The sequence below is a fragment of the Botrytis sinoallii genome (assembly GCF_014898435.1).
Source record: "Botrytis sinoallii strain Bc 23 chromosome Unknown BSIN_047, whole genome shotgun sequence".
NCBI classification, from domain to species: Eukaryota; Fungi; Ascomycota; class Leotiomycetes; order Helotiales; family Sclerotiniaceae; genus Botrytis; species Botrytis sinoallii.
In genome coordinates this window covers 1-53,228 of record NW_024066074.1, presented here as the reverse complement: position 1 = coordinate 53,228, position 53,228 = coordinate 1, and the positions used below count along the sequence as shown (strand labels likewise).

Sequence of the window (53,228 nt, the reverse complement as noted above, 5' to 3'; positions counted from 1 at the left end):
CCATCTCTTAATCTGGTCTTCACACGTGGGTGAATGGCGATGGATAGATGTGATATAAGGGGACTCGATCCGATCCGATCTGAATCTGAATCTCCTTGAAGGGTTCTGGTGGTCATACAAAACAAGACAAGAAATGTGAAAGAGAATGTGAATCCCGAGTTTCATGAGACCGACGTTTAGTTTTACATTCATGCTTTCTCCTTGGGCTTAGTGGGAGGGAGGTAGGGAGGTAGGGAGGTAGTCAGGACCCTTTTTATTAGGGTCTTGTTATTATCCCATGTTTCCATGTTTCCATGTTTGAGAGGAAATGAGAATTGAATTGACGTGAAATCAAATGCATAATACTGATCCCTATTTCCCTCCAACCATCACCATCACACAGTTAGGGATAAATGACGATGAACACTCTAGGTTGCGAGTAAAGTGGAAATCCTCACCAAGTGGATGGGGGAACTTGGGTAGATGGAGGCATTTGGCTAAAATTGGGTCGAGATTGGGTAAGAGAGGAAGATCAATTGAGAAGCTTGGGGCGGTTGGTGGCGAGGAGGTATTGCGGCCACGAGGTTGATGGGGTTTCGAAGCGTGGGAGAAGAGGGCGAGGGAGAGGGGCGAGGGAGAGGGAGAGGGAGAGGGAGAAGGAGAAGGAGAGTTTATATGATGGATTTATTTATACATTGGTAGACTTTTATGGATTTATGATTTAGATGAGATCTAGATGGATACCTTACTTGGGTAGATATGTTTTGGTTGAGGTTTTGGAATTCTGATTTAGATTGATTGATTTGATTTGATTTGATTTGATTGATTGATTGATTGATGGATGGATGGATGGATGGATGGATGGATGGATGTTGATTGATGGCTAGGGAGGTAGATAGTAGGAGAGTAGGTAGGTATATAAGGTGATTATTGATCTCTGCTTTGTTTATATCTAATGGGTATGAGAATAGTAAAGAAAGATTGAATACATATATATATATGTATATATATCTTTCCATATATAATCAAGTAACTATAGATAACCTAGGTAGAAGATATAAATATAAGATTACATTCACATATACACATACATACATATGACTTACATCCGCACCGGTAGTACAGCATCCCTAGTAGTTCTCATACTATACTACCCGTTCGTACCTTGTGCTTGTGCCGCATGATATAGATAGATATCTACTAGGTGGGTAGTACACAGACTTTGTTTGAGTGAGATTGACTTTATTTGATGAGAATGAGGGAGGAAGGGAAAGTTAGCGAATTGGAAACAGATATCGTGAGATGATGGTATTTTGTATAGTTAGACAGAGGATGAATGAATGAATGATTGACTGTGCCGTATTGAATGGATGATCTTTAGTCAGATCTATATATTTCTTTAATACATACACCTACCTCCCTATGTTATGATTGTACCTATTGTTATATATGCATGTAGCCATTCTCGGTTTTATATTCGGAATTTGATATCGAAGGAAAGACAGTTAGATAGATATCGAGGTAGGAACTCAGATGGTATATCAAAAACGGCCAACGGACAGACTTTCGAATGTTTGTTTAAATACCTAGGTAACGAATGATATACTATTCAAAACCTAATGATGGCCTTCTCGTCGATTATTGAAGTCATCAGGGTTATTTATGTACTAGGTAGTCATCACATAAACATCAATATCAACATCATCAACATCAGTCAAGCAATTCTCATACTTCACTATGACTATCTATCTACCTCTACTCATACCTCTCTTATATCTACCTGTCTATCTACCTACCTACCTACCCACCTAGGTATCCATTTATCCTCTCAATTGAATGAAAATTTGATAAAATTTCCGAATAATTGCAGATCTACTTACAAGGCGGGCTGGCTGGTGACTTGGGATCATTGTTAAACTCGTAATAAACACCCAGGTACCCTGCCTACCTAGCTTACATTCAATATATACCCAGTCCTTTTTATTTACATAAGGTTACGTTACTTACTACTGTTGATAACAAGCTGGAGCTCAAACTTGTTACTTATTCATCTAGAAAATTTCATCATCATCATCATCATTATCATCATCACCATCATCATACTAGAAATATTGTACTCAGGTTCATCCATTCATTCCATCATCCCGTCATCCCATCATCCCATCATATAAGATACCACACTCAAAAGGCATTAATATCATCTGCCCTTTTATGCCATAGATACTATATCTCAATCTTTCCCTATACCATTCTTGTCTGAACCGCAGCAGAAAGAGAGCAAGTATCATACGCCTTTCGTTGAGCTAAGACCATCATCCATCCATCAACTCTAAATTATCCCATTCATTCGAGTCCACAGTCCACACCCACCACACCATCGTCAGACAATCAATTAAACCAACCTCTCTCCTCTCTCCTCTCTCGCCCCCTGCTCATCTTTTGATATAATTCTCCATTCTCTTGATCTACAGACACTCACCGCGAAAAGATCTCGTACCTAGCATACCTACCTACCTACCTTCAACCCTCAATTGATAAACCGTTCAGAGATTATATAATATCATACGAAACAAACAAAAATCTTCAAACAATAAGCTTTGTTCGCTATCAAAGACCCGACCTCCACGAAAAAACGAGGGAGAAGGAGAAAAAAAAATCATCATTGAGCTTGCCTCGGGTGATTTCTGTCTCACTAACAACTTCAACCATCCGCTTTTCTGAGTGGGTTGTGGAGACTCGGTACTGTCCTTGACGGCATTTCGATAATATATCCTCTTCACGTCTATTTTCGTCACAATCTCAACTATCATCGATCAATCTTATTCGCATTGTCTAGAGCTGCCTCACGATTTATACTTACGATAATCCCGAGTCAAATAATCTTGGTCCGAATATTTTCTTTTTCAACAATACAATTGTACGGATTGGAGTTGATAGCCTCGTGAAATCGTGTTGGATATTGAAGTTGGACTGGGACTGGGACGGGACGGAGACTACGCATAACGTCACACCTCAATTAATAAGTGACGACACAACTCTTGCAAACAATCAGCGAATAATATATAAGTCGTGAGAACAACCATCATCGCGATTCCACTCATCGAAGTATTTAAAGGGAAAGGCGGGGGCTGCTGAAGCAGCCAGCCAGGTGAAGCAGGATAGGATGGGTGCTTGTATGAGCTCGAATGTGGAGGACACGGAACAGAGAAAGAGGAGTCAAATGATTGATAAGAAGCTGGAAGAGGATTCGAAAAGGCTCAGAAGAGAATGCAAAATCCTTCTACTAGGTGAATATTTCAATTCATTTCAAGATCTCAAAGACAAAGGCAAAACTTGTTCAATGCTAACATTCATCGCAACAGGCTCGGGCGAGAGTGGTAAATCAACCATAGTTAAGCAGATGAAAATCATACACCAGAATGGCTACACCATTGATGAGTTGGCGTTGTACCGATTGACGATCTACAAGAATTTGATTGATTGTGCAAAGGCATTGGTTGGTGCAATGCGACAGATGGAAATCGAGCCAGAGAACCCAGCGAACAAGGAATACGGCTCATTTTTGCTGGAGTATATTGTCGACCCTGATCCTCATACACCGCTTAATCCTCGAGTTGGCACGGCCGTGGCATCATTCTGGAAGGATGGGCACATTGATCTTTTATTGGCTAGGCAGAGTGAATTCTATTTGATGGATTCAGCACCATAGTGCGTACCACATATTTTCCATGTATCGACAATGATACTAACCTATTATAGTTTCTTCGAAGAGGCCGGAAGGATTGCAGCACACAATTATATTCCTACCGAAGCCGATGTTTTGAGAGCTAGAACAAAAACAACTGGTATTTACGAGACAAGATTCACCATGGGCTCTTTGAGTATTCAGTCAGTATGATATGCCCGCTTTAAACACTCGATACTGACTTTATGATAGTATGTTTGATGTTGGTGGCCAAAGAAGTGAGAGAAAGAAGTGGATTCATTGTTTCGAGAATGTAACTTCAATCATATTTTGCGTTGCGTTAAGTGAATACGATCAGGTACTTTTGGAGGAGAGTAATCAGGTAAGAATTACTCTCTAGTATTTAATAACAATCCTAACATTACACCAGAATCGTATGATGGAGAGTCTCGTCTTATTCGACTCGGTTGTTAACTCAAGATGGTTCATGCGTACCAGTATCATTCTCTTTCTCAACAAGGTTGATCTGTTCAAACAAAAGCTTGGTCGATCACCTCTCGAAACATACTTCCCAGATTATTCTGGTGGAAACGACTTGAATAGAGCAGCAAAGTATCTACTTTGGAGATTCAACCAGGTTAATAGAGCTCATCTGAATCTATATCCACAGTAAGTCTTCTTTGAATGACCCTTGAGACTACACCTCTAACATTCAATAGTCTCACACAAGCTACTGATACTTCGAACATTCGACTAGTGTTCGCTGCCGTTAAAGAGACCATATTACAAAATGCTCTCAAAGACTCGGGCATACTCTAATCAGATAAGAGTATAGCTCATGATGAATAATGTCTTAATTTATATAATCCATTTGATAGTGACTGGAAACTGGCGTTTGGTTTAGGAGTTTTAGGGAAGGATGTGTGACAAAGATTACAAGGTGTATGCTGCATGATCTGGGCTTGGATGACTGGAAAGGGGGTGGCATTGCACGAACAATGACTTCTATGTCGTTTGAATTAGGTTGGCGGGGTGAGGGTACTACATCCATGACTTTTACATATGTGCGGGATTACATATTGCAATTGTGAGGAGTTCAAGGGCCAAATGGTCTATGGGAAATCGATTGATTGGTATTTGGGAAAAACTCGGACGAAATGGGTAGGTGGTCTGGGTTCAGCGTCTTAGCATTTGCAGGTTTACAATAAGGATACTGTCATATTGGGGGAAGGGGAAGGGGGTGAAAGATGGATTTGAGATTACAATGACAGTGTAGAAAGTTGATAGCCAGCGATCATATCAGTTCAGTGTCGATTATCTTGACACATGGATGAACAGTAATTATTGAAAAGATTTTACGATAACCATTCACCATGACATGATGTGATGAGATGTTGATGGAAGAATTTGTGTGAATGATGATTATACGTAATACATATGAATACGAAGTAATCTTACAATATCACGACATATTTGTGATGTATATTATATTCGGTAGTTCTGATTCATGTTTATATAGACTTTACTGACGATTCACTTTTAACTGAACGCATATGACTGTACACGGGGCCCGCAGTCCGCAGGGCTTGGGGATTCAAGCCGGGCTTGAAGCTGAGGAGAGGAGGGTGAGATTTGGAATTGTTGGGATGGATAGGTGGAGAGGTGGAGGGATGAACTTGAGAATTGAGGATCCGAGATTCGGAAGATGTGTAGTAGGTATCTTGGATGTATGTATCATGTGAAGGAGATAGAGTTTATGGAGTTGTGAATACCCCGCTATGGAGAGAGGAGAGAGGAGAGTGGAGAGAGGAGAGAGATGTTTATTATGGCTTGAGTACAGTGTGTGTATTTACTTCGAGTGCCTGGTATGTACTAGGTAGGTACTAGGTAGGTAGGTATTTCTTGGGAAAGGATGGAGGTTGGATGGTTGGATTGATGGGTAGATGGGTAGATACTAGGTAGATGGGTAGATGGATAGATAGATGGATAGATGAATACACAACATCTACCTATGTATGTACTGCCTGATATGGATTACATCCTGTGCAGATAGGAAACAACAGTTGGGAGAGCGTCATAAACATGCCATTTCATATACGTACAATGAACAGTTGTGCTCTGGGAGAAAACCGGGAAATGGTGATGCTTTGCACCCCACACTCACACATCTTTCGCACACACTCGAGGACATACATACTTTTTCCTACGATAGTGCGATGTATAAAGTATTGGGTTTGCTTTGCATGTGTGTAGCTCGTTATAGTGGGGTGCGGGGAGTTTAATTGGTGCAGACTGTTTTTGTGGACGTGGTTAGCTTGGGAGAGAGAGGCCCTTGTTGTTACTCAGGCTCGTGGTAGGCTCAGGTCGGTAGGCTCGAGGTTGGGTGGGATCGTATGTTTTTCTCTCGATGGATGGAAATGTCCGGGAAGATATCCAGAAGAAGCTATGGTGGGGGAGGGAATGGGTTATGGTTACGATATACGTAGTGGGGAGGATATCCAGGAAGGAGCTACTCGTGAAATGGGGATATTTATATCAATGAGCTTCTTTCCGAATATATACGAGAACTGCCCACCTGTCTGTCTGTCGTTTCTTCTGCTTGTTGGATTGTCTATCTGTTGGTTATAACATCACACAACTTATATAACTTACACCACGAATCTTCTCTATTCATCAGAGAAGATTGGTTTGGGATAATATCTCTTACTTTACTTGCATACATACCAGCCAGGTACATACATAGTACATTAATTCGAATCACCTGTCACTCCAAGCACACTCGCATCCCCCGCAATTAGAATTACCTGAGCTGGACCCGATCGGTGGTTAACCCCGCATCAACATCAACGAACGAGCATTCACCACATACATTCACATACAGACATACATACATACATAGCCGATCGCCTGAGCAGATAGTTTTTATTCAACTTCTCCATCAAGTTCTTGCAAATTTTTCTTTCTCATCTCTTGCTCGTCAATAACTCGGCACATCTGCGTATTGAAAAGCGTCACGAAGACTGCACAGGTTGAGATTCAAGATGGCAACTTCAACTAGAGAAAGACGTCCCTCTACAGGTGCTCCGATTAGTGAGCTCCAAGGTCCTGTTGGTCCTGCTGGCGTTACAAGACCTAAACATAAGCGTACCTTTACCGGTTTTGGTGCCGGGGAAATCAAAAGTGTAGAAGGTATGATATATTTCTTTGGTTCTGCTGATATCTTTCTCGTTTCGATGACGTATTGAAATTCACGCTAATTATTTGCTCTCTCTGTACAGCATCGATTCCTGAACCTCAACGAGAAGCATGGAAGAAATATACTGCTAAAGGATTTGAGACCAAGGAGGACTTTGAGAAGGAAGTTGTTCGTCATGTTGAAACTACCTTGGCTCGTAGTATGTTCAACTGTGATGAAACTGCTGCATATGCCGCGGCCAGTTTGGCTTTCAGAGATAAATTGATTACGGCGTGGAATCGTACTCAGCAGAGACAAACTTTTGCCGATGGCAAACGTGTGTACTACTTGAGTTTGGAGTTTTTGATGGGGAGAGCGCTCGACAATGCTATGTTGAATGTTGGGTTGAAGAATGTTGCTAAAGGTATGTTGGATCACTTGTGAGGATGTTCCAGAAGTGTAATTTCTGACTTTTTCTTCAGAGGGTCTTTCGGATCTTGGTTTCAGAATCGAAGATATCATCAACCAAGAGCATGATGCTGCCCTTGGTAATGGTGGTCTTGGTCGATTGGCAGCTTGTTTCCTGGATTCCCTTGCTTCCTTGAGCTATCCAGCATGGGGTTATGGTTTGAGATATAGATATGGTATCTTCAAGCAAGAAATTGTAGATGGATATCAAGTCGAAGTCCCAGATTACTGGCTTGACTTCAATCCTTGGGAATTCCCAAGACATGATATTGTTGTTGATGTAAGTTTGCCTTTGCCCAGAAGTTATTTCGTGTAGAGCTAATGGTTTTCAGATCCAATTTTTATGGCCATGTCAGAAAGTATCAAGATGAACAGGGAGTATCGAAGACTGTATGGGAAGGTGGAGAAATTGTCAAGGCGGTAGCCTACGATGTTCCAATCCCAGGTTATGATACACCCGCCACCAATAACTTACGTCTTTGGTCTAGCAAGGCTGCTAGCGGTGAATTCGACTTCCAGAAGTTCAACAGTGGTGACTATGAAAGTTCAGTGGCCGATCAACAACGTGCCGAGACTATCAGTGCTGTTTTATACCCTAACGATAATCTCGAACGTGGAAAGGAGCTTCGCTTGAAGCAACAGTACTTCTGGGTCGCTGCATCATTATATGACATTGTTCGTCGATTCAAGAAGTCTAAGCGTGCTTGGAAGGAATTCCCAGAACAAGTTGCCATTCAGTTGAATGACACTCATCCAACTCTTGCTGTTGTTGAACTTCAACGTGTTCTTGTTGATCTTGAAGGTCTTGAGTGGGATGAAGCATGGGGAATTGTCACGAAAACTTTTGGTTACACAAATCACACTGTTCTTCCTGAAGCTCTCGAAAAGTGGTCCGTTCCTCTTTTCCAGAACTTACTCCCCAGACATCTTCAAATTATTTACGAAATCAACTTGTTTTTCTTACAAACCGTGGAACGTAAGTTCCCTGGTGAGAGAGATCTCCTCGGCCGGGTCTCGATTATCGAAGAATCTCAACCAAAGATGGTTCGCATGGCATTCTTGGCCATCGTTGGCTCTCACAAGGTTAACGGTGTGGCTGAACTTCACTCTGATTTAATCAAGACCACTATTTTCAAGGATTTTGTCAAGATCTTTTGGCCTGACAAGTTCACCAATGTCACCAATGGTATCACACCTAGAAGATGGCTTCACCAAGCCAACCCTAGATTGTCTGAGTTGATTGCCAGCAAGCTTGGTGGTTATGAGTTCCTCAAGGATCTTACTCTTTTGAGCAAGCTTGAAGCATTCGCTGATGATAAGACTTTCAAGAAAGAGTGGCAGGAAATCAAGTATGCGAACAAAGTTCGCTTGGCGAAGCACATCAAGACAACTACTGATGTTACTGTCAACCCAGCTGCCTTGTTTGATATTCAAGTCAAGCGTATACATGAGTATAAGCGTCAACAGATGAACATCTTTGGTGTCATTCACAGATACTTGACTATCAAAGCTATGAGTCCAGAAGAGCGCAAAAAGTTGGCACCTCGTGTTTCGATCTTTGGTGGAAAAGCTGCTCCTGGCTACTGGATGGCAAAGACTATTATTCATCTTATCAACAACGTTGGTTCTGTTGTCAATAATGACAAAGACGTTGGAGATCTCCTGAAGGTTATTTTCTTAGAAGATTACAATGTATCCAAGGCCGAGATGATTTGCCCGGCAAGTGATATCAGCGAACACATTTCGACGGCAGGTACAGAAGCCAGTGGAACCTCAAACATGAAGTTTGTGTTGAACGGTGGATTGATTATTGGTACCTGCGATGGTGCTAATGTAAGTTTATCCCTTATTGTATTTATCGCGCATCTCACTAATCAAACTTCAGATTGAAATTACTCGTGAGATTGGAGAGAACAACATTTTCCTCTTTGGTAACTTAGCTGAAGATGTTGATGACCTTCGCCATGCTCACACTTACGGCTCTACTCAACTTGACCCTGACCTTCAGAAAGTCTTTGAGGCTATTCAAAAGGGTACGTTTGGGGATGCTAATGCATTCGGTGCTCTCGTTGGTGCTATTAAAGATCATGGTGATTACTATCTCGTTTCCGATGATTTCAACAGCTACAACCAAACTCAAGCTTTGGTGGATGAAGCATATAAGAATCAAGATGAGTGGACTACAAAGACTATTACTAGTGTGGCTAGAATGGGTTTCTTCAGTAGTGATAGATGTATCAATGAGTATGCTGAGTCGATTTGGAATATTGAACCATTGGCTGCGAAGAAGGGGGAAGAGGCGTAAGTAGAAATGATATAAGGGCGTTAAGGATGATGGACGATGGAGAATATGCCTGTATGGCTGTTCAGGTAGATATGCTTTGGGGGAAAAAAGATGGTTATGATGATAATGATGATGGGGGAAAAAATAAGTTTACGAAATAATGTGCTACGATGCGATACTTTAAGTCGTGACTAGTTTCGATTGATGAACGGCATTCCTAACTACCTATTACCTACTTCCTATTCAACTGAAAGCTCGTGTCTCCCTTTCTTAAGTGAGTAAACACAAAATAGTGATGTTTTGCTCAAAACTATTGTACACCTGTGAGTTGTCCGTGTGTCTAGCAATTAGCTTCATGATCTCGTGAATGAAAGTGCTGCGAGGTTAGATGTGTGGAAGAACTTCACTGTATACCAAGCGTTGATATTTGGATAGCTTGTTATTGGAGCCAAGTCAACCTGTTTGAGTCAAGAACTTATAAGAAAAGGTCACATTCGATCTCATCGGAGTATTGAATAGTTGCGCAACACCAATCGAGAAGTCTCGTGACGCTTACCCCTCATTTCGTGGCTATCCCCCGCACCTTCCCGTCTGTACTAGGTAGGTAGGTAGGATAGGTAGGTAGGTATGCAAGACACGTAACGTCCACGGGTAGTAGGTGCACGAAGCTAGTCGCTCTTGTTGATTGGTTGATTGGTTGAGGATGTGAGAGATTGTTTATCTAGGAACTAGGAAGGTAGGTTTATCTGGTCAATTTGTTTGTATGTATGTAATTACTTCTTACATTTTACTTTCATTTCACTGTTTGCTTTTCACTATTTGCTTTGGTTGAGAGTGAGAGTGAGAGGTTGTTGTTAAATTTTCTAATCAAGAGGGTAAATCGGTCTGTCGCTCATCAATATATTATTCCTCTACTCCTTTTTAACCTGTCGAAAGAAGAAGAAGAAGAATAAACAAAATGACCGAACCCCCCATCCTCGGTACCCGCCTCCAAACAAATGTCGCGATTGTCACGGGCGGCGGCTCGGGCTTCGGCGCAGGCATCGCGCGCCGCTTCGCGGAAGAAGGTTGTAAAGTGGTGATTGCGGATATCGATGCGGTGGGTGGCGAGCGCGTGGCGAGTGCGTGGCCCCAGAGTATGGTGTTTGTGAAGATGGATGTGACGAGGGAGGCGGAGTGGGAGGGGTTGTGTAGAGGGGCGGTGGAGGAGGTGGGGGAGAGTGGATGTTTGTGTTAATAATGCGGGGGGGAGTTATAGGAATAAGGTATGTGGATGTGGATGGGGATGGGGAGGGAATGAAGGAGGGGTGGAGAGATGAGTATGTGGAATTTGAGAAACTGACTCTGTGTTTTGGGAATCTAGCCAACGTTGGATGTCACCGAAGATGAATTTGATAGGGTTTTCAACCTGAATGTTAAATCTATCTTCTTTGCGACGAAACATTTTATTCCACATGTTGTTAATCACGGGGAGGGTGGATCGATGATCAATATCGCGTCGATTGGGGCGACGAGACCTCGTCCGGGTCTGGTTTGGTATAATGCTAGTAAGGGTGCTGTTGTTAATGTGAGTGTTTCTTTTATTCCGTGACTGGGGTTGTTTCTGCTAATATAGTGTTTTGATATAGGCTACGAAAGGACTCGCGGCAGAATATGGATCTAAAAATGTCCGAGTCAATTCTATTTGTCCTCTTCTTGCTGGTACAGGGCTGTATGTATCCCATCATATCTCATCTCACTTCATCTCATCATGGCTTGAAAAATCTATTAAATACAAGACTAACATGAAGTAGTTTCTCGACATTTACGGGTGTAGAGGATACGCCGGAGAATCGTGACAAGTTTCTCTTTAATGTGCCGTTGGGACGACTGTGTACGCCGGAGGATGTGGCGAATTATTGTTTGTTTTTGGCGAGTGATGAGGCGAGGTTTATTACTGGGACTTGTTTGGAGGTTGATGGAGGGAGGGGAATTTCTTGAGGGGAGAGGGGAGATGGGAGAGAGGGTGTGTTTTTGGAAGGGAGAGAGGATCGATGGAATTGGATGGGGGATGGGAATGGAATCAGATATCATAGCTGATATTGATATCAGTTCTATGCTCTCAATGAAAACTACGAAGAAATCAAAATCCGACCTCGAACGATGATTATGATTTCTAGTTTCTTGTGAAGCAGCTTGATCATATTGTCAACGATAAACGATAATAAGTAATATAGGAATTTTCTCTACAAAACCACATTACCTCCATAATCCCTCATAAGCTATAACTGATTCAGATATCACATCCCCATGATCACATAAATGTCACTTCATCATCTCTAGATCCGAGTACCTAGGTACTTTCAAATTATTGATCATATTTCTGTTTTTTGTTTTTTTTCTTTCTTTTTTCAGCTGAAAGTACAAGAAGTTTGTTAAACCCCTTATTTATGTATGTATATACATATGTAAGTAAGCTCGAGATAAGGCTAAGTATGTAAATAATATGTAAATAATACAAAGATCATCACACGCCTATCTGTCAACAAACGCCCGCAGCGCAAATCCTTTCCGAAAAGGAGGGCTGCTGTGATGTTGATGTGTCAGGTGTGGGTTGGGGTTCAGCTGGCTTGGTGTTGGTCTGGTTAGCTAGCTAGCTATCTAGCTAGGTATGTGTTTGGTTTGATAGAGAGTGTTTGATAGAGATTGTTTGACAAAGAAAGAAACTTGGGAGTTGGGTGGAGGGAATGTAGGTGGAGAAGATGGAAGATGGAAGATGTGAGATGTGAGATGTGAGATGTGAGATGTGAGATGTGAGATGTGAGATGTGAGATGTGAGATGTGAGATGTGAGATGTGAGATGTGAGATGTGAGATAAGCGAGGAGGGGTAGGGTGGGCTGTGGAATGAATGGATGGATAGATGGATAATGGATGGATAATGGATAATGGACCCCGCATTTCTTTTCTTTTCATTTCATTTCTTTCCTTTTGTTTCTTTCTCTCTTTTCTTCTTTCTTTACGGAGTAAGAGAAGAGGGGCTGAGAGAGGAGGGGAAGATGGGGCATGGGCTTGATTGAATTGGGATTGGCATGTGCATATGCATATGCATGTGCATCCGATGGGGGTTATTATTTAAGCTTATGTGTACTTAATTCTGCTTGTGGAATTTCTGTCTCGTCGGACAATCATCGTAACCTTACAGTCGTGCGATATTTGTGGTTTGTTTCGTGGGACTTTGTTCTACTTCTACTTCTACTTGCTACTTGGCGAAGTGAAGAAAATACCTATAGGAACCACAAGAAAGATACAGATCAAGATCAATCAAGATAAAGAAAACGAGTTCGAGTTCGAAGTCGAATAAAATAAAATAAGATTAAATAAAATATTTGAAGGGTGGAAGGATTATTATCTTATTTCGGATTTTCCGAGAGAAATTTTTGTGGTTGAGATAATCTTGAACTTTTGGAAGTGAAAATGAGATCGTTAGGGCCGTTGGTGGAAAGTTTGAAGGCGCAGTTGAGTTCTGATGCGAAGATTTTGATGAAGGGGGATGAGGGGTATGTGGAGGGGATTAGTAGGTGGTCGAGAGCGGCGGAGAGGGAGGCGGTGGGTTTATGTTTTTTTTTGGTTTTTTGGCTTTGTTTTTGGCTTCTGTTTTTTCTTCTTCTGTTTTGGGGAGAAAGGGAGAGGGTGAGGAAATGGTTGTTGCTCTAGGGGGTGAGGGAGAAGGGGGGGGGGGGGGGGGGGGGGCAAGAAAAGTGATGTTTTGGGGATTGGAGAATTGAGATTTCCATCAACGTTCCCCAAGGATGTTTTTTAATATATATCTATCTACCCTAATAGATTTTCAGTGTCTGTTATAATGTACTTGCTAACATCCTCTCTAGGCCCTAATCGTCTATCCTACCACCGCCGAGGACGTCTCCAAACTCGTTCTTTTCGTCAAAGAACAGAGGCTCGATTTCGCAGGTTCGTATTTCATTGATACATTGTCTAATCAAATTTTATGAACCCCTATAACTAACTCCCCATCACAGTCGCCGGCGGTGGACACGGCTCATCAGGCGCCTCATCGACCCAAAATGGCCTTTCTATTAACCTCTCCAAAATGCGCAACGTAGCCGTAGACCCCGTCAATAAATCAGCCCGCTGTCAAGGCGGCGCCCTCTGGTCCGACGTCGATACCGCCGCTTTCGCCCACGGCCTCGCTGCCGTCGGCGGCACTGTAAATCATACTGGCATCGGTGGACTCACCCTTGGAGGTGGCTTTGGTCATCTCACTCCCAAGCACGGATTAGTGATTGATAATCTCCTCGAAGCAGAAGTCGTTCTCGCCGATGGACGTATTGTAACATGTTCTGCAAATCAGGAACCCGATCTCTTCTGGGCAATCCGCGGTGCGGGTATTGGATTTGGCGTCACCACGAGTTTTACCTATCGATTGCATCCGCAACCCAACCGTGTCTGGGGCGGTATGCTAGTATTTCCCCGCGAGAAGTTAGAAGCCATCGTTTCATTCGCCAACACAATCGTCACGCTCGACGAAGAAAATGCTCTCCTGCTCCTCGCGTTTGCCTCTCCACCCCCAGCCTTCCAGCCCGCGGTCCTCGTCCCCGTCTTCTACAACGGCACCGAAGCCGAAGCTCACGCCTACTTCAAACCGCTCTTGGATCTCGAGCCACTCGCCAACACCACAAGAGAAATGGATTACGTAGAAGTAAACGGTATGCTCAACGAACCCATGGCTCACGGCCTCCGACGCAACTTGAAAGGCGCCGCGGTCATGTTCCCACTAACCTATGCCTTCGCCGCGGAAGTCTACACCGAGACGGAGAAATTCCTCCTCGAAACCCCGGATGCGAAACATACCATGGTGATTTTCGAATACATACCTTTTGGCAAGATATTACAGGTGGGACAGCAAGATACCGCGTACGCGAATCGAGGTGCGTATGGAAACTTGGTATTTGGAGCGAGTTGGGAAAGTCAGGAGACGGATACGAAGTGTAGAGAGTGGTGTAGGATGATGGCTCAAAAAACAAAGGCGGAGTTGGAGAGGAGGCTCAAGGACGGTACGGATGAGATTACCAAGGATGGAGTGGGTGCGTATGCGAATTATGATGGTGGTAAGTTTTCTCTTTTTTGTTTTGGTGCTTTGGGTTCTTCCCCTAAACATCGCTTGTGGGTTCTACGCGAACCTTACTTCCATTTTCGATATCTACCTACTTAGCAAAAGCCCCACTTGCATCTTTATCGCAGAAAGAAGCGACGTCGTTGGCTAATGAATTTGATAGCAAACCATGAAGCAGGCAGTTTGGTTTATGGCGTCAATTATCCACGTCTTGCCGAATTGAAGAAGAGATTTGACCCCGAGAATGTATTTTCCAAGGGTCCAAATCTTGTTTCCTAAATCACTGGATTGGACTTTGAGCATTGATGTTAATTATTTGATCAAATATCGTCCTCTCAGAATGAAATTCAAGGACTTTTTATACAAAAGGCTATACGAGAGATAAGAATTAGTGCACGCAATGATGAAACTTTTGATATATCAAATTCCGTCCTATGGAAAGGTAGGTAGGTAATGCTAGGACATAATAACTCGCGCCACTCCCCATAAAATCTCAGAACTGAATCACCCTTCTGATGTTTCCCGCTTGAAAAAACAGATGCAATATGAATACAATACAATGTTTATTAATAAGACCCTCGCGATAAAAACCAAAAGCAAACTATTCGTATCTAGAAATCGAACCGATCTGGTAGCACTACAGGTGCAATCAATGTCCATGTATAAATACCATAGCATACCCATGAACTGATGATTTTGACCCATGATGCCCAGTATGTTCTTCCCACAGGCGCAAAACTTGTATTTCCATCTGTGTATTCATCCATGTTCATGGTGAGAAGTGTAGCTACCCAAGTGGTCGCCAAGAAGAAAATTACATGGAATAATGCGTAAACTATATTGTGTGAGGTTCTCTCGTCATCTTTGGCGGTGTTTCCACTATCGCTTTCATCATCATCGTCTAGAAGAGCGTCTGCAGGAAGACTTCCCTCTTCTACGGCTTGTCGAAGAGCTGCTGCACGCATTTCACGTCGGCTATCTGGTTGTTGGGTAACTAGATCATGTTCATCATCTTCAGGCAATGCGATTCTCTTTCCTTTTCCTCCTAGAGCCACTCCTTGTGTAGCAGCTCTGGTTGTTGTATATGCAACTGTGAGCATAGTAACGATCGCACCAATAATAATAGAGGTTGTTCGGGTTCCTTGAGCTCGAATGAGAGGATTGCAATGCTTCGTATCAGGCTCCATAGATACTGCAGACATGGTGAGGTATGTACAGTAGATAGCAACCATAGCTGATTGCGCCAAACCTGCTCTTGGATTGAATTCTTGGACCATGGGGTGGACAGAGACGACAGAGACGATAACCAGGAAAATTAAGTTGAGAGTGATAGCGGTTTGGTTCATTGAGCATCCAGCACCAGCGAAGAAAATGTATTGTACGATGGTCATTGCCAAGGAACATGCATACATGCCCAATGTTGATCCGATCAAAATTCCTCTCCAAGCTCGAGAATCATATGCTTCGATCTGTTCGAGACAATATTCCGCCCAGGTATGTGCAAGATCAACCAACAGAATAAGTCCGAGAAGGAGGAATAGTGTCGATCCGGTGAATGCAATGTAATTTCCCCATACCAAGAAGAACCCATCTGGGATCAAGAACGAAAGTACGATCAATCCCAACCAGGCGATGATTTTAGGACCCCAAAATCCATTTTGTATTGCTGCACGTGGATTCTTCGAAGAATTTACGCCTAATAGCATCGATGCCATGATAAGGTGGAAAATTCCCAGTGCGAAATTAATCCGATGAACCGCAACCCATCCATAACATTCTCCTTCTGGACAACTGATCTTCATATAATCCAAAGTCAAGCCTTGTAGTTTGTTAATCGCCCATGGTGTTAGCATGATCCATGATAATATTGAATTGATTAAGAGGATGAGGGCGTATGCGATACGAGTGGCAACACTTTTCATCAGTCAGTCTTTGTTTATCAAACAAACGCCTCGAATATGAAGATATACCTGTTACCACATTTACCACAGGCACTGCATACAGCAGAGCATGTTGCCGCTCCACAGCAACTTGCAGCAAAACCCATCACCTAAGAAGATAAGTAATCTCTTCATGTCAAAGTCCAATAGGTAGAACTCACAGTACCCATGCTTGGCACAGCCAACAAAGGAATTGAAAGTAGAGCGCCCATTTTTGCGCTCTGCTATAATGTGATGTCGCAGTATTGAACTTGGCAATAAAATAATTCGAGACTCTATTGAATGTGGCTCATGAAAAATCTGTATCGTTAATAGTTGAGCATAAAAGTTGAAGGATAACGTTGGAAGTTGTTTTGGAGATGGCTCCTTATGATCTATGCGGCTGATGAAAGCAGTCTAGGCGACTGACCTGCATTAGTGCGGTGGTGGTTTGTAAGATCCACCGTAAATCAAACTGATAAGGAGACATTAGCGGAGTTGGTTTATCTGATAACGGACTTACGTGTGTGCAGACGACAGCAAGAGGATACTCTAATTTCTTTCAGACAATCACTCGTATTTTGCCCAGAAACACTTGGGAGAACACTTTTGTCTCTCATTATAAAACATATCATTTCCCATTTTTCGCCAGCGAATACCCCTTCTTTTGCTTTGCCTTTTGCAATGATTAAGACGTGAAACTATACAGGCCCCCCTTTGAGTAATCACGATAACGACGCGGTCATCGAACATGTCGGAAAAGCCATTACAAGCAGCGAGGATAGTGTCGAGTGTTGCAGCAACCTGTATTGCATTGGCATGTGGAACGAACTATGCTTTCTCCAATTGGGGCCCGCAGTTCGCTGATAGATTGAAGTTATCATCAACACAGATTAACTTGATAGTAAGATCACTTTGCGCCAAACTATCTGCTCTTGATATCATGCTAATTACTTGTAAACAGGGTCTATTTGGAAATCTGGGAATGTATGCATGTGGTATACCAATTGGGTTATTGGTAGATGGAAAGGGGCCTCGACCTGCCGTTCTATTGGGAACGATTTTGCTTGCCGCGGGATACTTTCCACTATATCAAGCATACGCTAAAGGGTCTGGATGGTTACCATTACTTTGTTTATATTCATTCTTTACCGGTCTTGGAGGGTGTGCTGCCAATGCAGCTGCTATTAAGACTTCGGCTCTTAACTGGCCACACAACAGAGGTACAGCGACAGCTTTCCCACTGGCCACTTTCGGACTCAGTGCATTTTTCTTTTCTGCATTTACTGCATTTACATTTCCAGGGGATGCGGGTCATTTCCTGTTAGTCCTGGCCTGTGGAACTAGTGGAACAGTATTCTTAGGATTCTTTTTCCTACGAGTGATACCACACGCCCATTACTCGGCTCTTCCCGGCCATAATCGATCCGATTCAAATCGACTACATCGCACAAAATCAGAGGACAGTAGACGAGCAGAGAGAGATGTCTTAGATGGTGAACCTGGTATGTTATATCCACCTCTTGCGTCTTCGGGCAAACATCATATCCTAAACCATCATGTGATAGAGGCAGAGGTACCCGAGAACGGCGTCAGGTCCGATACCGACGAAACCTCCTCCTTGATGTCCAAATCCACCGATGAAGAATCTCGAAAAAATGTAGACGAAACTGACAAGAAGGATCACGCGCATCGTGTAGATATTCGAGGACTTCAATTATTCAAAACAGTCGAATTTTGGCAATTGTTTGCTTTGATGGGGATACTCACAGGCATTGGATTGATGACTATCAAGTATGTTTCTCATTTTACTCGAACTCGAGCCTCAACTAAACTATCCTAGTAATATCGGAAATGATGCACAAGCTCTTTGGCGTCATTGGGATGATTCAATCCCAGAAGAGTTCATCATGCATCGTCAAGCAATGCATGTATCCATCCTTTCTGTTTGTTCATTCACTGGTCGTCTCCTTTCGGGTACGTAATTCTCTCTATTTTACAGCTTCTCTTTCACTAACGCTCAAGTAGGAGTTGGTTCAGACTTCCTCGTCAAGGTCCTACGTTGTAGTGGTCTATGGTGTCTAACTCTCGCCTCTCTGATCTTCTTCGTCGCTCAAATCGCCGCTCTTAATACTGAAAACCCACACCTCCTCTTCCTTGTCTCCTCATTCACTGGTCTCGGTTATGGGTTTCTTTTCGGTTGTTTCCCATCTCTCGTAGCTGAGGCTTTTGGTGTTCATGGCCTCTCCACAAACTGGGGTTTTATGACCCTCTCCCCAGTCCTCTCAGGATACATCTTTAATCTTTTCTATGGCACAGTTTATGATCATCATAGTATTGTAAAAGATGGAGGTGTGAGGGAATGTACCGAGGGCTTGCAATGTTATCGCAGCGCATATTTGGTTACAGTAACGGCGTCGGTGTTGGGCTTGTTGGTCAGTTTGTGGTGTATAAGGTATACCCATTTGGAGAGACTGGAGGAAGCGAGAAAACTTGAAGCAGACGAGAGAGTGGAGTAAAGATGCATAGCTGTGCATCTCACAATCAAAATCACCAATCTAAAAACGATAGGATAGTAGGAGATTCGATGAAAGACAAGGTTTGGCTCCTTGTCTGGTAGCTACAATGGAGGTACTGGTTGAGTCACGAAAGGGTGTTTTTGAATAGAATGGTCTTGGAAGGAATGGAATGGATAGACGGCGGACCGGCGGCTACTATAGAATGGTTTAGAGCTGGAAGGGCGAGGGTTATTTTCATTTCTTTCAAATTTATTCGTTCTGGCAGCATTAACGATTGGATTAATGTGAAGATGGAACGAAGAGGGGGGGTCTAATGCACGGGTGCATTTCCAAGCCCATATATCACACTTTCCATTTATGAAATTGGAATCAAGTGGTACTCAACATCTCATTCATTGAACAATCAAATTCCCTTCAAATACTATCCAACAAACTTCGAGATGGGATTAAGACGTAACCAAATTTGTGAGACCTGTATCGTTGACTACCTATGTAAAATGCGGATTCTCCAAGTTCACTTATATTCGGTATGTTTCTGTTTAAAAGAATATCGAACTTAGTAGATATTGTATACAGAAGTCTGTGATTACCGAGTTCTAGGTATAATACAGTGAGGCTCTGTATAGAAGTTACTGTGGCGGGGGTGATCGAGGATGTTCAGATATACTCATTTTCTTTTCGCCGTTAGCAGTAACCTAATGATTGAAACTATATGCAAGAGAATACTGTCATCATCGCGGATTTTCATTAATTAAATCAACCGTTTGCTTATGCTACATTTTCAAGTCATCAAGTGAAAGTAGGACGATATACCATTTCCTACCTCTCTGTTTATACTCATCTTCGCGCTCTCTCTTTTTACGTATTTTGGATCAGTTCAATAATCTGTGATATTCTTCCTCCTGTTCTTTGAACTTATGACGTATATCTTCTATCTAGGTATCTATCTGCTGATTTCAGAGGCTTTGGAGGCGCAAGAGGTAGTTAGGTATATAGAGGCTTGAGGCCCTGAAGCAGATGTGCAACGAAATATCTGAAGAGATATACCTAGTAATTAAGAAGTGATTGGTGATTAATAATTGGTAGGTCGTGAAGTAAATCTTGAGAGTGAATATAAGGAAGAGATGAAAGGTGAAGTATGAGAAAGATGATGGTCAACTACAAATCTTCGAACTGTGGTAGAATACTGAAAGCTGCTATTCTATTTTAACGCACACATATTCGGATCGGTGGGCAAATTTTCTCCTGCTTCATTGTGTGTATTTCAGATTTTTGATTCCTACAAGGAATGCAAGAAGAAGTTAGATGAAGCACAAGAAGAAAGGATTTTAGAGTACCAGCGGAGTTTCTATGGATAGTTTATTTGACTGGCAGAGGGGAATAATTTGTCGATGAAGATCACAAGACGTGGAATCGTTATGAGGAGCATAGTTTCAAATTCTGGAATTTTTCAAGATCCTTCAATCGATATTGTGAATAGTATACTAGATACTGTGATGGTGTTATAACGTTGAAGTGGCAATACTACTCACGTTCACATCACAGTAACGATCTTGAAAACATGTACCTCGTACTCTACGCTGTAGTCGAAACGACCGTGTTTTGAGATATCAAAGAGTTGTAAACGGCCGATCCAAAGACTTCTCCCAAAAAATATAATCGTGTTCAAACTTGGAGTATAAACTTACTCGAACGTCGAATTAGTATGACGCTATCTCACATGAGCAAAGTACTACGACGACCAGTGCACCTCCCGTTAAACTTTACTGGCTGCCAGATAAATAAAAAAGTTACTCCCGGTGAACTCTACAAATAACTTTCTAGCAAACCACAAAGTTTCAACTTTCAATCAAACGATTGAATTTTTACATGTTGCATACATCATCATCCATTGTATATCTCACACGCTTGCTCGTTTACTAGAACGAACTCTCAGCACCGCCAAGACGTTTAGGATACTGCAAGGACGCGAGTCTTCCAACAGCACAAGCTCATAAGCTTTAAAAATTAAAGCTTCCGTATAGGTCGCACAGCATCTTACGCGGCTCTTTCAGACCAGTAGTTGAGAGTAGTAGGTAGATCTTTTCGTGTTGGTATGTTGATGCATATACGGATGCCGTGAAATGGTATGGTGAATGAATGTATTGCACGCTGTGCTTTTCGATGTGTACCTAGGTAGGTATCATACATTGTGAAATGCAGCGTGGCAGTATGGCTAAACATGCCAACATAGCGAAATTTGGCATCCAACAGTTGCACTTGATATTGGAAAGAAATTTCTCCATCTTTGCGGAGGTTGTCGATATCTCTCCATATGATGCGATGTGTGATGCGATGTGATGACTGTGAAGCTAGCTACAGCACGATAGATTCGCAATGGCGTAAGAGCATTGCGTTCGTACTACGCATATATTTCTTGCGTTACCTAGTGTTTTCGTTCAAGGCGTGCAAGCCATATCCAGAACTAATCCCCGATCGAGCTCTCTATCTACTTGGCAACGTAGATAACGAACAATTTCTTGGTTCAACGGAATGTCAATGGCGCAGTAACAATATGTAGACTCGTATGTACTCGAAAGGTGTGCAAGCACGGCAAACCAAGAGTTAGAGACAAATGGAATCTATGTGAGGCGTGAGGCGTTTTTCACGGGCGAATCGTTTGTTATTGGCTGGACGGAATTAGATTCAAGGTACTATGCTACCTGTCTAGTACTGATTTTATTCCAGATGCATTGTAGCACAGGACAAACGAGTTGCGCTTTGTTGAGGTTGAATTGTATCCAATGCTGCAACGATGTCGACTATTTGTTAGCAGGCCTACTCAAACGTTACCATCACCAGTAAGTATTGAATCTTGATGATGCTTACACACTGCGCATAAAGGCGGCATTTGGACTGAGGGGTTTAATTCCATATTTGTAAGGAAAGTGGATACGAATTAATTATTTTGAGCTTCATGTGGATCTACAGGAGAGCTGCTTTTGAAGAGAACGTGGTGTGTGTGTTGGTATATTACTCGAGTTGAACTGGAGATGTTACCATCGAATTTTACATCCCGTCTGCTTTCTTGATGATAAATCTCTCCTTTACGGATCAACTCATCTCGCCTGATCTTCATTGGCCAGATCGTAATGTCTACGAGCTTACCTAGGTTACAATCAGAAATGAAGCAATTTTATATCCACGTCTCGTTTGGACGGACACTCAATCCTCCTCCGCAGTCTCCGTCCGACCTCTTCCCTTCCCTTCCCCAACACAAAATTATCCGATATTAAACATCATCCCCAGCCAGCGATAATTTTCAATGGAGCCCCAGATAAATGGATTCTGGCGGTATTTCTTGGGGATGAGAAGGTCGTTTCCCAGCCACTTGAATATTCTATCGAGTCTCTGGGTATAAAGTTTTATTTCCTTTTTAACCCCATTTGAGTCTTGACGCTGCAATCTCAGGTTGGACTGGTACTCTGAATGAAGTGCGCTTCAGGATGAGCCGCGTGGGGGTTGTAGAAGTGTAAAGGTTTGAGCACGCCATGATGGATCTCCTACGGGATGGAGGAATTGAGGAATTGAGGAATCGAGGAATCGAGGAATGATAGCGCTAAAGATTGGTGCTACGGGGTACGTAGTAAGTAGGTATCTATCTATTTATACTGGGGGGCTCCAAAGATCCAACTGTTGGTTTAGAATTTAGAGCACATAGCCCCTGCCATAGGAGTGAGGACATTTTTTCTATCCAAGGCTCCAATCTGAGCAGTATGAGCAGTAAGTTCATGAGATCCACGGAACATCCTGGAGCATGGACAATACCATACAGAAGTGAACCATGTTTCAATGTTTGAAATGCTGTTGAGGGTGCGTTCGGAATCTGATTTGATATCAAGCTGACACAGACATTGAATTGGTACCGTACGAAGTACTCTGTACAAGATTTTCCAAGGTCGGTTTGCATCTCCCATAGCCTACAGGTTTAGATGAAAGACTCTCCCGTTGAAGCGCCACTACCAGGTCGGAAAGGTCCAAGGTATGAGGTACTGATAAAAAAGCTACTGCATGATGGTGCATGTACTACCACCATATGCAGCATGTTTATTTACTTCTCAACCACGCCAATGAATGTTCGACCAACAGATATTGTCATGTCGCGATACTGCAATAGGATGTACGAATACTACCCTACCTCGTATCTTCCCACCCGTACAACAGGTTCTTTCCCTCCATCTCAAACATCAGGAACGAAAAATGAATTGAATATTAGGATCGTCTTGTGAAAAGAGTATCGATGTAAAAACCAAGAACTAAACGTGCCAAGAAGCTTTAGTACATCATCATGCGACGACGACAAGAAGAATGAAGTATGTAGATCGACCCCTATTCACCAATCATGGTGTACAAGATCCTCACGATAACTTACTGTGTTACTGCATATGTGCTAAAAAGTGGTTTGTTTAAACGTTCGGCCGGTCTTTTTCCCTGGCATCTGAGCGATCAATTTGGCTTGAAACATAACTATTTTTCGCCATGACAGCGAATATGCTGGTGTCTGGATATTTTAAGGAAATTTGACATGAGCAATGATTGAAACAACAACCAACTTCCTTCAATTTGTTATGGAAGTTGGGGATGTTTATGTTACTCGCTAAGTAGGATGTATAGATACCTACTAGGGAGGTATATAAAGATTCTAGATTCTTAGGCTAGTAGACAAGTAGATAGATAGATCCTTCTGGTAGACCGGTGGACGTTCTGCACACTATTATAGTAGGTTCCCGCGATAGTCAATTCAATCGACGATATCCCCCCCCTCTCGAGCTACTCAAGAGTCCTTTCGACCAATGTGAACAAAAAACGGTAAAGAAAAGCATCAAGGTATACCTAGAAGTCATCCACTCATAAGCTCATCCCTACTGTGGGAAGCAGGGTTAAAATGAGTGAAATGGGATATTGTACAAGAAGCTAAAGAAAAAATGGAATAAGCCTTACTCTATTAATATTAATAAACTTGATAACTGGCTGAGAATACTCTGTACATAAAAAACGTATCTGATAGACTGATAGATTCGATACTGCCTGCGGTACTAGGTAGGTAATCTAATAAACATATCAATTCGCCTATCCCTAATCAGTCAATTCCTCCAAGGCCTTCCTTAGCTCTTTCGCCTGTGGTTGTTTTTCTGTCATTCAAGAAATCGCCAATTCTCTTGTCTCCAGCCTCTCCAAGCCTATCCGCCAATTATTTTCACAATCTCCTCACAACATTCCCACCGAAAGCGATTTCCCACGTCAGTCTCCTATTCAAAATTTGGAGATTCGTGTCGCAAGTCTGCTTAGATGCTGAGGAGATCATCTGGATCGGCCGCAGAGGAAGAAGGCGACGATTCAACAGCGAATGCCGACATAATTGAAGGACCGGGGTTTACAGGTCGCTCTAGAAGCGAAGTATCGATATCGAATAGGGATTCCCAGAATTTCCAATCAACTTCACGACAAACCACTCCTCAACATACTCAATCCGAATTAGATCGTCGGAAAAGTTGCGACAAAAGACCTTTGGCTGCCAGGAGTCAACGCCCCAGCAATACAAATTGGAAACCAACTGAATCGCGCAATGGACAAATAGATAAGGCTCAACCTAACGAAACGGCTGTAATTAGTGTTTCCTCAAAAGGGGCTATCGAGGTAGATAAGATGGCCGACTCTAGACAAACTTCACGACGGTCGAGGTTACGAAGTCCTTGGTCTTTTACACCATTGACCTTCGCTACAACAGTTATAGCCTTACTTACTTTGGCGTCTATTATACATTCATTTACTACGCGGCAATTGGATAACAAAGGATGTCGAATGTCATATATGAGGCCTTCCTTTGCGAAGTTATCGGATTTTGATACCGAGCACACCCGTTTCGCAAGCAAATATTCGGTTTATCTATACAGGGAAGGAATGGTGGATGAGGATACCAAGGTATGATGGGATTGCGTGAAAATCAGAGTGCTAAACTTACGAAATCTGTCTAGGTTAGAGGGGTTCCCGTTTTGTTCATACCTGGAAATGCTGGAAGTTATAAGCAAGTTCGACCAATTGCGGCAGAGGCAGCAACATACTTTCACGATGTTTTACAGCACGATTCTGCAGCGATCAATGCCGGAGCACGAAACCTGGACTTTTTTACTGTCGATTTTAACGAGGATATAACAGCCTTCCATGGGCAGACAATGTTGGACCAGGCAGAATATTTGAATGAAGCGATTGCGTATATATTATCTTTGTACCATGATCCTCGAAGATCGCAACGAGACCCGGAGCTTCCAGATCCAACTTCCGTTATCATATTGGGGCACTCGATGGGTGGGATTGTAGCTCGTACAATGTTAATCATGCCGAACTACCAGTCGAATTCCATTAATACAATTATCACAATGTCAGCTCCACACGCTCGACCCCCTGTTTCCTTTGATGCGGAGATTGTCAAAACTTACAAGCAGATCAACGACTACTGGCGTCAAGCCTACTCACAGAAATGGGCAAACAACAATCCTCTATGGCACGTTACTCTGCTATCTATAGCTGGAGGTGGACTCGATACTGTGGTTCCGTCGGATTATGCCAGTCTGGAATCGCTGGTGCCAGATACACATGGATTTACCGTTTTCACTTCATCTGTGCCAAACGTATGGACTGGTATGGATCATCAGGCTATTCTATGGTGCGATCAGTTTAGAAAAGTTGTCGTCAGATCTCTATACGAGGTTGTTGATGTAAACCGGCCTGCACAAACGAAACCTCGAGCAGATAGAATGAGAATCTTCAAGAAATGGTACCTGACAGGAATGGAAAGCCTCGCAGAAAAGACCCTTTCCCATAAGGAGCCCACGACTTTGCTTACTTTGGAAGACGATTCGCACGCAATAATCCCCCAAGGAGAAAGATTAACCCTACGAAAATTTGGGGAGTCGAGAAAACCAAAAGCACATTTGCTCCCGATTCCTCCCCAGGGAACACCAGGTGGAAAACGATTCACACTTCTCACCGATCAAAAGCTCGATAGACCTGGGGAAAATGGGAAGTTGGAGGTTCTTTTCTGCAGTGTTTTCCCTCTGCATCCAGGTCAATCAGCGACACTATTTTCTATGAATATGGACCTGTCTGGGGATAGCTCTGGATCTACGAGATTAGCTTGTAAAAATGCTGCAAGTGACGTTATTCTTTTACCAGCATCCACCAGAACATCAAAGAAGCCTTTCTATCTGGACGAGGAGGAAGAAATAAAACCATTTTCTTATTTGCAATACGATTTGGAGGATATCATTGACCACCAATTTGTTGCTATCGTCGATAAAGCAGTTGAGTCAACTCCTGGATGGGTGATTGCCGAGTTTAGTGACAATGTTCAGTCACATCGAATCAGATCTCTGAGTCTTCGACGTCTCTTGGCTTTCGGCATGAAAATGAGGCTTCCACCAAACAGACCCATGGTTGCGGAGGTTAAAATACCCGCCGTGCACTCCAGTTTATTGGCCTACAACTTGGAAATGGGCAATCAAGTATGCGGGGAGGAATCGGAACTGTTCACCCCGCTTTTACGTCAATATATTTCGGAGCCTTACGAATCCAAATACTTTGTAAATGTGAAGCAAGCAAGCATCAATATCCATGGAGTTTCTCCGTTCATGCCACCTGCACTTAAATACAAAGCCATTCAAGATGGGTTGAGTCTTCAGTTCTGGACCGATCCAACGTGCAACTCGAGCATTAAGATCTCCCTGAGTGTCGATATCCCAGGCAGTTTGGGGAAGTTGTATATGCGCTATCGAACGGTTTTTGCTGCATTCCCCTTACTGGTGGTTGCCCTTGTTTTGAGAAAGCAATTTCGAATGTATGACGAGACGGGAATTTTCATTTCTTTCAGCGAAAGTCTGGACTTGTGTTTACGACAGTCTTTACCTTTAGTGTTGCTCGCTCTTACATGCCTATCGGTGTCATTCTCCCAGGCAAGTACGGCACCACCCCAAGGAGCTCCCACAGGCTTTTTGGGATGGGGAAGGAATGCATCGGAAACTGTCATTGACTATACTAAAAACGATTTACTTGTGGGCTCACAGGATCCGTTCTTCTGGTTTATGGTTCCTCTAATTGGGCTGGTTTGCATTGGTGTATGCGTAATGATCAATTATGCCACATTGGCTATTACTCACATTTTGAGCGTACTCTATGGCTGGATGAGTGTTAAGCCGGCGTGGTTGCGAAACGAAGATAGAAAGAGGGCATCATCTCCAGCATTCGCACCATCTTCTCCCCGTCGACGAGTATTTACGACTGGCGTATTGTTATTCTTGGTGTCTACAGTCATTCCATACCAGTTCGCCTATCTGGTGGCATGCCTAGTACAAATAGCCACTTGTATAAGAGCCCTACGATTTGCCAGGGAAGCACGTTCTAACACGAACTATAACTTCTACAATTACGTCCACTCGATACTTGTCCTTATGCTGTGGATCCTACCAATCAACCTCCCAATACTCGTTGTGTGGATTCATAACTTGGCTGTGCATTGGTTAACGCCGTTCTCTTCTCATCATAACGTCCTCTCCATCATGCCCTTCATTCTTTTGGTGGAAACGTTAACGAGTGGAAAGATGGTCCCTCGTGTTACATCTCGTGTTCGCCACGTTACCAGCGTTCTCCTCTTCGGCATCGCGATCTATGCTGCAGTATATGGAGTGACTTATGCCTACATGCTTCACTATCTAGTCAACTTGGTAGCTGCATGGCTCGTCGCTATTCATTCTTCAACCTCAAACTGGACACTTGCGGGTGTAACAACCATGTTCGATCCCGAAAGCAATGAGAATACTCGTAAGCGAGGCAAGACACCTTGAACGACAATACTGTCTACGAGATTATCCACAGCACCATTAAATTCAACGATTCACGATTCAACGCCCACCACATTTATCAGACTCCTATTACTTTTATAATCGGTTGAAATCATGGGGTCCCGCAACCTATCAACCTATTTTTGTTTCTTTGACGCACCAGACTTTTCGGCGTTCTCAACAAAGTATAGAACTTTGAACGTTATCACACGTCTGTTTTCCCGAATTCCCCACTTTTTCTAGACTTCAATTCTTTCGTTTATAGCGAATGATGTTCATATACAAAATTCATTCGCAAATAACTATACTCATAAGCGATGTACATAGGGAAGTTGGCGTTCTCTTCTTTTCCAGCTGCAAACTGTAATTACGCACGTACATACCTACACTTTTGCGATGCGCTGGTGTTATGTTATCCAAGGGGGAGAGGTGTAGGCTGAGGAGGTACATTAAAGGGGGCGAGAGGGAGGATGGGGCATGATACTGCAGTGGCCGGGCAGTAATCAAAAAAACTTGGCTACTTTGTAATGTTTTATATTGTATCTTCTTCCGACGGCGAGAAGGGGACTGGAAAGCAAGAGGGGGGGAAGTGACGATTGGAGGGGTGATATTGAGTGGGGAAGGGAAGGGAAATGGGATGAGGTGTATATTTGGTTGATGGAAGTGAGGTTACAAAGGGGAGATTGGAATGCCGAAGATTATTCTGGCCTTTGCTTTACGGGTAGAAATGAGAAGGTGGAATGATGTGCTAACACCGTGCTGTGCTGTTGCTTATATACCCTTTGGTTTGGAAATGGAATTGGGGATGAGAGTTGTGGAAGACGGGATGAGAGTGAAGTGTGAATGCAGGTACGAGGTACGGAGGGAATAATTGAATATAGACTCCGGAAGGGAAACTTCTTACATATTTTTGGGTGCATTTACTTGTGTGAATCCTTTTGTAACTACTTGAACGCTAGAACTCTCAGTATGGTGAATATATCGCTTCTGATGTGGTTCTGATGTGCTCCTAATTTTCGCCTTGCTATTATTCATTCTATCGAAGAGAGCGTTGTAAAAACACTGAACTCACTCCCGGTGAACCTTTGAATACATCTGCCCACCACTCGCTGACCACAAGCAGTACATTTCATGCAAATTGATACCTTTTCAAATACTGTATGAAATATCTTCATTTAGATGAGAGTTGGATTGGAACTTTTGTAATGTCGTTTGAACTGTTAAAGAAATCTAAAAATAGATAGTCTCGAACGTCCCTCATTAGTTGTCGATGATGTCGTGTCCTATCGGATAATTTATCGAGCTACCTTGAAGTCCCTGAAATCTTTCCATTGACAATTTTTAAGGGGAAGAGCTTCTCATCCAATTTGTTATTCACAGTACATATATTTCGTCCATTTTGAGGGCGGGCCATTCCTTTATTATTCGGCAGATGGTTTTGGCTTAAATCCATCAAGGTGTTTTGACAATCTGTTCCTTATAAAGTTGGAGCCGTTTGTTCGATTGAACGCGAACGCGTATAATACGATTTATTTACAGAGCAGACGAACATACCAGCAATATGGCTAGAGTCAATCGTTTTGGCTTCTTGGCCATTGCAATGGCTTTCCATCTGGTGTATATCTATTCAATCTTTGATATTTATTTTGTGAGTCCCATCGTATCTGGGATGCGCGAATTCGGGGTAGAGAGACCAGATGGAGTGGAAGCCCCAGCGAAGCGTTTGGTGCTTTTTGTAGGTGTGTTATTCCGTTTTCTTCTTTAGAAATTGTGTATGGATGCAATTGACTGATACTTTGAATCTGCAGGTGATGGTCTACGAGCCGATAAAGCTTTCCAATCGTTTCCAGAACCATACCCAAAATTAGAAGAAGATCTTGTCCCGCGGCCTCTTGCGCCATTCCTTCGCTCGCGGGTTCTTGGACATGGTACATTCGGTGTCTCTCATACTCGAGTTCCTACGGAATCCCGCCCAGGACATGTTGCGCTTATTGCGGGCATGTACGAAGATGTATCGGCAGTTGCTACTGGATGGAAACTCAACCCGGTGAACTTCGACAGCGTTTTCAATAGAAGTAGACATACTTGGTCATGGGGAAGTCCAGATATCTTGCCAATGTTCCAATTGGGCGCTGTGCCAGGTCGTGTTGATGCGTATACATATTCTGCTGAGGAGGAGGACTTTTCAAAGGCAGCTATACACTTGGATATCTGGGTATTCGATAGAGTCAAGGCTCTTTTTGCAGAAGCTGCTACGAATGCCACTTTGAACGCCGCATTAAGAAAAGACAAGAATGTGTTTTTTCTACATCTCCTTGGCTTGGATACTACAGGTCATGGTTTCCGCCCATACTCGAAAGAATATCTATATAACATCAAAGTTGTGGATGAAGGTATTAAAGAAGTAACAAAGGTCATCGAAGATTTCTATAAAGATGATAAGACCGCCTTTGTCTTTACAGCCGATCATGGAATGAGTGATTATGGAAGTCATGGCGATGGGCACCCAGACAACACACGCACTCCCCTGGTTGCATGGGGATCTGGAGTCGCGAAACCTATCGTGCAGGCCCATGGAATTGCACCAGGGCATGACGAGCTATCTTCAGATTGGGGTATGGACCACATTCATCGACATGATGTTTCACAAGCAGATGTTGCAGCTCTCATGGCATATTTGGCTGGTGTTAACTTCCCAGTGAATTCTGTTGGAGAATTGCCCCTATCGTATCTAGCAGCGGATATTCCCGAAAAATCCGAAGCTTTCCTAGCTAATGCTAGAGGTATTCTTGACATGTACCGAATCAAAGAGGAGCACAAGAAAGCCACCGAGTTGAGATATCGACCATTTGAGGGTCTCGGAGACCAGAACCATACGGCCGAGCATCGATTAGCTGATATCAGAAATCTGATCGATCGAGGACAACATGAAGAAGCAATTCGCGAGACTGCAGAACTTGTGAGACTTGGTTTGGCTGGTCTGAGATATCTTCAGACATACGATTGGCTCTTTTTGAGAGCTCTCATTACGATGGGTTATTTAGGGTGGATCACATTTGCTCTCACTACCGTCATTGATCTTCATGTTCTTCATGGTAAAGCTGAGACTTCTAGAACTTTAGCGGGCAGTCTTTTCTTCTCTTCAATTCTTGTTGCACTTTTCGCTTCCTTTATTGTTTCTGAATCACCTGCAACATATTACGCTTATGCTGTTTTCCCGGTGGCATTCTGGGAAGAAGTATATGCCCGCCGAAAAGCTCTAGCCGAGGGTGGCAAAGCACTATTTGGTCATGTCAAGTCACCCATTGCCTATATTGGAACATTCATCAAAACTGTCATTTTCCTAGGCGTTATAGAATCGCTCGTAAGTCAAGATATACATTCTACAATTGATCATTCAATAACATCTATAGGCATGGGGTTACACCCACAGAGAGATTTTCTCTGCCCTGTTCGTCGGGGCAACCTTCTGGCCAGCATTTTACGGCTTAGGATTCTTGAAAGAAAACAAAGCATTGACACTAACATGGGCTGTGTCCTGTCTGGGAATGAGCACCTTCACATTACTTCCTGCAATGAAAGTTGAAGATATAGATCTTATGTAGGTTATGAATTTCTAAAGCAATTAAGTTTCTAGCTAATCTTGTACATAGTTTGTATGGTGGTGCTTTGATGGTGGTCGTAGGTATCTTGTATCTTGCTTTTGAAAAGAAGCTACTCGCGAAATCCAAGATGACGGGAGATTCTATTGCGCCAGCTGGTAATCTTCTATCCCGCACACTTATTGGAGCACAGGTGAGAAACTCCATCCATCACCATATTTCATGAATTCTGACCTTTCAAATAGATCGGGTTGATTGTCCTATCAATGCTTGTTACGAGATCTACTGCAATGTCTTTACAGGCAAGAACGGGGCTTCCTCGAGGAAACCAAATAGTTGGTTGGTGCTTAATTGGTAAGTTGACGAACACCTGGATGATATGAGGAAAGCTAACTTGAATAAAGTGGCGTCTCTTATAATGCCCTTTTTGCACCGTCTACAGCCGAACAACCATTATCTACACCGACTGATGATTGTATTTCTCACATTTGCACCACTCTTCGTAATTCTTACCATCTCTTATGAAGGATTGTTCTACATGGCATTTTCGGCCACTCTCATCACCTGGGTTCTATTGGAACACGGCGTCCACAAATACACTTCAAGTAAAACAACAAAAGTCAAGGCAAATGGTGCTCAGGTTCCAAAAGTCCCTACTTCATTATCCTCTTCTCCATTCCGCTCTCTCACGTTGACTGACGCACGGATATCTCTATTTTTCCTCATACTTTTACAGTCGGCATTCTTCAGCACAGGAAACATGGCATCTGTCTCGTCTTTCAGTCTGGAAAGTGTAAATCGTCTAATCCCAGTCTTTGATCCTTTCTCCCAAGGAGCTTTGTTGATTGTGAAGCTTATGATTCCATTTGCATTAATCTCAGCGAACTTGGGCATCCTGAACAAGAGACTAGGCGTCGCGCCCTCAGCCTTGTTTATGGTGGTAATAGCTATCAGCGATTTCTTGACCTTGCATTTCTTCTGGGTGGTTAAGGATGAAGGGTCATGGTTGGAGATTGGGTCGACGATTAGTCATTTTATTATTGCAAGCTTGCTTTGTCTTTTCGTGGCTAGTTTGGAGGGGGTTAGTGAGCTGTTTATTGCGGGGGTGGAGGTAGAGGATCATTCGGGTCAGATTGAGAAGGAGCGGGAGCTTGGGGGAATGGTTAGGGATGTGAAAGGGGAGAAGGAGGGGAGTGTCAATGGGATGGGTAAGACTGGCGTGAATGGGAATGGAATTGGAAATGGAAAAGACAAAAGTACTTAAATGTGGGTAAAGATATGAATAAAGAGGGAAAATGCATGTATATATTTTAATGATTATAACAGCACCATGATGTATTTGGATGAGAATCACGAGAGGATGTAGATGAAAGTGTCGTGGATGAACAATGGTGAATTAAAACCCAATATCACATGGAGTTATCCAAGGACGTACCGAGGCTCTTCTCTAGCTGATGATCCTACATTTCACCGGAGACTAATAAGCTCAAGCTTACACATATCGTATTGTATTGGTGAATACTGGGGTGGAACAATAGCACGGGTACTACCTGGGGTGCATATGCCACATGAGGAATTGCGGGGTGATGGGGTGTGTGGACGGGGTGAGGGGATGGATGGAGGATGTGTTCCGGGAAGTATTCGTCGGGACGGTAGGTAGGGAAGTGATGGATGTATGGGGCGGGTTTGGAGTTTAGTGCGTGGTGGGTTGGATGGAGTGGGAAGTGGGAAGTGGTGAAGTGTGAAGTGGAAGGATGAATGAAGTACCTATGGGAGTTGTTATTGGTTTAATAGGGGAAGCGAAACTAATTAGCTAGAGGGGAGGGGTGGTGGGTAATGATTTGGGGTTTGTGGGGAGGATGGGTGTTGATGTTAGTTGGATGGATACTTGAAGCGGTGTTGGGATTGGGAATTGGTATTGGAATCGCATAAAAGATCACATTGGATGATTCAGATTCAGATCGATATTGATGTTGAATGTTTTGTAGTAAATAATAGATATCATAGTACTTGGTAATAATAGCAGCAAAAGGATAGAAGTAAAAGTATTGCTTATCGAAATTGAGATGAGGTGTATTGTGATACAGTGAAATCCCTAGACGAGAAAAGGGAGTTTCTCTGTGCGGCTAATATACCTAGTAATAAGTAGTCATAATAAGTAATATACCATTTCATCATCATGTATCGAATATTCCATAGGGCTTCGAGGTCGAGCGTTTTCACTCTATCTACCGGTACTAGGTATCTACTATCTATGGTACTATCAACGATGATGTGCGTAGAATGAGTGGAGCAAAGAAGTGTCGCGTGTTTTCTTTTTTCACATCGAGTCCGAGGAACCTTATTTGAAATACCTAGTAGGTCTACGGGTACTCTGTAGGCTAATCATTATCAGTATTGTATCCAACCAGCCTTGAGGAGAGAGTGGTGGCTGGCTAATTATGCTTTGGATGGATGGATGGATGGATGGATGGATGGATGGATGTATGACATGTGCAACCTACAACACAATATGATCGTGTTATGGATGTTTGATGATTATATATCAGAAGAATATATCGCGCTGACATTAACCAAGACCACATACGAATTCAATGTATTTAATTCCAATACATTGAGACGTACACCCGATTTGAGAATTCATTGTTGTCACACGCAATCGAATCGAACGAATCCCATTGAATTTCATTTCATTTGATTTCATTTGATTTCATTTCATTTCATTTCATTTCATTTCACCGCGCAAACGGAAGACGGAAAACGGATGGGAAAGGGAGATCCATCCTTTTTTTCGCAGATCATGGTTCGTACCTTAAAATCGATTCCACTGGGCAATTTCACCCCACATGACCAACCATGACCTTCTTCTTGTAGGCACTTTGACACTTTTGCAGTATCCTCTCTTGACCCTCTTGACCCTCTTGACCCTCTCTCTACTCAAGTCCCGAAAATCTGTAAAAATAGCCTCCGTACCGAGAAGCCCAGATTTATCAATTCAATTCAATTCAATTCAATCCAATTTCACCATCATCCATCCTACTTACTTCCCACCCACACCACACGCACTCTTCTCCCCCAGCTATTCAATTCAATCCGATCCGCCGACAATACCATTAGGGAAATTAATATACAATTATTAATTCGCATGACCAAAGAGTATTAGGAATTACCGGCTACTATGGCCTCAAACGAAATGTCCGCAGATGGTTCAGGTGCCTCTAACCAATATTCTGCTCCAGCGCCCCAAATGAGTAGTCAAGCTCCTGCTGGTTCAAATGCTGCACCTAGCTCGCAGCTTCCGGGACATGCTTCATTTAGAAGGTATGATGGAATGTATTCTCCGATCCCACGAATGCGCTGACAATTTGGGGATGAAGACAACGAGCTTCACGAGCTTGCCAAGTATGTAAATATCGTTCCATTTCTTATCCATCCAATTTGATGCCTCGGTCCGAGGACCAGATTGTGATTGTGATTGTGGAGGAATCGAATATGAACAAACATTTGCTAACAACAATTCCTAGACTTGCCACGCTCGAAAGGTAATGTTACGCAAAATTATTGCGCCGTCGCATGGTCGTGCAGCTTCGAGTATATATTAATGCGTCGATAGGTACGATGTGATGCTGCGAGTCTGGGGGTGCCTTGCACAAATTGCGTCGCCTTCTCCATAGAATGCAAGATCCCAACGCCGAAACGCAAGAAGACAAGTAGCAAAAACAAAGATTCTGATAGGTATAAATTACCTCGGGTCTCTGAAGGGCTTGCAGCTGACGAGGGTAGCGACCGAGGAGAAACCATTGACGAACGATCACCTCAGAACAATGACTCCCCAAGTACCCAAACTCCCAGGACCTCGATCGGCTATAACACGCAAGATGGAACACCTGCGACTTCTCTCACTGAAGCTCAGGCTCGTCAGCGGGACAGTGACGCAACTACCTACGCTCAATTCATGAAGCCTAAATTTACCAGAGCGCCCATAAAGGAGGCAGGAAGAGTAGCATATCTAGGAGAATCGTCGAATTTGACACTACTCGTACACGACCGACATGGCAACGCAGACGTTGTACATTATCCTTTGCCAGAGAATATTAGAGGATCGAGGGCGAGGCTGACGGAATTGGATAATGTGGAAATTGATATCCTACATCAACGGGGAGCATTTTTACTCCCTCCTAGGTCCCTTTGTGATGAACTGGTAGATGCATATTTCAAATGGGTTGCCCCAATTGTGCCTGTAATCAATCGGAACAGATTCATGAGGCAATATCGCGATGCGAAAAATCCTCCTTCGCTTTTATTACTACAGGCTATCCTCCTGGCTGGATCCAGGGTCTGTACAAATCCCCAATTAATGGATGCTAATGGATCGACGACTCCCGCTGCCTTGACATTTTACAAGCGTGCGAAAGCACTTTACGACGCGAACTATGAAGATGATAGGGTTACAATTGTACAAGCTTTGGTCTTGATGGGATGGTATTGGGAGGGACCAGAAGATGTAACGAAGAACGTATTTTATTGGAGCAGGGTTGCGACGATTGTAGCACAAGGTTCAGGTATGCATAGGAGTGTTGAAGGTTCTGCGCTTAGCAAAGCCGACAAGAGGCTCTGGAAGCGAATCTGGTGGACGCTGTTTACCCGTGACCGATCGGTTGCCGTTGCTCTTGGCCGTCCTGTGCATATAAATACCGATGACTCCGATGTGGAGATGGTTAGTGAGGATGATTTTGTCGAAGATGAGACCGATCACCCCGCCGAATTCATCCAGGATCCTGTGCATGTCCAATTTTTCCTTCAATATGTTAAGCTTTGCGAAATTATGGGATTGGTTCTCTCACAGCAGTATAGCGTAGCTTCAAAGGCTCGACGGCAAAATGCGATTGACCTCACCCACAGTGATATGGCATTGGCAGATTGGCTATCTCATTGTCCTAAGGAGGTATATTGGGAGATGCCTCGACATCAATTTTGGGCAGCCTTGCTACATTCCAATTACTATACAACACTCTGCTTGTTACATAGAGCGCATATGCCACCCGCTACTACACAAAGAGGTAATTATGAGGAAAATGTGTATCCATCTCGAACTATCGCATTTCAAGCTGCAGGAATGATTACGTCTATCATCGAGAACTTATCGGCACATGATGAGCTACGATACTGTCCAGCATTTATCGTGTACAGTTTATTCTCTGCATTGATTATGCATGTTTATCAGATGCGATCCTCAGTGCCATCCATCGTTGCAGCTACCCAAGAGCGAATGCGAGTTTGTATGAATGGTTTGAAGGATGTCTCAAGAGTTTGGCTCGTGGCTAAGATGGTCTACACACTGTTTGAGTCCATCTTGGGAAATAAGGTTCTTGAGGAACGTCTTCAGAAAGCTGCTGGAAAACGACATAAACGTATGGTACAGAGCATCAGCGAGGGCCTTAATCAAGCTAAGAATGAGTCACAAAAGAGAAAATATGACGATATGTCACTAGATTTCGCTGTGGGCAGTGGACCCGCGCCACAAGAATCGTACGAGAGGTCCAGACCGCAAACACCAAGTCAAGGCTATAATTCATCATCGATGCCTGCACCACCACCTATTACATCACCAAATCAGCGTCAGAATCGAGATACGTTTATGGGAGGTTCTAATTCTCGTCCTCACACACGTCCGCCCACACCTTTCAACCCCTCATACTCGGTCCCGGCTACGCCCCCGGATCTCTATCTTGTTACTAGAAACTCCCCAAACATATCACAATCTCTCTGGGAGAACTTTCAACCAGATCAGTTGTTCCCTGAAGGTGGTCCTAGTTTGAATAACATTCAATTCTCCCCACCAAGTCATCCCAACCTTGACCCAAATCTCATGCCTCATTTAGGTGCACCTCAGCCCCCAATCCCAAATCAAAATCAATCAAATCAATTGCCTCAACGCATGCAACGAGGCCAACCTGGAATGAGTGGTAGTCCAATTCAAGGTGGTGGAATGCTTCCAACTGGAGTTACTCCTAATTATAGTATGGGCCAAGGTATGTGGCAGCAAGGCTTTGAGCAGCCAATGCATGAGCCTCAAGGCCAAAGTCCTAGTGACACCTGGAGTAATAGTTCTGCACAAGCTGTTCCTACAACTTTAAATGTTGAAGATTGGTAAGTCTACTATACTAAACCGTGCAAGTCTGGGTTAGCGTACTGACATGGTGATATGTAGGTTTCAATTTTTCGGAATTAATGGGGATTTGACTGGTATGAATGGCGATGTCCCACTCGCTTGATTGTTCTGGAAAGGATCTGGAAAAGGAAAAGGAAAAGGAAAAGGAAACCGGCCGGTTGCTACTTGTGAGCAAAGACTTGCTTGACGTGGTTCTCGATGAGCTATTTCCTCGAGTACTTAAAAAATAGTCATGGAGCGTGTAGGTGTAGCTCATGCCGCTGTATTATAAGCCTCTTGGACCCACCTAATGGATAGGAAATGAAACTTATCGAAGTAAATGTCTCAGAAACACATTATTTTGATACTTGTAAAACACAAAAATCAAACATTACTAGCAAACAATCAAAATACAAGAAATTACAACCCAATCTCGGGAAACTCTTTGTGGTGGGTATTGTGTCTTAAATGCGGATTCCCACGTGCCCTGAGTTTCGATACATAATACACTATAAATGCTACTACGGATGACGAACACGGTAGCCCAAACTTAGTAGTATAATCTGGAACGTCCGTTCCCCGCGACTATTATCCCCAAGGAAGCCAAGTGTACTTCATAACTGACACGAGTAATTTCCACTACAATTCGGGGCCTAGTAATTGAGTGATCGAATGATCGCAAATAAATATAATCAAAAACGACGAATGCTCTCATGAACGCAAGTGTCCAGTGCGGACGGCCCGCGAAACAACCATGTCACAATCGTCACGAACAGCCGCGATAACCTCGAAGCAATCGCGATTATATAGTGACCACGAAACACGATTCAGCGATTCCAGTGCAGCAACCTCCTCTACAATACGACCGAGAAATAGAAGACTGATTAGTACGGAACAAGAATTGGTGAGCACAACAAGCAGTAGGGGGAGCAGTCCTGGTGGAAGTGCCAGAGGAGTAAGCCCAATCCCTTCAAGGCATCCTTCAAGGAGGGTGGGCGATAATGGCGCTCAATCTGCCGAAAGTGCTTTAGGAACATCTGCGGTAGGGAGAGGAGATCAGAAAATTGGACCAGGGAATGCTGGAGCATGGGGTAGTGGGTGGTCGAATTCTTGGAGTACATTACAAGGACTTGCGAGTTCGGTGCTAGGTGATTTGGGGGATTTAGTAATAGATGAGGGTGAAGGTAGTGCCAGGAAGACAGTCAGTTTGGATAGACCCAAAGCTAGAAGGAAAGATAGCTCGGTGAAGAAGTTGTTTGAACTACCTCAGGGTGCATGGGGACCCGCAGAACAAAAGAAGAGGGATGAAGCTGTTATTGGCTCGGGGAGTCAATCGGAAAGAGATGCAGCTTTACGGACACAAAGAATGACGAGACTTCTCGAAAACCACACGGATCTAATTGGGGCGATTGATACGAATGGAAATTACAAACGGAGAACGTCCATGGATGAGGCTACAACTAGAACACAGGATGACGAGGGTGATGCGCTGGTCTATATTCACCATGTGCAAAAAGAGGATACGCTTGCGGGAGTTATATTACGATATAATTGTCAACCTATGGTATTTCGAAAAGCCAATAGATTTTGGCCAAATGACTCTATACAAACTCGACAAGTGGTTGTGCTACCAGTAGATGCTTGTGCAATCAAAGGACGTCCTTGTGACCCATCTCAGGTTCTGAGCCAAGGGGTTGATTTACTTGCTCCAACGCCGAGTTTAGAGGATGCCCCGGAAGTATGGCCACCCAGATCAGAGACACCGACAGAACAACCGGAGGAAAATCCATGGGAACATGTACGATGGGTTCTCCTTGATTCATCTCCAAATTCTAAACCGGTCGAGATTGCACGTATGCCTAGAAGAACCCTGGGGTATTTTCCACCACGGCGAAGAAAGAGTCAGGCTACTAATTCTATCGCATCCACCCCTCGTGGTTCTTATGATCTTCCGCGCGGGCCTTCAGGCGAACATGTTAGTAGCCCTGCAAGCACAACTTCTCGAAGACCGAGTAATCTAGGACCTCGACCTTCTCAATCTACTGGCGGAAGCTATTTCCCTCAAATTGGTTCAGCTAATCGGTCTCGTCGAGAAAGTGTAGGCGAAGCCGCGGATCGACTGGGATGGCTTCGGGGGCCTGGTGGCGTAGGAACGTTGGGGAAGAGCGTCACGACTCCTGGGCCTGGACAGGATCCTCTAAATACATGGGCGAGAAAACATATACCCGGAATTACTATCGATTCTCTACCTTCTTCCTCAATTCTTGAATCTGAAATTCCTTTTGGATTCAGAGATGAACTTGCAAGTATTGCCGAGGGTTCATATAGTCCTGCGAGCGGATCGGTTACGCCTAGTAATTTTGGAGGCTCTGGAATTGGTCTGGAAAACGCCGCAGCGGCGATTGAAGGATGGGTTAGAAGATTAGCTGTTAAAAATCCGGGGACACCAAATGGAGGCGGTACATCGACGGATGGGCCTGGTGATCTTATAGAATTGTTAGATGGGACTGGGAGTGATGACGGTAGGGGTTTTGAGCTTTCGCCGGGTAAATTGAGGAATAGTTCATTAAATAGAAGCGGGACTTCTGGGAGAGAAGATTTAGAGGGGGCAGTGAGGGGAAGAGGTGTTAAGGGGGGAAAGAAGGATTAAATTTGTTGCTGTATGGAAATATTGAATTGAGTTGAGTTGTGTTTTTGGGGACCGGCAAACAAGCAGGCAGGCAGGCATTGTCAAGCGTATCTCCGAAGAGGGATTGCATGGTTAAACACTATATAGAAGTGAGGGCGCATTGGGGAAGGCGTTTTTCGTTGTTGTTGTTGTTGTTGTTGTTGTTTTTTTATAGTTGAATGGGAAATGGGAAATGGGAAATGTTGAATCTTCTGAAACTTTGAATTTTGAATCTCTTGACTTTTTTTTAGGGGCTCTTTTCTTTTTCTTTTCTTTTCTGGTGTGTTGGGGATGGAAATGGGAATGCTAGATGCTGAATATGTATTTGTGCTTGTGTTTGTATTTGTGTTTGTGTTTATGTTTGTGTTCCTCTTTGAATTTGTGCGTGCAATTGAGCAGGGGAGGGGTAGATGAAGAGGAGATGAATCCATAGGAGGGGTTATTGTGGAAGGGGGTTTCGAGAGCTAGAAGGGGGTTGTGAGATGTGGTTGTGACATCGGTAGAGTACAAGGAGCTGGTTTATGGAATATGGAGTATGCAGTACGCAAGACGCAAGACGTAGTACGCAAGATGTAGTAGATAGATGTAGTAGATAGATGGTTGGGAATCGAGTAAAGAAAATTAATGTTTGTTGCATGGTGAGGGGAGGTGTTGAGGGGTTTTAAGTAAGTTGTTGTTTTGTGAATTATGGGAGGGGGGGAGAAGGGAGGGAGACGGGCTAAAGATGGGCGGGCTAAAGATGGGCAGGCTACTTATGTTTATATCGGATATCGGGTTCACCTCAGCACGTATTATATTCAAGATGTATTCAAGATGTATTTCAAATATCTCTGGCAGTTCAGAGGGAGTAGATTTTTGAGGATTTCGAGGATTTTGAGGATTGTGAGAATTTTGAAGTGAAGTATAGGGTTGTGCATTGAGTGAAGATTAAGTATCTAGGTAGTTGGAGATTGGAGATTGGAGATTGGAGAGAGAGAGAGAGAGAGAGGTCTTTGTGCAGCAGTTTCAGCTTCAGCTTCTCGGGCTAGGTAGTCAGTCACTTTCTTATTTTGTTCTTGTTCTTGTTCTTGTTCTTGGGTTATATTAGGTAGGTAGGTAGGTAATGAAGCTGGAATGGTTGGGTGGAGTGGAGTGGAGTGAAGTGAAGATTCGGGAGGGCTCATCGAGTGGAGGAAATTTTGAGGAGGTGGGAGGTGTGAAGGCTGGTTCTGGTTCTGGTTCTGGAGTCGATGGGTACTAGGTAGGTAGGTAGGTATGTTTACTTGTTTGGGTTGGGTTGGTTTGGTTTGGGTTATTCATTTTTTGGGTATGGGATGGTAGATGGAGATGGGTGGATATTCTTTTTTTCGGGGGGAAAGGGGGGGGGGTGCGTCATGAGGGAGTTCTTTTTCTTTTTCTTTCTCGAGGTTTATATAGTGTGTGTGAGGTTCTGGTAATGGCGGAGTATCGATACGAAGGCAACCTATTCCAACAAAGTGCAGGAAACCAGTCGGATTTTGCTTGTTTGGTGTGTACCTATTGGTGATATCTGAGTTGATATGTTCAGATTTTTGAACCGATTGACGTGCGTGTGGGATCTTGGTCTTGAGGATTAAGATCTAAGCTGTTGTTATATACTGGTGTTTTATCTTATTATATGTTGTTGTTAAAGTTCTATTTACACTGTCGTTTACAAAGATCTCTGTGATGAAGAGTTAAGATGATTCCGCAGAGTTAGAGAAAAAGATACGGCATACTCTACTTGAGAAATTGAATTATGAAATTAAGTTGAGAAACTGTATATACCTATATACGTACTTTGTATTTTGTCGAAGAGTACATATATTGTATCCTGTACTCGACCACTCCGAGGGTTCGTCGGGATTGCGACGGTTAGACTGAGACTTGTACTTGCAGCATCTGTAAGTTGATGATAGGGTGGATGTTGGGCATTGAGAAGTCTTTTATAATCCCTCCTCTCCTCTTGCTGGTGGTACTTTCGAGTGAGGAGTATGAGTGAATGATGCACTGCGTTTATTTTTACTTACTTGTAGGTTATAGAGTAGAGAAGGGATAGGAGGGATAGGAGGTCCACGGGTATACCTATTCATGGCTTATTTATTATATTTGAGTGAGGTGAGGTGAATTCCATCTGAAGCTGCGTAGCTGTCAGGATGAATATTCAGTAGTAATTAGCTGAGATTATTTTGCTTATGAAAGAAGTATGGTATTTCCATGATGAAGAATTATTTCTTTATGAAAGAATTATAGCAAATTTGCCTTCTGAGATATTAAATGCTAGAAATCTTCACACGAAAACTCAGTTGGGTTGGTTGCTTCATTTCAGTTTCTCGTCTGGGAGATCTGATTAACTCTCAGTAATCAAATATATATACAGTCAATTTGGATCATACGGATACATACACACACGGTTTTCTCCCTGCAAGTCCAGTTTTGGAAGTCTACATAATTCTCATCTTAGGTAGTTTTCGAAATGCGGAATATTCTAGATGAGAGTACCATAGATATTTACTTTCTTTCATTCTTGATATCTCCTTCTGAACAGATGCTATCTCTGCATCAATATTACTTGTAGACCCAATCTGCGAGTTTATTCCACAACCCAGTTTGGGTGGTACATCCGCGTGTATGTATGCGAAAACTTGATGGACCCGATGAAGTTTCGTTGTATGCCTGATGGGTAGGTACGCACGTACGTATACGTTTTCGCAGAGCATAGCAGTCATAATAGTTTATTTGATTAGATATCTGGGGTAATATCCAAGCTAGAAAATATACAACAACTGATAGATAGTGTACCGACTATACCCCCGGGGTATCCAATCAGATATATAACAACGCAACAAGAGCTCCTCTTTTGTTCAATCACTAACATTCGAACAGTTTAGCGAATATACACTAATGACAATAAACCACATTGATGGGGGTTATTAAGTTTTATTGCATATCTACAAATTCACGTACTTGTTACTCGACCCGACGATCTACTCAGGTTCGGGTTTGGGCTGTGAGTGGATCGGCTAGCGAGTGCTATGTATTGATGGAGTGTACATATTTAAGCGAGTAATATCATGTATCGGATGGAGTAGAGGTGCAACGAAATTAATGAAAGACGCTAGTGGATATTTGTCTGGAGGTGTTTGGATGAATATGGTACGCTTTAGCTGCTTTAGATGGGATATTGGGAAATACTGATTGCCTGTTTTGGTTTTCACTATATACTTGTTGATCGGGATATACAGTACATTAATGTACTTGAGAATTGTAACAAATAGTATGTATGTATTTGTGTATGTATGTTTATTCAATCTCAAAGCTCGAATAACAACTTTACCAGGTTCTCAATTTAACTCGCTCCGCTATGCTAACCAACAGACCAAAAAAGAATGCTACCAACCCCACCTCTATTTTATGCATGTAAATCAATTTGATACAACCACCCATTTATGTCTCGTTACTCCAACCTATAACACCCATCTCACACTGAATCTAGTCATCTGAAAATTCTACCGCCACACTCGTATCTAAATCACTTAATGTTCCTTCTCCTCCTATATCTCCCTCTTCACCTCCACCTTCTTCACTCTTCCCATCCAACTCCCTACACAATCGCCCTAATAACCCTTCCACTCTCCCCATACATTGCTCAAGTTTCTCTAACCTTCCCTTGGTATCCTCACCTGCCTCATCACTACTCCCCTCATTCAACAAATCTCTCAAATGTTTCGGTATGGTCATTCCCGCGAATGGAGCTACCGAATCTCTTCTAATTCTCTTAGCGCTATTAGCCGTATCTCTTCTCTTCATGTGTTCTCTCGGATTAACTGGTTGTTGTCCAGATTTCGAGTTTGACTTTTTCGACCCATTGAATTCTCGCGCAAAGTCATTTTCGAAAACATTCCGATCGCGTCGGACATCGTTGTCCGATTCTATTCCAATTTCATCCGCGATATCACTCGGAGGTTCGGCATCAAATACTGCTTGCAAGTCACCGTGAACGCTAAAGCCTCTGGAAAAATCCCAAAGTCGAGGACGATGTGGGAGGCGGGGTAGTTGTTCTGCTTCTTTTTGACGACGGGGGCCAGCCCACAACTGACGTCGTTCGAGATAGCCGATAAGGAGTAGAAGAGGAGCATTGAGAAAACGCACGGCTGCTACGTTGATCTTGTGGAACCAGCGAGGTGTTAGGACGAATTTTAGAGGCATGAGGACAAAGAGGGCAAGGATGTTGAAAGGAGGGAAATAGGCGAATAGGGAGTCTGATTTTACACCTTCAAGAGTAAGAACGGCGCGGCGAAATTGGATTTCTGCGGTAGCATTTGAAACGATGGTTGAAAAGGTTGTTGAAAGCATGGACACGAGGATGGTAAGGAAGAGAGTGTTACCAAGGAATGCGAAAGTGACCATGAGGATCGGACCGAGGAGCCAGTGGAATTGAGCAGATGTTGTGATGCCTGTGCCATCGAGTCCAAACCATATCCAGAGCATCCATTTAGAAACTGTTATTGGCTCATGGATACCATTTCCAAGCCAAATCATAGAGAGCAGGAATCCAGCAAAGCACCACACAGCAAGGATCGTGAGTACAGTGAAATCGCGCATCATAGCCCGGAGAGAAATGAAAAGCATGTTTTCGGACATAAGATTGAACGCTAGACGTGGAACAAGGACAGGAGCTCCCAAGGCGAGTACATCTAGTGCTTGTTGGCCAGTGCCAACGTTATCAGTGTGCCAGCCTTTGAAGCGGAGCGCGAGATAAATTCCAAAGATCGCGGCGAAAGTAACATCGAGGAAGGACCACAGATTCTGGGTGTATACGTGCCATCCATGTTCAAGTATAGAGCAACTGGGATTGGTGTTAATAAAGACTGCAAAATTTCAGTGGGTTGTTCCAAAGGACTTACAATTGATCTAAAGACCAGCCCGATGTATAGATAATGAATAACAATTCCATCCCACCGAAAGTAGATGGATCGCGATCTGCCATGACATACAAATAGAAAACCAACAGTAGCAGAAAGTGGCAAACTTCCAAATAGTTCCTCGTACGAGGAACTATAAGTCTATATTGATTGAACAATGGCGCCTCTCTTGGATTGTACAATGAAATCGGTTTATTCTTGTAGTGATCAGGTAGAATATCCATGAACGCCGTTGGAGTGTATATGACCCTACCCTCGTATATTGCGCTTATCACTTTTTGGCAAGCAGACGAACTGAGGAAAGCCTTGCTTTGAGAAATAATGGCAATTTCTAAGGCTGGTAATCTTCGATTGGCGCCTGTACGGGACTTGGCAGCCCAACCAAAGTCGCTGCTTTCTTGGATGACATTGTTTGGAGCACCTTGAAATGGATCGAAACCTCCGACGAGAATGCGAGACAGAAGAAGTAACCCTTCCGAGCCGGTATGATCCTCGTGGAAACGGCGCAGAACTCGATTGGCGACTATCTCGCATAAATGTGCACGTGTGGTGCAAATGCTCTGTTGATGAGGTAGAGCCAATTGTTCACGTTGGAACTGTGTTTTGTTGACGAGAAGACAATAGACTTGGACTTTATCAGTATCTGGAAGCAGGATTTGATCTGGAAGAAACACAATGACTTTATGGAGTGCTCATGGTAGGAACACGTGTGATCTTTGAGAACTACTCAAAAACACCGCCCATATTTACCATCTCCTCATCAAACAATTTCCAAATGTCCTTCTTTTGGTTGTTGTTCTAATCACTTGGAAAAGTACAGATATTTATTCCCCCAACCTTCAAAGTGAAATAATAAGAATAAGAATAAGTATAAGAAAACAGTAACATACCAACCGACAAATCATCCAAATCATACAGCTTATCTACCAATGGCCTCACAACCGATACATTCAATCTCGGATCCCTCAATTGTTCCAAACTATATGGATCATCTATCTTTCCCGTTAGTCTAAGTCTCACTCTCCTATCTCACCGTTTGTTAAAACTCACCAATCGCCGAGATAATATCTCTCCTTATCCTAACAATCTATCAGTATCATTCTCCGGCTAAAATAAATATGAATCAGGAAACAAACCGATGAATCGTCTTGTAAACCGGCAAATCCCCAAATTCATCTTGGGGATAACATATATCTCCTATGGCATGAGGGTGATAACACGCATGGCCATCATGTCTCCCTATAACCATACTCCTATGCCCATCTCCACTCCTCACATCCGCATCTCCCTCAATATCCTCCTCCGGATCTGGTGTCAACAACTGTGTCGTCTCCGTACTGATAAATCTCTCATTCTCATTCTCACGTGAATTTCCACGATAATTTCTAGGAAGCGTCGCAGTTCTAGGAGAAATAGGAGAGGTAGAAGGAGAAGAAGATGCTTGACCCATTATCCTTTCATCAGACCATGCCCAGACTTTGGGACGAGGAATATGGTAAGGAGTGTAGGTACCGGGGAGTATTTATTGATAATACAAATTCTTGGAATTCCAGGATCCAGCGCTGTTTAATTGATTTTATAGCATGACGCAAGGTGTGTGAGGTAAAGATAAGGAGGTGGCTCAGGGTAGATTGACTAGATGTTGAATGGTAAGAGGTACGATAAGGATTGCAGGCTTTAAGCGGCGAGGATAAGATGAGCGAATTAAATGAATGAATTGAAAGTTTGCTTTTTCTTGGATGCATCGACACCGACGCTGTGGTATTTTACTCGTGCTATATAAACCACTTTGTGGGGTGCGTCAGAGATAGCGCGGAATAGATTTGTTATGTGTAATAGATTTGAAGAAATATTCATGAATCGCCGTTAACATGTTTATTGTTCGGTGATAGTTGAATTGACGATATTAAAATGATAAATTCGCTGTAGAGAGTATGTAGGTAAAATCTATTCCTTTGTTGCATTCATCCCCCAATCCTATCTCATCTCATCTCTACAAACCAAAACTCAAAGATGTCCACCTCCTCGAACTCTCAAACACGCTACAAGCTTGTCTATCGCGTCCTCCCATCTCACCTCTCCGCGACAAAAGATGCCATATTCGCTGTAGGTGGTGGAGTGTACGCCGATGGAAAATACATCAAAGTCTGTTTTGAAATCCCAGGTTTAGGGCAATTTTTACCAGTAGCAGAGAAGGGAGCTGTGCCTCACACAGGGAAAGTAGGAGTGTTAGAACGAACGGAGGAGGTTTTGGTGCATATTTTGTGCACCGGGGAGGAAGTTACAAGGAAAGCGGTTGAGGCATTGAAGAGGTGAGTTTCATGTTTAGTTGTTCATTTAAAGGAGACGTGGAATTCAAGAAGAAGCGAAGAAGGGGATGGCGAGAGTTTTTTAGCAGAAGACGGGGCTAATTCTAGAGAACAGAACACACCCGTACGAAGAAGTCAGTTATGAGGTTTATAAACTAGAGGATTTTTGAAGTTTTCGAATCATATCACGGGCTAGACAGTAATCAATCTCTTATCCAATCCAAATCTCAAATCGATTTGTAGAGTCTCTTGTGAGGTAAATACAAGCCATCACAAAAAACATCACAAAAGCATGTGACGAACATTTCTTATAGTACATATTCATACTTAGATGTTTAATTGTGAAACATTGAAATAAATGATAGTCATCGCACCGCCGAAATGCAGTGTCTGATTCTCTGCCGCAAAATATTAAACCATCATTCCACTCATTACCTGAAATTCCTGTCTCCCCTCCAATTGGGCTCCTTTCCTCGCCTCGGCGTCCGCTTCCCCATTCCACTCCCTCGGAATCTTCCAAAATGCCACGCTGGTCCCATGAGGAGGTCCCGAGAACCCCACAGGTCGAGCCGCTTTCTTGATATAATATATCAATCGCTTCCACAAATCCTGATTCATGATCGCACTTCCCGTGCTGGTACGCCAGCCCCGCTGAATCCAACGATTGATTCGCTCAGTGGCGCCAAGAACCACATATTCAGAGTCGGTAGCGATGATGAGACGGGTCCAGGCCCCATAGCTATCACCTTGCCAGATGCGATATTCGAGAGCAGCAACAACGGCTCGCAGTTCGGCGCGATTGCTGGTTTGGGGATGGGATTCACCGGTTGGTCCCAAGTTTTCGAGCCTGAAACCAAGTTTGTGATGAGGGGAGATGACGAAACCACAACCGGCGCGGGATCCCTCGAGGCCATTGGATAGACAGGAACCATCGGTGTATATTAGTATCTCGTGGGGATTAGTGCGGCGGATGAAACGGTGAGCGGGGTTGAAAAGCATATTAGGGGTGTCAGTGGGCAGGGGCGGGTAGAATCTTCTGATGATAGGCATGGGGTCCAATGCAAGGTTACGCTCGAGGGAGCCAGTGCGCTCTTCGGTTCTCGGGGGAGAGAGCAACGTGAAAGCACTGCGTGGATCGAATACCTGATATTCAGGAGGGCCAGAAGCCGCCGAGCCCTCATTTCCCTCTGGCATGATAGCACTAAGAATTCACTTGGGATGTAGACTGTGTTTGGTAAATGGGAGGATATTGCCGGCTTTTAAAAAAATTAAATGAAAGGACCACACCACAGTTTAGTTTCAGAAATTTATGTGATCAATTCATGATTTAAATGTGAGATGAAGAAGTTTGTGTTTTGCGTGTTTGTCCATGTGCACGTGTTGCAGCAGAATAGACGGGAGCACGCTTTACTGCCGGTGCTTCCATTGTTCAGCAGCTTTTTCCCAGCTCAATCACTACAGTATCCAGATGACTTTTTGAACTCATGGCATGTAAATGAATTGGCAAGTTTGTGCATGAGAGATGAAGCAAGGTTGAAGGGATGAGAAAAATTGTAAAACAGAAAGGAAAGGATAATTAACAATTGGTAACAAAAGATGGACTCTTGTAAGAACTATCTTGCATTCCTTTAGTCGATGACAAAGGTTACTCCCCGAAATTACTCCTTCTGGTGTGGTGCACAAGGTACGTACTTTTAAACAACATACACATAATAGTATCCCATGCAACACCTCGTACCTTTGTCGGTACATAGCCAAGCCAATAATTGAAACCCATCAATCCAAGAGACACATTTAATCAACAACCTCCCCAACTCTCCCTACAAAGCCTTCCAACCCAGCAACTCCCTTCTCTCCCCTCTCGCTTCCGGAATACAGTCCATGACCACCCCCGGGCATGACCAGAACCTGACTACCCAACTCTATCCATTCCCTAGATGTCAACAATTCAAAACTGACATCTGTAATGCCATCAGTGCCAAAAACAAATGGCTCATCTTTTGATTTCCCGTTGGAATCAGTTACATCACAACCGTCCAGTAATCCCAATCCAAAAACATCATCTGTGTCTTCTGCTTCCATATCTCTGGCAGGGAGATTTGGGGTTAATTTGAGAACCCGAGCTGAAGCGCGAACACTGGCTATGTATATTACTACTACTGTGCCCGGAGTGACGGAATTAATGTCGCCATCATCAAAGGATGCAGTGAAACCACTGGCAGCTTGAAGAGAATGATGAGTTTGAATCATATGTTTACTGGGTATCGCCATCACCATCCCTTTGCGGATTCGAGGAGCAGTTTGAGAAGAACGTTCTATAGGACTTTCTGAGTCTTCTTGAGTCGGTAAGTCTAGAACAATGCCGATGGTTCCGACTTGACCAGCTTCAATTGTGTGCACTGGAAGGCGAAGATTGCGAATGCTGACTATATGTGCATTGTGCCATTCGCCTTTAGTAACCGAAGCGGATGGCGTGTTTCTTAAAGCTATCCTAGAAAGTTCGGTTGCCGAGGGATGCGTGAGTGAGGTACCTAGACTGGTGGGCGAAGAACGGGGACCAGTCTGAGGGGAGTCATCATCGTCAGAATCTGCTGGGAAAGGGCCTACGACAATACTATCTCCGATTGATAGCCTACCAAACCTAAGATGACCGGCAACTACAGTTCCCGCATCAATACCATTACTATTACAGACTAAAGCATCATAGGAAGCTGGTACACCAAACACATCTTCAATGTGGAATAGAGATGAAGGTTGCTCTGGATTGAGTGCCATGCCAATATAATCGTGAGGGGTGGGTGGTGTAGGTATCGGCAAAGCTTGGAAAAGAGCATGAAGCTGACGAACACCGGTTCCCTTGACCGCACTTGTAAGGATAATAGGAACAATGGACCTGAGATCTGACATTGCCATCGTATTGATGACTTTTCTAACAGTATTAGTATCTTCAGGCAGTATGCTAGTTAGATCGGCATCAATGATATTTTTAGAATTATCTGGCGGAAGAATCGAAGGAGTTCTCCCTGTTGCTTTGATAGCAGATAGAAGTTTCGACAGTGTCTCGCTTAGACGAGGTCTTGAAGCCAGATCAAGCTTGGTGATTACAATAGCCAAAGGTTTATCCAATTTCAAACAAAGCTCAAGATGTGCTTTTGCAAGATCGGTTCCTGCTCCAACAGTGCCAAGAAGCTCTGTCGTTGAAGTACTTCCGGTACTGCTCGAACCAGTGTCATCTGCTGCGACACATAGAACAGTCCAATGGGGAGCCCAACCAACCAAGCCTCGAACTGTTGTCCTGCGATACCTTGGATGACCAGCAGAGTCAGAAACAAATAGAAGCCGGCCATCTTCTGCTGTAGCATGAATATCTGTCCAGGACGTTACATTGCCAGAAGCGTAATTTATGACCTGTGAGTCTTTATAGCCGATCAACTCCTGCGCCACAGAACTTGTAATCCCTGTAGCAATTTCGTGACGATGCTTCAATAGACTAAGTCTGCTTTTACCTCTACCATTATCAAGCGTTGTAGTTGACAAAGTACCTAGAAGACTTGATTTTCCAGATGTAGTGGGACCAGTAAGGGTGATACGCAGCTGTTCAGTTGTATCCTCATGTTGAAGAGCGGGGGCCTCGGTAACCTCACTAATGGTAGGCTGTGGAGTATGTTGACGAATGACAGGAGCTTCGTCGTAGCTTATTGACTGTGCTCGTTTCGAACTGAGATCTGGAGTTATGAGGGCTTCAGCGACCCACAATTTCTCTCGGTGCCGGAAATTTGTTGATATCGCTTGGTCTTCAGGGACCAGCCATGGCTTTTGTTTCTTGATTCGCTGCGAAATTTGAGACTTTGGGGGTTCATCTGTCTCTTGCCATTCACATTCCCCAACAACTACCTTTCGAACGATCTCAACATTACATCCGAGACTAGCTGCCATAGCCCGTAGGTTTGTCAAACTCTCGTCTAATTCATCACTCGTCAGACCGACAAATGTACCATCATCGGAAACACCTATTTCATACAGTGCTCCACGGCTTTCCTCAAGCCCAGCTAACAGTTTCCCGGGTCTTGAAGGGGGATCTAAGCTCGTTGCGCTGCCAGGCAATCTGTTGTACATCAAAATCAGCGCAAGTTAATACATAACCAGGTATACTTCATTGCATGTCTCAAATTTGATTATTTTAATCTGAGATTGGACCACATCGGCCTAACACAGAATCACCGCTATGGGGTAATGCACTCACTTCGGTAATACAAGATCACTTGTAGATGATGCATGATACGGAGACGACTGCTGTAGGCGCCACAGCAATTGAGTTGTGAGCTGCTCCAAACGTTTCTGTTTACTCTGATTGGATGGTGCCAATATGGGGCTCGCTTTCTCCTGATTAAGGGGTTGCTGTTTGTGCTGTTGAGAACCAGATATTATTGAGCCAGTGCTTGAAGTACTATACGTCCTCCTCGGTCGCAACAAAAGATGTAGTTTGTATTCTGTGGGACCTTCCTGTGGTTCTGCCTCCAATTTTGTGACTCCATAGTCCGAAATGTGAGTTGAGCCAGGGGAGCTGTTGAGAGATTTCGGATATGGCTGAGGTGAAGGTGGTTTAGGAGAATTTGTAGGAGTCAACAACCATGGTGATTCTACCCTTGGGGGTTCGGGCTCATATGTAAAAATCGATGCCATTTTCCGATATCAGTTCTAGTCGTTGCCACTGCTCAATTGTCCAGCACTCCGTTCAATATCCAAATGTCAATGTTGAAGGAATTATTGCCACCACTCCGAGTTGTCCAATTCTCACTCTCTCACTCAATAGTCTGCAACTTCTCCAAAGACTGCCGTCGCCGTATTGATATTTTCCCGATCACCAAGGAAGACTGTATAGTTATGTGGTGTTTGTGTATTCGAAAAGGGTGTAATAATCGTAAAACCATTTTGATGTTTGTGTGAATAGATAACTGGTATGCTCGATAGCTCCAGGAACTAGGGATCAACTGAAAGTTGGTTGGAAGAAGGGTTCGAACTGAAAGAACAGTTATGCAGACGGGTTAGAAGTCATCTTGATATAACTTCTTTTTGTATGGTAAAGTAAATTGTTTGTGTCATCATAGGATAGTGTAGGGTAGAGGAAGGGAATCCGAATGAAATAAATGTGCCTAGGTATTATCAGATAACAGTCATAATCTATCAGTCACACACCGTTTGGTCATTGGTTTGGTTTGGGTTTTGGCCTGGGGGAAATGCATTTAGTTTCACATCCAATTATTGGCTCTCACATCATTCCAATCATCTTCACTTGTTATAGATCTTAATTATAGCTTGGGTTAGCAAACTGCACTTACTGGGTTTATCACCTTAATTATGTGGCTAATGGGGCTCGGAGGTTCCACATAGGCTAAGCCCCACCAATCTTCAGGTATTGTGTTCACGGATTAACACCCTGAAACTCATTTGCATCTTCGACCCATATTCTCAAGACAACCCTTTGTTACAACTTCACAAACATTTAAGAATAAACTCAGATCCAGTTTAAATTAAATATTCCAACTCCTTTCTTTTTGTTCGA

General features: G+C 43.4%; 13 protein-coding genes across 13 annotated transcripts; 9 read left to right on the top strand and 4 right to left on the bottom strand.

The window, feature by feature from the left end:
* The first annotated feature begins 6,259 nt into the window (after positions 1 to 6,259).
* Positions 6,260 to 9,853, top strand: EAF02_012202 (uncharacterized protein). Its single transcript, XM_038908250.1, has 5 exons — positions 6,260 to 6,853; positions 6,943 to 7,263; positions 7,322 to 7,587; positions 7,608 to 9,140; positions 9,193 to 9,853. The coding sequence occupies exons 1-5, from the start codon at positions 6,706 to 6,708 to the stop codon at positions 9,610 to 9,612; spliced, it is 2,688 nt and encodes an 895-aa protein (XP_038751989.1). The 5' UTR covers positions 6,260 to 6,705; the 3' UTR covers positions 9,613 to 9,853.
* Positions 9,854 to 10,549: 696 nt separating this feature from the next.
* Positions 10,550 to 11,571, top strand: EAF02_012201 (uncharacterized protein; the record flags this gene model as incomplete). Its single annotated transcript, XM_038908249.1, has 5 exons — positions 10,550 to 10,734; positions 10,850 to 10,856; positions 10,955 to 11,158; positions 11,220 to 11,302; positions 11,385 to 11,571. The coding sequence occupies 5 exons, from the start codon at positions 10,550 to 10,552 to the stop codon at positions 11,569 to 11,571; spliced, it is 666 nt and encodes a 221-aa protein (XP_038751988.1).
* A 965-nt stretch (positions 11,572 to 12,536) lies between these two features.
* On the top strand, positions 12,537 to 15,035 carry EAF02_012200 (uncharacterized protein). The gene is made up of 4 exons (XM_038908248.1): positions 12,537 to 13,177; positions 13,459 to 13,540; positions 13,609 to 14,697; positions 14,866 to 15,035. Exons 1-4 carry the CDS (start codon positions 13,046 to 13,048, stop codon positions 14,979 to 14,981), a joined length of 1,419 nt encoding a protein of 472 aa, XP_038751987.1. The 5' UTR covers positions 12,537 to 13,045; the 3' UTR covers positions 14,982 to 15,035.
* A 176-nt stretch (positions 15,036 to 15,211) lies between these two features.
* On the bottom strand, positions 15,212 to 16,972 carry EAF02_012199 (uncharacterized protein). Its single transcript, XM_038908247.1, has 3 exons — positions 16,804 to 16,972; positions 16,673 to 16,752; positions 15,212 to 16,616 (listed from the first exon to the last, which is right to left on the bottom strand). Exons 1-3 carry the CDS (start codon positions 16,852 to 16,854, stop codon positions 15,314 to 15,316), a joined length of 1,434 nt encoding a protein of 477 aa, XP_038751986.1. The 5' UTR covers positions 16,855 to 16,972; the 3' UTR covers positions 15,212 to 15,313.
* A 400-nt stretch (positions 16,973 to 17,372) lies between these two features.
* On the top strand, positions 17,373 to 19,140 carry EAF02_012198 (uncharacterized protein; the record flags this gene model as incomplete). The annotated part of the gene is made up of 5 exons (XM_038908246.1): positions 17,373 to 17,525; positions 17,586 to 18,126; positions 18,190 to 18,415; positions 18,465 to 18,598; positions 18,650 to 19,140. 5 exons carry the CDS (start codon positions 17,373 to 17,375, stop codon positions 19,138 to 19,140), a joined length of 1,545 nt encoding a protein of 514 aa, XP_038751985.1.
* Positions 19,141 to 24,195: 5,055 nt separating this feature from the next.
* On the top strand, positions 24,196 to 28,599 carry EAF02_012197 (uncharacterized protein). Its single transcript, XM_038908245.1, has 2 exons — positions 24,196 to 25,101; positions 25,155 to 28,599. Exons 1-2 carry the CDS (start codon positions 24,469 to 24,471, stop codon positions 28,014 to 28,016), a joined length of 3,495 nt encoding a protein of 1,164 aa, XP_038751984.1. The 5' UTR covers positions 24,196 to 24,468; the 3' UTR covers positions 28,017 to 28,599.
* Positions 28,600 to 29,574: 975 nt separating this feature from the next.
* On the top strand, positions 29,575 to 32,879 carry EAF02_012196 (uncharacterized protein; the record flags this gene model as incomplete). Its single annotated transcript, XM_038908244.1, has 6 exons — positions 29,575 to 29,752; positions 29,822 to 31,377; positions 31,427 to 31,614; positions 31,667 to 31,808; positions 31,861 to 31,969; positions 32,020 to 32,879. 6 exons carry the CDS (start codon positions 29,575 to 29,577, stop codon positions 32,877 to 32,879), a joined length of 3,033 nt encoding a protein of 1,010 aa, XP_038751983.1.
* A 1,404-nt stretch (positions 32,880 to 34,283) lies between these two features.
* On the top strand, positions 34,284 to 38,191 carry EAF02_012195 (uncharacterized protein). The gene is made up of 6 exons (XM_038908243.1): positions 34,284 to 34,418; positions 34,490 to 34,936; positions 34,993 to 35,017; positions 35,140 to 35,157; positions 35,229 to 37,765; positions 37,827 to 38,191. The coding sequence occupies exons 2-6, from the start codon at positions 34,794 to 34,796 to the stop codon at positions 37,888 to 37,890; spliced, it is 2,787 nt and encodes a 928-aa protein (XP_038751982.1). The 5' UTR covers positions 34,284 to 34,418; positions 34,490 to 34,793; the 3' UTR covers positions 37,891 to 38,191.
* A 329-nt stretch (positions 38,192 to 38,520) lies between these two features.
* On the top strand, positions 38,521 to 40,416 carry EAF02_012194 (uncharacterized protein; the record flags this gene model as incomplete). The annotated part of the gene is made up of 1 exon (XM_038908242.1): positions 38,521 to 40,416. One exon carries the CDS (start codon positions 38,521 to 38,523, stop codon positions 40,414 to 40,416), a length of 1,896 nt encoding a protein of 631 aa, XP_038751981.1.
* A 3,507-nt stretch (positions 40,417 to 43,923) lies between these two features.
* EAF02_012193 (uncharacterized protein) lies at positions 43,924 to 46,806 on the bottom strand (the record flags this gene model as incomplete). The annotated part of the gene is made up of 5 exons (XM_038908241.1): positions 43,924 to 45,280; positions 45,339 to 45,981; positions 46,247 to 46,348; positions 46,407 to 46,435; positions 46,493 to 46,806. The coding sequence occupies 5 exons, from the start codon at positions 46,804 to 46,806 to the stop codon at positions 43,924 to 43,926; spliced, it is 2,445 nt and encodes an 814-aa protein (XP_038751980.1).
* A 563-nt stretch (positions 46,807 to 47,369) lies between these two features.
* EAF02_012192 (uncharacterized protein) lies at positions 47,370 to 47,672 on the top strand (the record flags this gene model as incomplete). Its single annotated transcript, XM_038908240.1, has 1 exon — positions 47,370 to 47,672. The coding sequence occupies one exon, from the start codon at positions 47,370 to 47,372 to the stop codon at positions 47,670 to 47,672; it is 303 nt and encodes a 100-aa protein (XP_038751979.1).
* A 404-nt stretch (positions 47,673 to 48,076) lies between these two features.
* EAF02_012191 (uncharacterized protein) lies at positions 48,077 to 48,859 on the bottom strand (the record flags this gene model as incomplete). The annotated part of the gene is made up of 1 exon (XM_038908239.1): positions 48,077 to 48,859. The coding sequence occupies one exon, from the start codon at positions 48,857 to 48,859 to the stop codon at positions 48,077 to 48,079; it is 783 nt and encodes a 260-aa protein (XP_038751978.1).
* A 600-nt stretch (positions 48,860 to 49,459) lies between these two features.
* EAF02_012190 (uncharacterized protein) lies at positions 49,460 to 52,348 on the bottom strand (the record flags this gene model as incomplete). Its single annotated transcript, XM_038908238.1, has 2 exons — positions 49,460 to 51,770; positions 51,909 to 52,348. The coding sequence occupies 2 exons, from the start codon at positions 52,346 to 52,348 to the stop codon at positions 49,460 to 49,462; spliced, it is 2,751 nt and encodes a 916-aa protein (XP_038751977.1).
* Positions 52,349 to 53,228: the final 880 nt, after the last annotated feature.

Coding starts and splice junctions, on each gene's coding strand:
- EAF02_012195 (XM_038908243.1), top strand. CDS start 34,794: ATGGCCTCAAACGAAATGTCCGCAGATGGTTCAGGTGCCTCTAACCAA. Junction 34,937..34,992: donor GGACATGCTTCATTTAGAAG/GTATGATGGAAT, acceptor TTGGGGATGAAG/ACAACGAGCTTCACGAGCTT. Junction 37,766..37,826: donor ACTTTAAATGTTGAAGATTG/GTAAGTCTACTA, acceptor GGTGATATGTAG/GTTTCAATTTTTCGGAATTA.
- EAF02_012200 (XM_038908248.1), top strand. CDS start 13,046: ATGAGATCGTTAGGGCCGTTGGTGGAAAGTTTGAAGGCGCAGTTGAGT. Junction 13,178..13,458: donor GAGCGGCGGAGAGGGAGGCG/GTGGGTTTATGT, acceptor CATCCTCTCTAG/GCCCTAATCGTCTATCCTAC. Junction 13,541..13,608: donor ACAGAGGCTCGATTTCGCAG/GTTCGTATTTCA, acceptor TCCCCATCACAG/TCGCCGGCGGTGGACACGGC.
- EAF02_012202 (XM_038908250.1), top strand. CDS start 6,706: ATGGCAACTTCAACTAGAGAAAGACGTCCCTCTACAGGTGCTCCGATT. Junction 7,264..7,321: donor GTTGAAGAATGTTGCTAAAG/GTATGTTGGATC, acceptor CTTTTTCTTCAG/AGGGTCTTTCGGATCTTGGT. Junction 9,141..9,192: donor GTACCTGCGATGGTGCTAAT/GTAAGTTTATCC, acceptor ATCAAACTTCAG/ATTGAAATTACTCGTGAGAT.
- EAF02_012199 (XM_038908247.1), bottom strand. CDS start 16,854: ATGGGCGCTCTACTTTCAATTCCTTTGTTGGCTGTGCCAAGCATGGGT. Junction 16,753..16,803: donor CTGTGCCAAGCATGGGTACT/GTGAGTTCTACC, acceptor TTATCTTCTTAG/GTGATGGGTTTTGCTGCAAG. Junction 16,617..16,672: donor TGTGGTAAATGTGGTAACAG/GTATATCTTCAT, acceptor ACTGATGAAAAG/TGTTGCCACTCGTATCGCAT.
- EAF02_012197 (XM_038908245.1), top strand. CDS start 24,469: ATGCTGAGGAGATCATCTGGATCGGCCGCAGAGGAAGAAGGCGACGAT. Junction 25,102..25,154: donor TGGTGGATGAGGATACCAAG/GTATGATGGGAT, acceptor AAATCTGTCTAG/GTTAGAGGGGTTCCCGTTTT.